Source organism: Coregonus clupeaformis, unplaced genomic scaffold, assembly GCF_020615455.1.
Source record: "Coregonus clupeaformis isolate EN_2021a unplaced genomic scaffold, ASM2061545v1 scaf1664, whole genome shotgun sequence".
NCBI classification, from domain to species: Eukaryota; Metazoa; Chordata; class Actinopteri; order Salmoniformes; family Salmonidae; genus Coregonus; species Coregonus clupeaformis.
In genome coordinates this window covers 2,437-73,961 of record NW_025535118.1, presented here as the reverse complement: position 1 = coordinate 73,961, position 71,525 = coordinate 2,437, and the positions used below count along the sequence as shown (strand labels likewise).

The window sequence follows — 71,525 nt, the reverse complement described above, 5'->3', positions numbered from 1 at the left end:
TGACTTCTTTCTCTCCTCTCTCTCCAGATGAAATCTTGCGACTTGTGACGGCCGGCCGGCCAACAACCTGCCCGCTTGACCCTATCCCCTCCTCTCTTCTCCAGACCATTTCCGGAGAGCTTCTCCCTTACCTCACCTCGCTCATCAACTCACCCTTGACCGCTGGCCATGTCCCTTCCGTCTTCAAGAGAGCGAGAGTTGCACCCCTCCTCAAAAAACCTACACTCGATCCCTCCGATGTCAACAACTACAGACCAGTATCCCTTCTTTCTTTTCTCTCCAAAACTCTTGAGCGTGCCGTCTCTAGCCAACTCTCCTGCTATCTCTCTCAGAATGACCTTCTTGATCCAAACCAGTCAGGTTTCAAGACTGGTCATTCAACTGAGACTGCTCTTCTCTGTGTCACGGAGGCTCTCCGCACTGCTAAAGCTAACTCTCTCTCCTCTGCTCTTATCCTTCTAGACCTATCCGCTGCCTTTGATACTGTGAACCATCAGATCCTCCTCTCCACCCTCTCCGAGTTGGGCATCTCCGGCTCTGCTCACTCTTGGATTGCGTCCTACCTGACAGCTCACTCCTACCAGGTGGCGTGGCGAGAATCTGTCTCCGCACCACGTGCTCTCACCACTGGTGTCCCCCAGGGCTCAGTTCTAGGCCCTCTCCTATTATCTCTATACACCAAGTCACTTGGCTCTGTCATATCCTCACATGGTCTCTCCTATCATTGCTACGCAGATGACACACAATTAATTTTCTCCTTTCCCCCTTCTGATAACCAGGTGGCGAATCGCATCTCTGCATGTCTGGCAGACATATCAGTGTGGATGTCGGATCACCACCTCAAGCTGAACCTCGGCAAGACGGAGCTGCTCTTCCTCCCTGGTAAGGACTGCCCGCTCCATGATCTCGCCATCACGGTTGACAACTCCATTGTGTCCTCCTCCCAGAGTGCAAAGAGCCTTGGCGTGACCCTGGACAACACCCTGTCGTTCTCTGCTAACATCAAATCGGTGACCCGATCCTGCAGGTTCATGCTCTACAACATTCGCAGAGTACGACCCTACCTTACACAGAAAGCGGCACAGGTCCTAATCCAGGCACCTGTCATCTCCCGTCTGGATTACTGCAACTCACTGTTGGCTGGGCTCCCTGCCTGTGCCATTAAACCCCTACAACTTATCCAGAACGCCGCAGCCTGTCTGGTGTTTGACCTTCCCAAGTTCTCTCATGTCACCCCGCTCCTCTGCACACTCCACTGGCTTCCAGTTGAGGCTCGCATCTACTACAAGACCATTGTGCTTGCCTACGGAGCTGTAAGGGGAACGGCACCTCCTTACCTTCAGGCTCTGATCAGACCCTACACCCAAACGAGGGCACTACGTTCATCCACCTCTGGCCTGCTATCTCCCCTACCTCTACAGAAGCACAGTTCCCGCTGCTCGCTGCTCTGGCACCCCAATGGTGGAACAAGCTCCCCCACGACGCCAGGACAGCGGAGTCACTGACCACCTTCCGGAGACACTTGAAACAATACCTCTTTAAGGAATACCTGGAATAGTATAAAGTAATCCTTCTACCCCCCCCCCCCCACCACCCCATAAAAAAAGAAAAAATAAGGGAAAAAAAGTGGTTGTCCCACTGGCTATCATAAATTGAATGCACCAATTTGTAAGTCGCTCTGGATAAGAGCGTCTGCTAAATGATGTAAATGTAAATGTAAGACGCTTGATAAATATGGATCCAGAGCTGCATATTATGCTACATAGGTTACCATGGTAAACAGATTTTATAAACTGTTAGACAATGGGAGATAGATGACTCTTTACAAGATGTTTTCTATTGAAACTTTATTTAGGGATCAGGAACCTGTGCAGGAGAGGAGGGAGATGAAAGAAAACATGTTTGTGCTTTCTGGTGTTTTATCAGTGACCCTGAATGAGCAAAGCTCTTTTCACATAGGCAGGAGTAAGGTTTCTCTCCAGTGTGCCTGAGCTGGTGTGTAGTCAGGGTGAAATCCCGAGCAAAACTCTTCCCACACTGATCACAGCTATAAGGCTTCTCTCCTGTGTGTATTCGCTGGTGTGTAATCAGGGCTCCTGAATGAAAGAAGCTCTTCCCACACTGATCACAGCTATAAGGCTTCTCTCCTGTGTATTCGCTGGTGTGTAGTCAGGTATCCAAATAGAGCAAAGCTCTTCCCTCACTGATCACAGCAAAAAGGCTTCTCTCCTGTGTGTATTCGCTGGTGTGCAGTGAGGGTGGAATCTTGAGCAAAACTCTTCCCACACTGATCACAGCTATAAGGCTTCTCTCCTGTGTGTATTCGCTGGTGTATAGTCAGGTTTCCGGATTGAGCAAAACTCTTCCCACACTGATCACAGCTATAAGGCTTCTCTCCTGTGTGTATGCGTTGGTGTACAGTCAGGGTGAAATTGTGAGCAAAACTCTTCCCACACTGATCACAGCTATAAGGCTTCTCTCCTGTGTGAATGCGTTGGTGTTTAGTCAGGGTTCCTGATCGATTGAAGCTCTTTCCACACTGATCACAGCTATAAGGCTTCTCTCCTGTGTGTATTCGCTGGTGTTCAGTCAGGGTTCCTGATTGATTGCAGCTCTTCACACACTGATCACAGCTATAAGGCTTCTCTCCTTTTTGTATGCATTGGTGTGTAGTCAGGGTTCCTGATTGATTCAAGCATTTCCCACAATCAAAGCAGGGGTAAGGCCTCTCCCCTGTATGAATTCTCTGATTAGATGCAGTGAAACTATTCACACACTGAGAGCAGTGGTACGGTTTCTCTCCGGTGTGAATCTGCTGGTGAATTATCAATTCCCTCTGTTTAGAAAAACTATTCCCTGTCACAGTGTTAAGGGACGGTAGACAGAGCGCTCGTGGAGTGACATCCTTTTTATTTAAACTTGTCACACTATAAGTATTCAAAATAAACAAGGAGAGAAAAGCACCAAGTGACTTACATGCTGTGAACACAATTGCAGACAGGCACAAACACGAACAATGATCCACACACAGGTGGATGTGAGAGGTGCCTAAATACTATCCCCAATCAGAGACAAACTCTAGACAGCGGTCTCTGATTGGGGATCATAAACCACCCCTAGTTATGATGTGAAGGCTTGACTGCGGTCCTACCCCTCCCCCTAGAGGGAGTAAGGCCTAACCACAGTCAAACCCTCACAGTACCCCCCTCTCCCTAAGGTGCAGACTCCCGACCACACATGATCCCCCCTCCCCCCCTAAGGTGCAGACTCCCGACCACACATGATCCCCCCTCTCCCAAAAAATACACAAAACTAGGGGGAAAAGGGAGGAGTACTGGGGCGGTTGATGGTGGGGGCTCCGGCTTCGGCTTCGGGTGCGACGTAGGCAGTAACATCTTCTCCCTTCCTGCCTCCCCGTTGCACGCCCGGTCCGGTCCGAACCCCGGTGCTTTGCTTCCCCCCTCAGTCCTCCCGCGATGCACCAAGCCCTGTCTGGACCATGGTGTGGGGCTGACGTCTGGTCCCGGCTCGGACCCCGGTGGAGCGGATGGCTCCGGCATGGGGGCGGAGTAGACAACCGGACCCGGATTTGGCACCGGTGGAGCGGACTGCTCTGGAGTAGAGCAGATGACCGGAACTGGACTGGGCACCGGTGGAGCGGACTGCTCCGGCACTGGAGTGGAGCAGCTGACCGGAGCTGGACTGGGCACCGGTGGAGCGGACTGCTCCGGCACTGGAGTGGAGCGGCTGACCGGATCAAGACTAGGCACCGGTGGAGCGGACTGCTCGAGCACTGGAGTTGAGCAGATGACCGGAACTGGACTAGGCACCGGTGGAGCGGACTGCTCCATCACTGGAGCGGAGCAGACGGCCGGACCCAGACCAGGCACCGTTAGAGTGGACTGCTCCTGCACTGGAGCGGAGCAGACTTCCGGACCTGTATCCATCCCCATCTCTGGAGCAGGACTGAACGCCGTGCCCAGCCTGGACACCGACGGAGAGGAGGATTCCAGCCCCGTGGTTAGGCTGGCTGCCGGCCCCAGACTGGGCACCGACACGCTAAGGTGCTCCTTGCAGGGAACCGTCGCTGGAGGCTCCGTGCAGGGGATCGTCGCTGGGGGCTCCGTGCAGGGGACCGTCGCTGGAGGCTCCGTGCAGAGGACCGTCGCTGGAGGTCGGGTGCGTTGAGCTGGAACGGGCCGTACCGGGCTGGGGACATGCACCATTGGGCTGGTGCGAGGAGCAGGCACGGGCCGTACCGGGCTGGGGACACGCACCATTGGGCTGGTGCGAGGAGCAGGCGCGGGCCGTACCAGGCTGTGGATGCGCACCGATGGTGTGGTGCGCTGAGTCTGCATTTTCCGTGATCGTCGCTGGATGCTCTGTGCAGAGGACCGTCGCTGGAGGTCGGATGCGTTGAGCTGGAACGGGCCGTACCGGGCTGGGGACAAGCATCATTGGGCTGGTGTGAGGAGCAGGCGCGGGCCGTACTGGGCTGTGGATGCGCACCGATGGTGTGGTGCGCTGAGTCTGCATTTTCCGTGACTGGCACTGGAGGGACCGGACTGGGAACTGGCGTTGGAGATCTATGACTGCCCCTGTCCTTCTCTCTCCACCGCCAATCCCCATCATGTGAGGACTAGTGGGAGTAAGGCCTAATCACAGTCAAACCCTCACATTCCCACAGTCAGAGCAGCAATGATGAAGTTTCTTCCCTATACCTCTCTGCTGGTGTTTCTTGAGGTGTTCTGATCCAGATAGACTTTTCTCTGTCTTGTCAGCATCATGATGTTGTTGAGGCTCCCCAGATGATAAGCCCCTCCCACTGAGAGAGCAACGATTAGGGCTGTCCCCTGTGAAACAAAGACATTGAATTGTTAGGTTTTGTAAACATGGGCCCATAAACAGACGGGTCGTTCCACGAAATGAATGCCTTTTACGTCCCTTTTATATTTGTTCAATATAAATTGTGCACCAATATAACATTTTAAATCTCTGTTATTTTAAATAAAGTGCCCATTAAAACAGAACACATGGAGAATTAGATTAATCAGATTTTTATATGAATAAAGACTTGTTAAAGTGACAATTCTGCATTTTGTTAAGTCCCTCCGACAACCCTGTGTAACTTCTAGAAAGATTTTAACCCACCTAATACAATCATTTATCCAAGTTTTAACATCATTGAGTACGGTTACATGCGCAGAATAATACGATTATTGTGAATAGTCAATTAGTATAGGAGTTTGATTTAAACGTTGACATGCTTTGAAAGAAGAACAATTTCTCTAATAATCCTGTTTAAACATGGACACTTTGATTAATGCAGAAAATTGCCAATCTAAATAAACGTTCCCACAGCGGCAATGTAATTTTTTTGAAGCATATTTGATTCTGAGTTCGGACAAATAAAGTTTATATGTGAAATCTTTTCCGAAGCTGTATATTTTCAATTTTTCCAAACTCTATGCACTCGATCAAATGAAGGAAGCTTGCGCCGCTTGTGATAGCACATGCACAGATTAAATACACCGCTATAACTCTGATTAAAGCGTTTACATGTCCTATTAATTCTAAAGATTGTTCAGAAAACCAGGTGTTTTTAAAAGGGTATAATTACTTCGGTTATGACCTCACACCAATTAAGATAAGCAGAGTAAGGTGTTGATAGAGGAATTTGTATGTTTAAAGTAATGACTAAAGTATTCCACCCTGAAACCATGTAACTGTGTGAAATATGTTAGAGTTATAAGACTATAATCCAATGCTATGTGTGAGTAGACTTTTTAAGACTAGGACACTGTGATACAATTTCGCAATATGAGCAGGGCATAGCTGATACCACAAAAGAGAAGAATACAACCTTGTGGAACTGTCACGCCCTGACTCAGGGGACTCGTATATGTTGAGTCAGGGTGTGTATATTCTTTGGTGTGTATATTCTATATGGTGTTATTCTAGTATGTGTATATCTATGTTGGCCGGTGTGGTTCCCAATCAGAGGCAGCTGTCGCTCGTTGTCTCTGATTGGGGATCATACTTAGGCAGCCTATTGGCACTAGTGTGTTGTGGGATCTTGTTCCGTGGAAGGTATGTTGTGTGTCCTACCTTGGACTTCACGTTTCGTTTCGTTTGTTGTTTTGTCGTTGTGTTCATAAGTTAATAAACATGTACGTATATCATGCTGCGCCTTGGTCTGACCCGTCATTAAATGAACGTGACAGAAGATCCCACCAAACTCGGACCAAGCAGCGTGCCCAGGAGCAGCAGACACCCTGGACACAGGTAGTGGAGCAGAGATCATGGACTTGGGGGGAGATAAGAGAGGATCTGGCCAGGCAGATGGAGGCCCTGAAAGGGATGAGGGTGGAGAAGGAGAGATTAGCCGATAGCGGACCCTGGGCGAAGGAGGAAGCCCAGGCAGGAGAGGAGAAACGGCGACCCAAGAGGACGCGGTCACGACGTAAGCCCGAGAGACAGCCCCAATAATTTTTTTGGGGGGGCTAAAAGGGTGGTTGGCGGAGCCTAGTGTTAGAGCAGAGCCAACTCCCCGTACTCACGCTAGGAAGCGTGTGACCGTGCAGGCTCCGTGTTATGCGGAGCTGCGCACTGTGTCGACAGTGCGCCGGCACAGCCCTGTACGTCCTGTGCTAGCACCACGCACGTGCCGTGCGAAAATGGGCATCCAGCCAGGACGGGTTGTGCCAGCTCTCCGCTCCAGACCTCCAGACTGCCTCCACAGTCCGGCCCGGCCTGTTCCTGCTCCTCGCACCAAGCAAGTGGGGCGCGTTGCCAGCCCGGCCCGTTCCTGCACCTCGTACCAAGCCAGTGGTGCGCGTTGCCAGCCCAGCCCGGCCTGTTCCTGCTCCTCGCACCAAGCCAGTGGTGCGCGTCGCCAATCTGGCCCGGCCCGTTCCTGTTCCTCGCACCAAGCCAGTGGTGCGCGTCGCCAATCCGGCCCGGCCCGTTCCTGCTCCTCGCACCAAGCCAGTGGTGCGCGTCGCCAGTCCGGCCCGGCCTGTTCATGCTCCTCGCACCAAGCCAGTGGTGCGCGTCGCCAATCCGGCCCGGCCAGTTCCTGCGCGTCGCCAGTCCGGCCCGGAGTGTCCCTGCTCCTCGCACCAAGCCAGTGGTGCGCGTCGCCAGTCCGGCCCTGCCTGTTCCTGCTCCTCGCACCAAGCTAGTGGTGCGTGTTCCTAGTCCGGTCCGGCCCGTGCCTGCTCCTCGCACCAGACCAGTGGTGCGTGTGTCCAGTCCGGCACGGCCCGTGCCCGTTCCACCGGTGCCTGGTCAGCGGCTCCACTCCGGAGCCAGAGCAGTCCGCTCCACCGGTGCCTGATCCAGCTCCGGTCAGCTGCTCAACTCTGGAGCCAGAGCAGTCCGCTCCACCGGTACCTGATCCAGCTCCGGTCAGCTGCCTGACGTCAGCCCCTCTCCAGGTTCGGGGTCTCTCACACCAGGGTCCAGACAGGGTCTGGAGTATCGTGGGAGGAAGGAGTGGGGAAGCAGCGCGCCGAGGTCCAGACCAGACCAGAGGCGCAACAGGGAGGCGGAGAGTAAGTGGTCGTCACGCCCGGAGCCGGATCCGCCTCCGAGGCGGAATGCCCACCCGGCCCCTACCCTGGTATGTGAAGGTTGTGCGGTCGGAGTCCGCACCTTTGGGGGGGGGGGGCGGAGTACTGTCACGCCCTGACTCAGGGGACTCGTATATGTTGAGTCAGGGTGTGTATATTCTTTGGTGTGTATATTCTATATGGTGTTATTCTAGTATGTGTATATCTATGATTGGCCGGTGTGGTTCCCAATCAGAGGCAGCTGTCGCTCGTTGTCTCTGATTGGGGCTCATTGGCACTAGTGTGTTGTGGGATCTTGTTCTGTGGAAGGTATGTTGTGTGTCCTACCTTGGACTTCATGTTTCGTTTCGTTTGTTGTTTTGTCGTTGTGTTTATAAGTTAATAAACATGTACGTATATCACGCTGCGCCTTGGTCTGACCCGTCATTAAACGAACGTGACAGGAACTGATAACAGGAAAGAGGCCTCCCCATCCTAGGGAGGGGAGCAACTGTTAGAAACGTCTAGGCTTGCAGAAAGAGTATGTTGCAGGAGTGTGATAAACAATGTATGTGTACTATGGAAAAATACAGCCCGCCTAAAGCGGGGTGGAGCTTTCTGTTGATGAGAGTTCATTTATGTGTGTATAAAAGAACTAGCTCAGGCCCAGAGGGGCAGAGCTCTCTGAATAAAAGACTGATCTATTGCAGCCTGAGACTTTGTCTAATTCTTTATTAACCAGAGCCTTACGACCTCTGGGAATTGGTCAAAGCTTGAGTAATAGTTGAGTTCAACCATTGGAATATAAATTCTCGTGTGAAGACATACAAGACCACTGATAATCTCCCTCGATCTGGGGCTCCACGCAAGATCTCACCCCGTGGGGTCAAAATTATCACAAGAACGGTGAGCAAATATCCCAGAACCACACGGGGGGACCTAGTGAATGACCTGCAGAGAGCTGGGACCAAAGTAACAAAGCCTACCATCAGTAACACACTACGCCGCCAGGGACTGAAATCCTACAGTGCCAGACGTGTCCCCCTGCTTAAGCCAGTACATGTCCAGGCCTGTCTGAAGTTTGCTAGAGTGCATTTGGATGATCCAGAAGAGGATTGGGAGAATGTCATATGGTCAGATGAAACCAAAATAGAACCTTTTGGTAAAAACTCAACTCGGCGTGTTTGGAGGACAAAGAATGCTGAGTTGCATCCAAAGAACACCATACCTACTGTGAAGCATGGGGGTGGAAACATCATGCTTTGGGGCTGTTTTTCTGCAAAGGGACCAGGACGACTGATCCGTATAAAGGAAAGAATGAATGGGGCCATGTATCGTGAGATTTTGAGTGAAACCCTCCTTCCATCAGCAAGGGCATTGAAGACGAAACGTGGCTGGGTCTTTCAGCATGACAATGATCCCAAACACACCGCCCGGGCAACGAAGGAGTGGCTTCGTAAGAAGCATTTCAAGGTCCTGGAGTGGCCTAGCCAGTCTCCAGATCTTAACCCCATAGAAAATCTTTGGAGGGAGTTGAAAGTCCGTGTTGCCCAGCGACAGCCCCAAAACATTACTGCTCTAGAGGAGAAATAGGCCAAAATACCAGGAGGAATAGGCCAAAATACCAGCAACAGTGTGTGAAAACCTTGTGAAGACTTACAGAAAACGTTTGACCTGTGTCATTGCCAACAAAGGGTATATAACAAAGTATTGAGAAACTTTTGTTATTGACCAAATACTTATTTTCCACCATAATTTGCAAATAAAATCATTAAAAATCCTACAATGTGATTTTCTGGATTTTTTTTCCTCATTTTGTCTGTCATAGTTGACGTGTACCTATGATGAAAATTACAGGCCTCTCTCATTTTTTTAAGTGGGAGAACTTGCACAATTGGTGGCTGACTAAATACTTTTTTTCCCCACTGTAAGTCATACCACAGATTCTCAATTGGATTGAGGTCTGTGCTTTGACTAGGCCATTCCAAGACATTTAAATGTTTCCCCTTAAACCACTCGAGTGTTGCTTTAGCAGTATGGTTAGGGACATTGTCCTGCTGGAAGGTGAACCTCCGTCCCAGTTTCAAATCTCTGGAAGACTGAAACAGGTTTCCCTCAAGAATCTCCCCGTAGTTAGCGCCATCCATCATTCCTTCAATTCTGACAAGTTTCTCAGTCCCTACCAATGAAAAACATCCCCACAGCACGATGCTGCCACCACCATGCTTCACTGTGGGGATGGTGTTCTCGGGGTGATGAGAGGTGTTGGGTTTGCGCCATACATTTTCCTTAATGGCCAAAAAGCTCAATTTTAGTCTCATCTGACCAGAGTACCTTCTTCCATATGTGTGGGGAGTCTCCCACATGGCTTTTGGCGAACACCAAACGTGTTTGCTTATTTCTTTCTTTAAGCAATGGCTTTTTCTGGCCACTCTTCCGTAAAGCCCAGCTCTGAGAAGTGTACGGCTTAAAGTGGTCCTATGGACAGATACTCCAATCTCCGCTGTGGAGCTTTGCAGCTCCTTCAGGGTTATCTTTGGTCTCTTTGTTGACTCTCTGATTAATGCCCTCCTTGCCTGGTCCGTGAGTTTTGGTGGGCGGCCCTCTCTTGGCAGGTTTGTTGTAGTGCCATATTCTTTCCATTTCTTAATAATGGATTTAATGGTGCTCTGTGGGATGTTCAAAGTTTCTGATATTTTTTTGTAACCCAACCCTGATCTGTACTTCTCCACAACTTTGTCCCTGACCTGTTTGGAAAGCTCCTTGGTCTTCATGGTGCCGCTTGCGTGGTGGTGCCCCTTGTTTAGTGGTGTTGCAGACTCTAGGGCCTTTCAGAACAGGTGTATATATACTGAGATCATGTGACAAATCATGTGACACTTCGATTGCACACAGGTGGACTTTATTTAACTAATTATCTGACTTCTGAAGGTAATTGGTTGCACCAGATCTTATTTAGGGGCTTCATAGCAAAGGGGGTGAATACATATGCAGCACCACTTTTCCATTATTAATGTTTTAGATTTTTTTGAAAAAGTTATTCTTTTCATTTCACTTCACCAATTTGGAGTATTTTGTTAATGTCCATGGTTGTAATGCAACAAAATAGGAAAAACGCCAAGGGAGATGAATACTTTTGCAAGGCACTGTACACTACCAGTCTCGTTCCAAGATGGCGAGGTAGTGCAGTCCTGTTTCTGTCGTGTGTCTGTAAATAGCCTGTAAATACCCTGTTTTTTTGTATTTTTCGTACATATTTCCCTATCAGACTTTTCATCCTTCTACAAAATATACTTTCCTGCAACCCGCCTCACTCAATGTGGAACGGATTCTATTATTGACTTACCTTTTATCTAGAATCTAGAATCTCCAGTTGAAACTAGCTAGCCAGCTAACTAGCTACTTGCTATTAGCCACAGCTAGCGGTGTTTCACCCAGATCATTGGATTTTTTCCACGGGATTAATTTTAATTCACTGGACATTGATCACCGGATATTCGGCCAGTCTGCACAGCGCGTTATCGACCCAGAACACATCAGTTTTTCCGCCGGAATCACTGATTCACTGGACCTTTAACTCCGGATTCATTCGCTACCAGCTGGCTACAACAAAACGGACGCTGTGGTCTGGCTAATCATCCCGAGCTAGGCCCATCTCCCGGCTATCTACCTCTCTATCAACCGGACAGGACCACCTAGTGTTGACACGGAGCCCCGCCGATCCTACACGACTGGTCTGCCGACGAAATCGTCTGATGTGGTTACGACGTTAACCACGAAGATTCCATCCATCTGCTAGCCCTGGCCCGTTAGCACACGTTATCCGTGGCCTCTTACTCACTAAACTGAACTAGCTACTGAACTAGCTACTTGCTATTAGCCACAGCTAGCGGTGTTTCACCCAGAATATTGGATTTTTTTTCCGCGGGATTAATTTTTAATCACTGGACATTCATCACCGGATATTCGGCCAGTCTGCACAGCGCGTTATCGACCCAGAACATATCAGTTTTTCCGCCGGAATCACTGAATCACTGGACCTTTAACTCCGGATTCATCGCTACCAGCTGGCTACAACAAAACGGACGTAGCACACGTTAGCCGTGGCCTCTTACTCACTAGCGCTTCACCACCGGACCTTATGATAACTCAGCTATACAGCTGATATCTGCTGGACTGTTCCTTTTTACGGTACTACATCCTGTTTATGTTTAGCCTCAGCCCAAACATGGTTAGTTTATTGTTGTTTCGGTTATTTCTAATTGTACTATATCACTGTAGACCCCCAGCCTAGCTAAACCTGCCTTAGTTAGCTCCTTTGTTCCTCCCCCCATACACTCAGAGACCGACTCAATTGATGCCTCTAGAGATACTATCTCTTTCATTGTTACCCAACGCTTAGGTTTACCTCCACTTTACTCATATCCTTCCATATCCTTGTCTGTACATAATGCCCTGAATCTTTTCTATAACACCCGGAAATCTGCCCCCTTTATTCTATGTACCCAACGCACTAGAAGATCAGTTCTTAAAGCCTTTAGCCGTATCCTTATTCTAGTCCTCCTCTGTTCCTCTGGTGATGTAGAGGCTAACCCAGGCCCTGCAGCCCCCAGTATCACTCCTACTCCCCAGGAGCTATCATTTGATGACTTCTGTAATCGCAAAAGTCTTGGTTTCTTGCACATAAATATCAGAAGTCTACTTCCTAAGTTTGAGTTATTCACTGCGTTAGCACACTCTGCCAACCCTGATGTTCTAGCAGTGTCTGAATCCTGGCTCAGGAAGGCCACCAAAAATTCTGAAATTTCCATCCCCAACTATAACATTTTCCGTCTAGATAGAACTGCCAAAGGGGGTGGAGTTGCAATCTACTGTAGAGATAGCCTGCAGAGCTCTATCATACTATCCAGGTCTGTGCCCAAACAGTTTGAGCTTCTACTTCTAAAAATCCACCTTTCCAGAAATAAGTCTCTCACTGTTGCCGCTTGCTACAGACCCCCCTCAGCCCCCAGCTGTGCCCTGGACACCATATGTGAATTGATTGCCCCCCATTTATCCTCAGAGTTCGTACTGCTTGGTGACCTAAATTGGGATATGCTTAACACCCCGGCCATCCTACAATCCAAACTAGATGCCCTCAATCTCACACAAATTATCAACGAACCTACCAGGTACAACCCTAAATCCGTAAACATGGGTACCCTCATAGATATAATCCTGACTAACTTACCCTCTAAATACACCTCCGCTGTCTTCAACAAGGATCTCAGCGATCACTGCCTTATTGCCTGCGTCCGTAATGGGTCCGCGGTCAAACGACCACCCCTCATCACTGTCAAACGCTCCCTAAAACACTTCAGCGAGCAAGCCTTCCTAATTGACCTGGCCCAGGTATCCTGGATGGATATAGATCTCATTCCGTCAGTAGAGGATGCCTGGTTGTTCTTTAAAAGTAATTTCCTCTCAATCTTAAATAAACATGCCCCATTCAAAAAATACAGAACTAAGAACAGATATAGCCCCTGGTTCTCCTCAGACTTGACTGCCCTTGACCAGCACAAAAACATCCTGTGGCGTACAGCATTAGCATCAAATAGCCCCCGCGATATGCAACTTTTCAGGGAAGTTAGGAACCAATATACACAAGCAGTCAGGAAAGCAAAGGCTAACTTTTTCAAACAGAAATTTGCATCCTGTAGCACTAACTCCAAAAAGTTTTGGGACACTGTAAAGTCCATGGAGAATAAGAGCACTTCCTCCCAGCTGCCCACTGCACTGAGGCTAGGAAACACTATCACCACCGATAAATCTACAATAATCGAGAATTTCAACAAGCATTTTGCTACAGCTGGCCATGCTTTCCATCTGGCTACCACTAACCCGGCCACCAACTCTGCACCCTCTGCTGCAACTTGCCCATGCCCCCCCGCTTCTCCTTCACACAAATTCAGACAGCTGATGTTTTGAAAGCGCTGCAAAATCTGGACCCCTACAAATCAGCTGGGCTAGACAATCTGGACCCTTTCTTTCTAAAACTAGCCGCCGAAATTGTCGCAACCCCTATTACTAGTCTGTTCAACCTCTCTTTCATAACGTCTGAGATCCCCAGAGATTGGAAAGCTGCCGCGGTCATCCCCCTCTTCAAAGGGGGTGACACTCTAGATCCAAACTGCTACAGACCTATATCCATCCTGCCCTGCCTTTCGAAAGTATTCGAAAGCCAAGTTAACAAACAGATCATCGACCATTTCGAATACCACCGTACCTTCTCCGCTATGCAATCCGGTTTCCGAGCTGGTCACGGGTGCACTTCAGCCACGCTCAAGGTCCTAAACGATATTATAACCACGATTGATAATAGACAGTACTGTGCAGCCGTCTTCATCGACCTGGCCAAGGCTTTCGACTCTGTCAACCACCGCATTCTTATTGGCAGACTAAATAGCCTTGGTTTCTCAAATGACTGCCTCGCCTGGTTCACCAACTACTTCTCAGATAGAGTTCAGTGTGTCAAATCGGAGGGCCTGTTGTCTGGACCTATGGCAGTCTCTATGGGGGTGCCACAGGGTTCAATTCTTGGGCCGACACTTTTCTCCGTGTATATCAATGATGTCGCTCTTGCTGCTGGTGACTCTCAGATCCACCTCTACGCAGACGACACCATTTTGTATACATCTGGCCCTTCATTGGACACTGTGTTAACAAACCTCCAAACGAGCTTCAATGCCATACAACAATCCTTCAGTAGCCTTCAACTGCTCTTAAACATTAGTAAAACTAAATGCATGCTTTTCAATCGAACGCTGCTAGCACCCGCCCACCCGACTAGAATCACCACTCTCGACGGGTCTGACCTAGAGTATGTGGACAACTACAAATATCTAGGTGTCTGGTTAGACTGTAAACTCAACTTCCAGACTCACATAAAGAATCTCCAATCCAAAGTTAAATCTAGAATCGGCTTCCTATTTCGCAACAAAGCCTCCTTCACTCATGCTGCCAAACATGCCCTCGTAAAACTGACTATCCTACCGATCCTTGACTTCGGCGATGTCATTTACAAAATAGCCTCCAACACTCTACTCAGCAAATTGGATGTAGTCTATCACAGTGCCATCCGTTTTGTCTCCAAAGCCCCATACACTACCCACCACTGTGACCTGTACGCTCTTGTTGGCTGGTCCTCACTACATGTTCGTCGTCAAACCCACTGGCTCCAGGCCATCTATAAATCACTGCTAGGCAAATCCCCGCCTTATCTTAGCTCATTGGTCACCATAGCAGCACCCACCCGTAGTCTGCGCTCCAGCAGGTATATCTCACTGGTCATTCCCAAAGCCAACACCTCCTTTGGCCGCCATTCCTTCCAGTTCTCTGCTGCCAATGACTGGAACGAATTGCAAAAATCTCTGAAGCTGGAGACTCTTATCTCCCTCAATAACTTTAAGCATCAGTTGTCAGAGCACCTTACCGATCACTGCACCTGTACACAGCCCATCTGAAATTAGCCCACCCAACTACCTCATCCCTATATTGTTATTTATTTTGCTCTTTTGCACCCCAGTATCTCTATTTGCACATCATCTCTAGCATTCCAGTGTTAATACTATTGTAATTATTCTGCACTATAGCCTATTTATTGCCTTACCTCCATAACTTGCTACATTTGCACACACTGTATATATATTTTCTGTTGTATTTCTGACTTTATGTTTTTTTTACCCCATATGTAACTCTGTGTTGTTTTTATTGCACTACTTTGCTTTATCTTGGCCAGGTCGCAGTTGTAAATGAGAACCTGTTCTCAACTGGCTTACCTGGTTAAATAAAGGTGAAATAAAATAAAAAAAATAAAAAAAGGTTTTAGAACACCTACTCATTCAAGGTTTATTTTTTTTATTTTATTTTTACTATTTTCTACATTGTAGAATAATAGTGAAGACATCAAAACTATGAAATAACACATGGAATCATGTAGTAGCCAAAAAAGTGTTAATCAAATCAAAATACATTTTATATTTGAGATTCTTCAAATAGCCATCCTTTGCCTTGATGACAGCTTTGCACACTCTTGGCATTCTCTCAACCAGTTTCACCTGGAATGCTTTTCCAACAGTCTTGAAGGAGTTCCCACATATGCTGAGCACTTGTTGGCTGCTTTTCCTTCACTCTTTGGTCCAACTCATCCCAAACCATCTCAATTTGGTTGAGGTCGGGGGATTGTGGAGGCCAGGTCATCTGATGCAGCACTCCATCACTCTCCTTCTTGGTAAAATAGCCCTTACATAACCTGGAGGTGTGTTGGGTCATTGTCCTGTTGTAAAACAAATGATAGTCCCACTAAGCCCAAACCAGATGGGATGGTGTATCGCTGCAGAATGCTGTGGTAGCCATGATGGTTAAGTGTGCCTTGAATTCTAAATAAATCACAGACAGTGTCACCAGCAAAGCACCCCCACCCCATAACACCTCCTCCTCCATGCTTTACGGTGGGAAATACAAATGCGGAGATCATCCGTTCACCCACACCGCGTCTCACAAAGACATGATGGTTGGAACCAAACATCTCCAATTTGGACTCCAGACCAAAGGACACATTTCCACCGGTCTAATGTCCATTGCTCGTGTTACTTGGCCCAAGCAAGTATCTTCTTCTTATTGGTGTCCTTCAGTAGTGGTTTCTTTGCAGCAATTCGACCATGAAGGCCTGATTCACACAGTCTCCTCTGAACAGTTGATGTTGAAATGTGTCTGTTACTTGAACTCTGTGAAGCATTTATTTGGGCTGCAATTTCTGAGGCTGGTAACTCTAATTAACTTATCCTCTGCAGCAGAGGTATCTCTGGGTCTTCCATTCCTGTGGCAGTCCTCATGAGAGCCACTATCACCATAGTGCTTGATTGTTTTTTGCGACTGCACTTGAAGAAACTTTCAAAGTTCTTGAAATGTTCCGTATTGACTGACCTTCATGTCTTAAAGTAATGATGGACTATTGTTTCTCTTTGCTTATTTGAGCAGTTCTTGCCATAATATGGACTTGGTCTTTTACCAAATAGGGCTATCTTCTAAAACTTTTGACCGGTACTGTATACGTATCATAATGATTCGGTTATTACTAGTGTATTGATAAAAGTAGGTCACGTGACATGCCGGCCACTTTGAGAAAAATATGTTTTTTTATATCGGAGTTGTGCCAGGTCGTCATTAGTTACCACAGCCACAAAGTCATAAACCATGCCCACTTCTACAATTTCTCTATTTAAAATATAATTTTAAACCTAACCTTAACCACACTGCTAACATCATGTCTGACCCTAACCTTAAAATCAAGAAAGCATGTTTTACTTTGTGGCTGAGGTAACTAGTGGAAATAGTTGTCTGTTGTTCACATGCGTATATGCCCTCTCATTGGCTAGAATGGTCCCACCTGATTTTGCCTCCTCCCGACTGCCTTCCATTTTTAAGACATTTCTTTTGATTGCCATTACATGTTAGAAGGCAATCGCTGGCAATTAATTATTGGGTTAACTTACAGGAACATGTGGTGTCTCACAGCACAAAAGGGGTGCTACAGAAAAGTTGGGAGCATGAACGTAGACAGAATAAAACCTTTGGATGGGTGGGTGATAACCAGGCGAGGCAGATGGGATTGTATGGCAGGGACTTTAGCCCCACAGTACCTATCCCTGTGAGTCCACCATGGCTACTCCCACCTCCAGTAGTTGATTTACAAGTGTTGGAGAGAGTACGGAAAGACAGGGAGGGGGTTGACCCATGCAAGTTCTTTAAAAGGCGACTGGAAACTGTAAATCAGTATTTTTTGGACATGTATACAGATCGATCAAAATACCCATTGACAGGTAGGACTGGGTCAGCCTTTGTTCAACAGGAAAGTGGGGTGGCTGTCAGGAGACGTATTACAGACCACCTGGCTGTGTATACGGCAGAGCTGATGGCCGTACTGTTGGCCTTGCTGTGGGTGGAGGAAGTCAAGCCAGACAGAGTAGTTATATGTTCTGACTCATGTGCTGTGTTGATAAGCCTGCAATCATTTAGCTAACATAGCAGACAAGGCCTGCCATATGAGGGAATTAAAATTCATGCCCGGATGAGACAGCTGGGTGTCCATATAAGCTTTGCTTGGGTCCCGGCACATGTAGGGGTGGAAGGGAATGAGGAAGTAGATGTGCTAGCTAGACAGGCCCTAATCGGATCGGGTTACTGGTCCAACGCTCTAAACCGCTAGGCTACATGCTGCCCCTATTCCAGGTACAGAGTAAAGTAGGGGAGGATGGTAGGAATGGACAGAAGAGAGGAGGCCATCCTTACAAGGCTAAGGGTGGGACACAGCCAGCTGAATAAGTCATTAGATGCGATGGGAAATCATTCAACAGGAAGGTGTGATTACTACGGTGGCCGGGAAGTGCAAAGCAACATTACAAAGAATGAAACACTTTTACAAAGCTCGAGACAAATTAACATTTTAGAAAACAAATTTAACATTTTAGAAAACAAATTAACATTTTAGAAAACAAATTTACAGTTTAGAAAACAAATTTACATTTTAGAAAACAAATTAACATTTTAGAAAACAAATTTACATTTTAGAAAACAAATTTACATTTTAGAAAACAAATTAACAAGACGCAAAACACTTTTACCAGTCCCGAAAAAATTTACAAATGACAGATTCTTCACGGAAATGGAATGTACCACATACCGGAAGTGACACGGAAGTGATGAGCGTGGTCTTTTTGTGTTGTTGTTGTGGAGTTTATGGCGTCAAAGAAGTTTATGGTGACCGCCCGAACATGGACTGCGGCCGAGGGATGTTTTGCCCGTTTTGTGGCAAACACATGAACAGCTTAACGCGGTTTTGCTTTACGTGTGGTCGGTGTTTGGAGTTTTTAAAGGACGCGGACAAGACGGAAACATTGGAAACACAGAGGACGTCTTGACAGCCGGACAGTGCTATGCAAAGTAAGTTTAGCAAAACCAAAACGCTAGCTATCTAAGGACAGTAACGCTAATGATTTTTTGAGCGGCTTCTAACTTTCTGTTTCGGAACTCTGTCCATTTCTGCAGAACAACCATGCCCATCATACAAACAGTTCATGGAGTACAGAAGCTCGAAATCAAAAGAACGACAGTCTTTTAACTATGGGCCAAAAGGAAGATATAGGCCTAAAGAAAGAAAACACGTCCAGGTAAGGTGTACTGACCGTCCTATACAATTTTGCAATGCTCTATATGTATTTGTGTGTTTGTGTATATTTATTTTACCTATGTATACATTAATTATATCTTTGTTATTTTACTAGATAAACGTAGGATTGATGGTGCCAAGTGGAACTGATTTAAAACCTCTAAGAGGGAAAACACTACCGTTATTTACAGACCCAGAGGTAGCAGCACCTGATCTACTGAAACAAGCTGTCCAGAAAATGACAACATTTAACAAGGACATGCACGAAGGACCTTATGTCCTTTTGTATCCAGACTGCTCAGAGGTGGTTCATGTGCCTGGGTCAGAAAGGCCATTCAAATTGGCAGAATATAAAAAGGAAATAGGAAAGGCATATTCCAGGATCACTTTTTTCATTTGCCTAGAAAAACACTATAAAAGAGGTAAGTGGATCTCATGATTCAATATTTTTACATATTTAGATACTCTGCTGGAGGATAGATAATGGTTGTTTGAATAATTTTTTTCAGTGGATGATACCTCAGACTCTGATTCTGAAATTGTCATCACAACAAGGAGCACAGCTGAACTCAATCGTGCTGACACTTTGTTCAGTTATTTCTCTTTTTTAAAATATTTATGTATGTTTGTATTTATTCATTTTCATATAATTTATTAATTAGATGTACATTGGATTTTAAGCATAAAATCAATGTCCTGGTCAATATTTTAGTGGAAAAAGGCTTGTTTTGATTATTTTGCAGTAACTATTATACAGTAACACAGACAACCATTCAGCATACTGTATGTGGTAATGGAAAAATAATGGAACCTGTTGAAAGTTGTTGATCATTTTATCCGTTTCCTCTCAGGTTTTTGAACCACAAAATCGAAGTACTCCCAAACACAAGCTGGACGATGAAAGGTAGGTGTTGCACACTTGGACACAAAGGAATTTTCACACGTGCAATAATAATTCATATTTTGTTGGGCTACAGTGCTTTCACTACCAGGTAAAGTGCAATTTCACCTTTTTTTTTATTTAACTCACAAAACTGATAAAACTACTAGCAGATATTTCACTACTTATTCACATACACATTATACATACATTTATATTGCTGCACATAAGCTCAACGTTGCTACATGCTATCAGCTGTTTCTGTAACTGACTGCGGTGCCCCCTCGCTCCCCTACCTAAAGGACCCACAGCTGCCTGTGTGAGCAGAGCTTTACAGAATAAACCCACTGAAATACAGTTGCTCTTGCAGTTGAATAAACAAAAATTAACCAAACCATTAAAAAAACACGTGAGAATGAAGTGGGGGGTATCCACTGTCCATTCATATGTCCCACATCACTGTCGATCCTGCATAGGTACTATAGGCCTTTACTGAAGTGGCACGGTCATCCAGAACCAACTTAAAGAACTCCAACACGTTTCGGCATCTAGCCTTTGTCAGGGAGTCAAATAGATGTAATGAGAGACACTGGGTTTTTTTCTAGTGGTAATCCACCAATAGGAAACATGGGACACATCCATATACATAATGTTTACATGATTTGACTATTGTAGGCCTGAAGGACACCTACTGGTTTTAAGATGTCTACAACACCCACTCTAGCCCAGAACACCTTGGACACTAGAAAATACCCATTGTCTCTCATTTCATCTGTTTGACTCGCTGACGAAGGCTAGATGCAAAAACGCATTAAAGTTCTTTTAAATTGGTTCTGTATGGCTTGGCCACTTGCAATACAAGCACTTGAATAGTTAAAAAATAGTAGTTTGAGCTTTATTTTATTTTATACCTTTTCCATTAAAAAAGAAACTCAAACTAACTCAGATTTGAGTCCAGGAAGCGATCCTATCCACATGTTCTCAAAATAATCTTTTTTTTAAATACATCTTTCTGTTCCCTCTACTACTACATGCTACTCAAAGCTACATTATAGCCTTTATCATGGAGCTAATCATTTTAATATGTTTTATCATGTTTCAGAGATGCACCAGGACAATCAACAATTCAGCCAGGACAGGTAATAAGGCAGACTGTGGCAGCATGACATTTCTTGCTTTCAGTGTTGTTGTTTCAGACATTTTAATCTTTTTTTCAGATAGTAATATCTGATGCTGAGGATCTGGATCCACCGGAAGCAAATCCAGAAAAAATGTCTTGCTACAGGTAAGTAAAAAAAAAGAAAAGATAATGACTGACATAATTTAAATGTATTGAACTGATTACATGGGGAAGACATTTTTGTTTGTAAGATGTTTTAACATGGAAATTGTAATTTCCCAACAGTAAATACACAGACCTGTATTCACCAAATGTTGAGCAGGAGGACGAAGAGCCGGTTGCTGTCAATGTGAAGAATTTCCAACACACAGCAATGTAATATGCTTTTGACTATAGCACTCCAGTTTTTTCACTGTACAATAGTTCTTGTATATCTGGAATATCCACAAATGAATTAACTTTTTGTCATTACAGGGAGGAGACGGACATTGCATTACCTGACATCGTAGCAAACCTGTCTCTTCCTATTGATCATTAAAAAGTCAGCCGGTTTAACATCTCAAGGGCTAATGTTTGGGATGGGGCAGTCAGAGGTTTCAAGCGTACAACATATTCTGAAACCTGTGACATGCTGGTGAAATTTACTGATGATACTGGTGTTCTGGAAGAGGGAATTGACACTGGTGGTCCAAGACGAGAGTTTTTAACTCTACTGATGAAACACCTAAAAGACCGGCCCATTTTTGATGGACCAGAAGGACATCGGTTCTTGGTCTACAATGCAAAGGGTATGCATATTGGTTGGATGTGTACTATAGGCTACTAATGGTTGGTTAATGCTCATTGACCATATATATCACATGACATATGCTTGCATATTACAGTATATACAGTAATGCATTGTTTTAATTTTGCAATATGAATTCATTCACAGCTGTTAGGGAGGATGAATACTACTTGGCAGGAAAGATGATTGCTGTGTCAGTTGTGCATGGAGGTCCAGGACCCCATTTCCTGTCAGAAGATCTTGTACATTATCTTGCAGGCCAGCCTTCATTCAAAGAAACAAATAATTTAATAACTGATGAAGAAATATGGAAAACTTTGCAAGAGGTGAGAATAGCATAAGGGTATGGTAGGGCAGAGTTTTTCATACTTACTGCAGTGTTTTTGAGACAATGTTTACTTCCTATATCACGTGCGGAATATATTTAATTAATTTATTAGTTTTTGATAGTGTAAGATTACACCTTGCTATGTACGTTATTAAAAAAATAGGCAAGGAGATACAGTGCATACAGTTATTGACTGGGGTGTTTTTGCCCATTTTCATGTCTTTCAGATTGAGAATGCTGCTTCATTGGATGCTCTGCAAGAATGTATGATGAGACACAGCACAATGTTACAGACAGCAGGTTGTCTGAGACATGTGGCTACTGTGGAAGAAAATAAAGAAATCGTGTCAGACTACCTCCAATGGTATATCATTGACCGCAACTCATCTGTAATTGACAGGTAAGATGATATTTGTAGTGATGAGATTTTTATTTATTTATGTATGAATTTTTTGTTTGAAATGCCTCATGGTCCCCATCTTTGGTTTATGCAAGTATGCATATCTGTTATCAATTCGTCCTTAATCAGAATTTGTACCTTAGTGTATTTCAACGGATATGTGATGTCACTTCATTCTGTGTCAAACTACAGTGCCTTCATTAAGTCTGCACACCTTTATAGATTCAATTTAAAATATATTTAAATCCTTTTCCTCATCAATCTACACACAATACATCATAATGACAAAGCAAAAACAGAAATTAGATCTTAGGTTTCTCCTCCTGACTAACTCTTCCATAGAGGAAAATCAGTCCAGTTACCCCTTAAAGTGATCCATCCACCTCTGCTGCACATCTGGCAGCAGAGTGATGGTTTGAGGCTCACTTTACCCATCAAACCCTTGATGACTTGCTGCTGTTTATCCAACCACCTGCTCCATACTGTAGCAGTGTCATTTACATATGGATCTATTTCTGCCCTCAGTTCTCATAGAGATCCTGACATGCAGAGAGGTTTTAGTATCTCTTGTAAATGTCCCTGAAAATCAGATATAAAGAGTGTGGTGATGTTGTGTGTAAAGCCTGTAGCTTCATACACGAGGAATCCAGGCTGGAATTACTTCCAAAGGTGCTTCAACAGTGTACTGAGAAAATGGTTAATTAACTTGTGCGAATGTGATATTCCAGTTTTTAATTTTTATTAAATTTGCTACAATTTCTAAAAACGTGTTTTTGCTTTGTCATTATGATGTATTGTGTGTAGGCTGATGAGGAAAAATATTAATATTACTATTTTAAATTGAATCTATAACGAAACAAAGTTGTGAAAAAGTGCAATGGGTGTGTAGACTTTCTGAAGGCATCGTGTGAGTGCTCAAGCCACCCATCCGTCTGTGTCATTCCAGTCTTTTGTTTCTGTGTGTTATACTTACAGTTTGTAACAATTAACGTTTAATGTGCAATGCAAAAATAGGGTTTTTGAAATCAATTTTCAACAATGTTAAGGTGGATAGTAATTGTAGAGAAGAGAATATTTAATAGTTTTCTTTAGATCATTTTAAATTCAATTGGCACTACACAGCAGTGAAACAATGTTTGTGTTCACTCTGTAGATTCAGAGATGGTCTTTCAACCCTGGAGTTTTTGACTGCACTACAGCAACACCCTACTTTGCTGGCCCCTGTCATGTGCCACTCTGAAAGGCGACTCACTGCTTTTGAACTTGAGAGACTCTTCAAACCTGACCTCAGTCCTTCGGGAAGTAATCGAAGACTTAAAGAAAGTCAAACCATGGCCTACTGGGCAGACTATCTCCTTGATTGTGAAGGTTTGTTAGTTTGTTTTAAATAACTAGTTAAGAAAACACATGGCAGTGATGTATCTGAATTGTTTTTCTTTGCAGAAGGCCAGGCTGCTGTGTCTGTGGAAGATGTTTTGATGTTTGCTACTGGGCTGTCTTCACTTCCCCCATCTGGCTTGGAACCACTGCCACAAATAGAGTTCCTGGCTTGCTACCTAGTTGGTGTTGATTCATATTATCCGTTTTGTTATAAAACAGCTGAGCTAGGTAGCGAAATGATAATTCGCAACGCTAGCTAACGTTAGCTAAATTCCGGAGCTCGTGTAGGGACATAAGCTTCAGGAGCCTGTGGGTTAGATTTGATTCCACCATGGACAACAACAACTGGCTACTGTTACTAGTTCGTTTTCAGACATATGTTAAACTCATAGCTAGTTTATCCAGTGACCACCGCATTTGGAAATGTAGCTGTCTAGTTAGCATTCTGGCTCACACTTGCCATGCTGTAGCAAAATACACAACTATCTCGATTTAAGAGCTCATGGCAGAGATATTAGAGAAAGGAGGATCTAGGAATCCCATTTGTCAATTAATGGAAAAACGTATAACGCCTCACCCAGCAGACTGTCGAACAATCGCATTCACCTTGTAATGCAGGGTCACGCAATCCCTTCTCAGAGTCAGGGTATGAGTCGAGAAACATGCATATTTTCCTCCACAGTAGGCATTGTCACAATTCCAAAGCTATACGATATTACAGAGAACAAGTAAATTATCTCACATATCAGAAAAGATTTGCAATTACGATATTCTTCTTCAGTGGACTTTAATGGTGGTTGGTATCCAATATGTTGCATTACTGCCCCCAACTGGACTATAGTATAAAGTCATTATATTTTAGGAAAAGGTAGAAAAGTATGCAAATACTTTATTTCCCGGGGGAGGGTCCTGCTTTTTCAAATTCAGTCAGGGGGAGGGTTTAGTATTATTTATTTTTTTGTCCAGGGTAGGGTCATGTAATTTGTAATTGATTATATGTCAGTATTTGTCAACATTTTGGAATTTTTGTATTGAATTACCATATAACTTCGGTGTACAACCCTGCTCTCTTTTCTCTCTCTCTCTCTCTCAATTCCATTTCAATTCAAAGGGCTTTATTGGCAAGTGAAATTGATAAAACAAAAGTGAATTAAACAATAACAAAATTAACAGTAAACATTACGCTCACAAAAGTTCCAAAAGAATAAAGAAATGTCAAATGTCATATTATGTGCAAATAGTTAAAGTACAAAAGGGAAAATAAATAAACATAAATATGTGTTGTATCTTCTGTGGATTTTATTTGGTGGTGGCAACCAACTTTAAGGTGCAATACCGCCACCAACAATCGCTCCCTTTCCCTCACTGTTCTACTGTCTCCAGCTCCTCCTGACAATGATCATACCTCCCAGTCGGATGTTTCCCCACCAGTTTCAATGTACAGTGGGGAAAAAAAGGATTTAGTCAGCCACCAATTGTGCAAGTTCTCCTACTTAAAAAGATGAGAGAGGCCTGTAATTTTCATCATAGGTACATGTCAACTATGACAGACAAATTGAGGAAAAAAAATCCAGAAAATCACATTGTAGGATTTTTTATGAATTTATTTGCAAAATATGGTGGAAAATAAGTATTTGGTCACCTACAAACAAGCAAGATTTCTGGCTCTCACAGACCTGTAACTTCTTCTTTAAGAGCCTCCTCTGTCCTCCACTCGTTACCTGTATTAATGGCACCTGTTTGAACTTGTTATCAGAATAAAAGACACCTGTCCACAACCTCAAACAGTCACACTCCAAACTCCACTATGGCCAAGACCAAAGAGCTGTCAAAGGACACTAGAAACAAAATTGTAGACCTGCACCAGGCTGGGAATACTGAATCTGCAATAGGTAAGCAGCTTGGTTTGAAGAAATCAGCTGTGGGAGCAATTATTAGGAAATGGAAGACATACAAGACCACTGATAATCTCCCTCGATCTGGGGCTCCACGCAAGATCTCACCCTGTGGGGTCAAAATGATCACAAGAATGGTGAGCAAAAATCAGAGAACCACACGGGGGGACCTAGTGAATGACCTGCAGAGAGCTGGGACCAAAGTAACAAAGCCTACCATCAGTAACACACATCGCCGCCAGGGACTGAAATCCTGCAGTGCCAGACGTGTCCCCCTGCTTAAGCCAGTACATGTCCAGGCCTGTCTGAAGTTTGCTAGAGTGCATTTGGATGATCCAGAAGAGGATTGGGAGAATGTCATATGGTCAGATGAAACCAAAATAGAACTTTTTGGTAAAAACTCAACTCGTCGTGTTTGGAGGACAAAGAATGCTGAGTTGCATCCAAAGAACACCATACCTACTGTGAAGCATGGGGGTGGAAACATCATGCTTTGGGGCTGTTTTTCTGCAAAGGGACCAGGACGACTGATCCGTGTAAAGGAAAGAATGAATGGGGCCATGTATCGTGAGATTGAGTGAAAACCTCCTTCCACCAGCAAGGGCATTGAAGATGAAACGCGGCTGGGTCTTTCAGCATGACAATGATCCCAAACACACCGCCCGGGCAACGAAGGAGTGGCTTCGTAAGAAGCATTTCAAGGTCCTGGAGTGGCCTAGCCAGTCTCCAGATCTCAACCCCATAGAAAATCTTTGGAGGGAGCTGAAAGTCCGTGTTGCCCAGCGACAGCCCCAAAACATTACTGCTCTAGAGGAGATCTGCATGGAGGAATAGGCCAAAATACCAGCAACAGTGTGTGAAAACCTTGTGAAGACTTACAGAAAACGTTTGACCTGTGTCATTGCCAACAAAGGGTATATAACAAAGTATTGAGAAACTTTTGTTATTGACCAAATACTTATTTTCCACCATAATTTGCAAATAATTTCATTAAAATTCCTACAATGTGATTTTCTGGAAAAAAAAATCTAATTTTGTCTGTCATAGTTGACGTGTACCTATGATGAAAATTACAGGCCTCTCTCATTTTTTTAAATGGGAGAACTTGCACAATTGGTGGCTGACTAAATACTTATTTCCCCCACTGTAAGTCATACCACAGATTCTCAATTTGATTGAGGTCTGTGCTTTGACTAGGCCATTCCAAGACATTTAAATGTTTCCCCTTAAACCACTCGAGTGTTGCTTTAGCAGTATGGTTAGGGACATTGTCCTGCTGGAAGGTGAACCTCCGTCCCAGTTTCAAATCTCTGGAAGACTGAAACAGGTTTCCCTCAAGAATCTACCCGTATTTAGCGCCATCCATCATTCCTTTAATTCTGACAAGTTTCTCAGTCCCTGCCAATGAAAAACATCCCCACAGCACGATGCTGCCACCACCATGCTTCACTGTGGGGATGGTGTTCTCGGGGTGATGAGAGGTGTTGGGTTTGCGCCATACATTTTCCTTAATGGCCAAAAAGCTAAATTTTAGTCTCATCTGACCAGAGTACCTTCTTCCATATGTGTGGGGAGTCTCCCACATGGCTTTTGGCGAACACCAAACGTGTTTGCTTATTTTTTTCTTTAAGCAATGGATTTTTCTGGCCACTCTTCCGTAAAGCCCAGCTCTGAGGTCCTTTGGACAGATAAAGTGGTCCTATGGACAGATACTCCAATCTCCGCTGTGGAGCTTTGCAGCTCCTTCAGGGTTATCTTTGGTCTCTTTGTTGACTCTCTGATTAATGCCCTCCTTGCCTGGTCCGTGAGTTTTGGTGGGCGGCCCTCTCTTGGCAGGTTTGTTGTAGTGCCATATTCTTTCCATTTCTTAATAATGGATTTAATGGTGCTCTGTGGGATGTTCAAAGTTTCTGATATTTTTATGTAACCCAACCCTGATCTGTACTTCTCCACAACTTTGTCCCTGACCTGTTTGGAGAGCTCCTTGGTCTTCATGGTGCCGCTTGCGTGGTGGTGCCCCTTGTTTAATGGTGTTGCAGACTCTAGGGCCTTTCAGAACAGGTGTATATATACTGAGATCATGTGACAGATCATGTGACACTTCGATTGCACACAGGTGGACTTTATTTAACTAATTATGTGACTTCTGAAGGTAATTGGTTGCACCTGATCTTATTTAGGGGCTTCATAGCAAAGGGGGTGAATACATATGCAGCACCACTTTTCCATTATTAATGTTTTAGACTTTTTTGAAAAAGTTATTTTTTTCATTTCACTTCACCATCTAAAACTTTTGACCGGTACTGTGTACGTATCATAATGATCAGGTTATTACTAGTGTACTGATAAAAGTAGGTCACGTGACATGCCGGCCACTTTGAGAAAAATATGTTTTTTATATCGGAGTTGTGCCAGGTCGTCACAAGTTACCACAGCCACAAAGTCATAAACCATGCCCACTTCTACAATTTCTCTATTTAAAATGTAATTTTAAACCTAACCTTAACCACACTGCTAACATCATGTCTGACCCTAACCTTAAAATCAAGAAAGCATGTTTTACTTTGTGGCTGAGGTAACTAGTGGAAATAGTTGTCTGTTGTTCACATGCGTATATGCCCTCTCATTGGCTAGAATGGTCCCACCTGATTTTGCCTCCTCCCGACTACCTTCCATTTTTAAGACATTTATTTTCATTGCCATTACATGTTAGAAGGCAATCACTGGCAATTAATTATTGGGTTAACTTACAGGAACATGTGGTGTCTCACAGCACAAAAGGGGTGCTACAGAAAAGTTGGGAGCATGAACGTAGACAGAATAAAACCTTTGGATGGGTGGGTGATAAGCAGGCGAGGCAGATGGGATTGTATGGCAGGGACTTTAGCCCCACAGTACCTATCCCTGTGTGTCCACCATGGCTACTCCCACCTCCAGTAGTTGATTTACAAGTGTTGGAGAGAGTACGGAAAGACAGGGACGGGGTTGATCCTTGCGAGTTCTTTAAAAGGCAACTGGAAATTGTAAATCAGTATTTTTTGGACATGTATACAGATCGATCAAAAGACCCATGGACAGGTAGGACTGGATCAGCCTTTGTTCAACAGGAAAGTGGGGTGGCTGTCAGGAGACGTATTACAGACCACCTGGCTGTGTATACGGCAGAGCTGATGGCCGTACTGTTGGCCTTGCTGTGGGTGGAGAAAGTCAAGCCAGACAGAGTAGTTATATGTTCTGACTCATGTGCTGTGTTGATAAGCCTGCAATCATTTAGCTAACATAGCAGACAAGGCCTGCCATATGAGGGAATTAAAATTCATGCCCGAATGAGACAGCTGGGTGTCCATATAAGCTTTGCTTGGGTCCCGGCCCATGTAGGGGTGGAAGGGAATGAGGAAGTAGATGTGCTAGCTAGACAGGCCCTAATCGGATCGGGTTACTGGTCCAACGCTCTAAACCGCTAGGCTACATGCTGCCCCTATTCCAGGTACAGAGTAAAGTAGGGGAGGATGGTAGGAATGGACAGAAGAGAGGAGGCCATCCTTACAAGGCTAAGGGTGGGACACAGCCAGCTGAATAAGTCATTAGATGCGATGGGAAATCATTCAACAGGAAGGTGTGATTACTGCCAGGAAACAGAGACAGTGTGGGCAGTATGATAGGGAATGATAAAGACTGATACAGTATGAGGGAGAAGGGGGTACAGGAATTGAGTTTGATAAGCGTATTGAGTACAACATTGTTAGATACAGTCACACATATTTATATTTTTAAAGAGAAACGGGGCTGGAAGATAAAGACTTAGTTCCTCAATCCCTGTCGCTGGCCCACACACCAATACAGAAGGTGGGGTAATGCACCATAACGTTGGATGTCAACCATAAACCCCAGATTTTATTTTTATTATTATTGTTAGAGCGGAGGTGAACAAGTGCACACTTTGGGAGGAAGGAGATAATTAAGTAATATGACAGATTCCTAAACATGATATAGTAGTAGGAATGTGGAGGATGATGAAAACTAGGCCTAGACATTTTATACAGCACAGCAAGGCCTATACTGTTAAAAGGAAACCAGACTTACTGGATCCATCGTGGAAACTATTGTTTCTTCAGCGTTTCTTACTAAGACAAGAAATGTGTAGGCTACAGTACAGTTACTATGTTGTCACAGTGTTCAGATAAGGATTAGTGGGTTGCCGGGAGAGAATTCCAGTCTCAAGGCTGCAACTGATGCACCCCTAGACCAGAGCAATCAAACATCTATTTAAATATCAAAACTCAATTAATCTTACTTCAGAAAGTTCCCCGATCTATAAAAGTCGAGTAAAGTCAAGAAAACGTTCAACAACACCCCTTTCACTAAGAATCCTGTTGTCTGCTGTCGTCTATTTTTACCTGACAGCAACTTGGAACAGAGTTCTATTTGAGTCCAGTAAGACACGTGTTTCTCTGTTGATTGTTTTTAAACCGGTTTTATTCTCAGGACCATGACTATAACATTGAGTGTTGAGACACAGGGCAACAACATATCCTGGTCTCTTCTACATAATACAATTAAACATTTAAAAAAATACATATTTTAATAAATGAATATGCAATCAGCAATGTAAAACAAAACAAGAAAACATGAAACCACATTCCAGATGTATGTTTTACAATGACATTTACATGCAAGCATTCGTTCCTTCTAACAAATCCCCAATAAAAAGTAGAATGGTAGGTATAAGATATTATCAAGTGTATTTCCAGAGTGAAGAGAGAGAAGTTTGGTAGGAGACCTTACTGGCCGTGAGAAAACTGAAGAGTGTGATGTCTGTGGTTGACATGACCTATAAGTACTGATGGGCAGAGCTGGCTTCCTGCCCCCATGATGCCTCTTCCAAACAACCAACACATCATTCGCTTCACAATGAAAATGTGTTTAAATCTTGTTGGAGCACACTTAATATACAATAAGGAAAGTTGAAAGATATCCCTATTAAAATTCTTTAAAATAAATGCAACAACATAATTTGACCACACTAATAGGCCTATGGCTTCTGTACTTCTGTATGTCCCATCAGCTACACTAAAACCTGGTGAAGGGATTTACAAGAAATATGTGAACATCTTTTAGGACCAAACTAATTATACAAGAGGCCTATGATCCTTATAAAAAAAGATTATTATTATAGATTAAAAAAACAATGTGATAAGCAGATGTTGTTAAGCAGATATTGGATTACATTTATTGATCTATTGAAAACAAGAATACACACCTCGTATTGTTGAAACATTATTATACATGATACAAGTATTTAATGGATAATGGGAGTTAATTAAATAAGATACAGCTATTAAAACCCACCTCAACATCCCCCACCCCACAACAATCCTACTCCGAGACGAATGATCGATATGGATCCAGAGCTTGACATTATGCTACAAAGCTTATCATGGTATTCAGACTTAGTATACTGTTAGAGAATGGGAGATGGATGACTCTTCACAAGATGTTTTCTATTTAAACTTTATTTAGGGATCTGGAAACGGTGCAGGAGAGGAGGGAGATAAAAGACGACATGTTTGTGCTTTATGGTGATTTTCCAGTGACCATGAATGAGCAAAGATCTTTCCACATAGACAGGAGTAAGGTTTCTCTCCAGTGTGTGTGAGCTGGTGTCTAGTCAGATTTCCTGACACCATGAAGCTCTTCCCACACTGATCACAGCTATAAGGCTTCTCTCCTGTGTGTATGCGTTGGTGTGTAGTCAGTTCTCCTGATTGATTGAAGCTCTTCGCACACTGATCACAGCTATAAGGCTTCTCTCCTGTGTGTATGCGTTGGTGTGTAATCAGGGTTCCTGGATGATTGAAGCTCTTCCCACACTGATCACAGCTGTACGGCTTCTCTCCTGTGTGTATGCGTTGGTGTGTAATCAGGGATCCTGAATAATTGAAGCTCTTCCCACACTGATCACAGCTATAAGGCTTCTCTCCTGTGTGTATGCGTTGGTGTGTAATCAGTTGTGCTGATTGACTGAAGCTCTTCCCACACTGATCACAGCTATAAGGCTTCTCTCCTGTGTGTATGCGTTGGTGTGTAGTCAGGTATCCTGAATGACTGAAGCTCTTTCCACACTGATCACAGCTGTAAGGCTTCTCTCCTGTGTGTATGCGTTGGTGTGTAATCAGGGATCCTGAATAATTGAAGCTCTTCCCACACTGATCACAGCTATAAGGCTTCTCTCCTGTGTGTATGCGTAGGTGTGTAATCAGGTGTGCTGATTGATTGAAGCTCTTCCCACACTGATCACAGCTGTACGGCTTCTCTCCTGTGTGTATGCGTTGGTGTGTAATCAGGGATCCTGAATAATTGAAGCTCTTCCCACACTGATCACAGCTATAAGGCTTCTCTCCTGTGTGTATGCGTTGGTGTGTAGTCAGGTATCCTGAATGACTGAAGCTCTTTCCACACTGATCACAGCTATAAGGCTTCTCTCCTGTGTGTATGCGTTGGTGTGTAATCAGGGATCCTGAATGATTGAAGCTCTTCCCACACTGATCACAGGTATAAGGCTTCTCTCCTGTGTGTATGCGTTGGTGTGCAGTCAGGGTGGAATCTCGAGCAAAGCTCTTCCCACACTGATCACAGCTATAAGGCTTCTCTCCTTTGTGTATGCGCTGGTGTCTAGTCAAAAGTCCTGAATGATTGAAGCTCTTCCCACACTGATCACAGCTATAAGTCTTCTCTCCTGTATGTATGCGTTGGTGTATGGTCAGGTATCCTGACTTCCGGAAGCTCATCCCACACTGATCACAGCTATTAGGCTTCTCTCCTGTGTGTATGCGTTGGTGTGTAGTCAGGTGTCCTGATTGACTGAAGGTCTTCCCACAATCAAAGCAGGGGTAAGGCCTCTCCCCTGTATGAATTCTCTGATGAGATTTTAAGGTTTTAGATGCAGCAAAACCCTTCCCACACTGAGAGCAGCGGTACTGTTTCTCTCCGGTGTGAATCCGATGGTAAATGATAAATTCCTTCTGTTTAGCAAAACCCTCCCCACAGTCAAAGCAGCAGTGGTGAGGTTTCTTCCCTATACATGTCTGCTGGTGTTTGAGACGTTCTGATCTGGAGAGACTCTTCTGGAGAGACGTCTTGTCAGCATCATGTTGTTGTTGAGGCTCCCCAGATGATAAGCCCCTCCCACCAAGAGCGCAACGGTTAGGGCTGTCCCCTGTGAAACAAAGATATTGAATAGCATGGACATCTGAAATCAGGCTACCTGATGGGACTTTGATGAATGACAAATTGCCAATCAAAATAAACGTACTACCACAGCGACCATGTTATTTTTGAGAAGCATATTTGATTCCCGAATTCAGACATAAAGTTTAAGTGAAAACTATTTATAAGATGCATACTTTCAGTTTTTCCCAAACTCACTGCACTCCCGCAAAGAAGTAAGCTTGTGCTGCTCGTGCTAGTAGGAGGGCATAATTATTCGTGCTTGTGTAATCATGTCTTTGCAGCTGTATAGGTGAATAAACTTAGTTTGAGCTTTTTCTAGTTGTCTGTGAGTTTTATTTAGATCCTAACACATGTAAACATACTCATTGTAAAGCACTAGTTATTTTGTTGCTTTGACAAAGTCATTTCTGAAGATTATTATGAATGTGATTAGTAATTCATTTAGGTCTGTCCCTCATTTTAAGGTCAACCCTGTTACATGAACTGAACTCCCGTTTTAATATGGTGAAACTATTCCTTTAAAAAAATATATGTTTTCAAAAGAAACATTGAACATCTAATAGTTAAATCATAGTAGAACCAGCTCACCTGCTTTTACTCTCTTTTTGTCAATTTACTGCTGTTTTGTGGTGGAAAACTGAGCAAGTCAACCCTTTTTACCCATTCATAGACATGCTAGAAATGTTTTAAGTAAAAAAAATTTGTGAAGATTGCATTCAATTGCCACTAGGTTTCATAAAACAACCTTCTTTTCCCCCCGTCACAAGCGGTTTTATGGCTGATTTAAAGGACTATTCTACCCATGTAATCTGGTGGTTTTGTTGTTTTCAGTAGTCCCCTGTTACGGTCAACACTGTTACTTTATTTGGCACATAGGCACTTAGTGTAGTACTATTTTTATTAAATGTCTTGAGATGGGAAAACATGTTTTTTTATGAAGTTGAAGATGTGCTCTTTATTACAGAATGTTACAATTACGTGATTTTTTTTGGGACCAAGTTACACTTTTAGAAATGGGTGGAATGACCCAGATCACTTCATCAATATATAATGAATCAATTAATGACTAAAGTGCATAAAGATGTTAGAATTCTGATATGACATCATTGTTTAAGCACTATCCACTGAGTTTTCAATCTACGGTGTGCGACATTGTCCAATATTCCAATAAATCAACACAATCTACTTTTGTTTTTTCAAATTGCTGGCATCTTGAAGCTAAAATTGGGATCATGTTTACAATGCTAATGTCAATACCCAAAAAACAGTAAAGGAGAGCAATGTACAATACAGTGAATTTAGCAAAATGAGGAATTTGTGGTAAGTACATGCGGGCCGCCATCTTTATGCACCTCCACTATTGTTACAGAAGCAGACTGTAGTGTAATCTACACACCATGGTTCTTACTTAATGAAATCAAATCTCCATCTTCCTTCTCTTCTCCTCCTCCTCTCTCAGTTCCACTCTGCCCCGGTGTTTTCCTGCAGTCGACCAGACCCAAAGCGGTACCGGGAGGCGTTTGACCTGGGGACTCCGGGAGGGTGGAGGGGAATGGGCTACCTTTGTCCTGTTGGCCACAATAAATATTAAACAGTTTATCATTAAACCAAATATTTGATTAATTTAGTCTACACCTCTGATTGATTTGGGAGCATCCCTAGAATATCTAATTTTTCCTAAAATGTTCAATCATTCACTACTTCCCACAAATCTAATAGCATTGGGTTGGTGGAGGCATGGGCTAGTCAGAGTTTCCACCATATTTCTTATACCAGTCATTTCCTTTCAAAAAAGAGAGGAAGCGGCGACTTCTGGCTTATTTGATCGAATATACGTTTCATAACGATTAGGTTGTTACGAGTTTAATAATAAAAGTAGGTCACGTGACATGCTGGAAACTCCCCCCCCCAAAAAAAAAAAATTGTAATTTGAAACCTAACCTTAACCACACTTCTAAACTTATGCCTGACCCTAACTTAAAATAAAAAAATGCACATTTTTGTTTTCATGAATTTCTACGATATACATTTTGGACTTTGTGTTTGTGGTAACTAGTGGAAACCATTGTGCCTGTTGTTCACATGCGTATCTGCCCTCTGATTGGCTAGAATGGTCCCACCTGATCTTGCCTCCTCCCGACTGCCTTTCATTTTTTAAGACATATCTTTCATTGCCGTTACATATTAGAAGGCAATTAATTATTGGAACATGGGTTGTCTCATGTTCCAAAAGTTGGGAGCATGAACGTGGACAGAATTAAAGCTTTGGTCTCTGGTCTTGGCCATTGTGGAGAGGTTGGAGTCTGTTTGATTGAGTGTGTGGACAGGTGTCTTTTATACAGGTAACGAGTTCAAACAGGTGCAGTTAATACAGGTAATGAGTGGAGAACAGGAGGGCTTCTTAAAGAAAAACTAACAGGTCTGTGAGAGCCGAATTCTTACTGGTTGGTACGTGATCAAATACTTATGTCATGCAATAAAATGCAAATGAATGAATTACTTAAAAATCATACAATGTGATTTTCTGGATTTTTGTTTTAGATTCCGTCTCTCACAGTTGAAGTGTACCTATGATAAAAATTACAGACCTCTACATGCTTTGTAAGTAGGAAAACCTGCAAAATCGGCAGTGTATCAAATACTTGTTCTCCCCACTGTGTGTGTGTGTGTGTGTGTGTATATATATATATATATATATATATAATACAACTTTTGAAGTTAATATAATGCCATTGTTAAGTGAGAGAACCACTCCGGAAAAGGGCGGGACAGCTGCTCCGGATGTGAACATGAAAAATATATTAAATTCACTTTCTAATGATAGGAAGAACCATTTCAAAGTAGAGAAGTGTAGGCAGGAGATAATAAATAAATATTATGTCATTGTTGATGGAATCTGTCTGATATACAAAAGCTTGGGGAAAATACAGAGAATGTCTAACTCATTGACAAAGACACGATGGTCTTTAACTGTATTAGCTGAAGTCAGACAATGAGATCAGAAAGTACTTTGTGATACTCATGATAGGACATTGCAGAGAGATAAAGAGAGTATGAGGGCTCTTGGTGAACAGATAAAAACATTAAAAGAGGAAATTCAACAATTGCAGGAGGCATGTGTGCTAAAGGAAGACTTGGCCCCCACCTGTGGGCTCTCTGTTCTACCCTCATGCTGAGTTGTGCAAGGCAGATCGGGTTTCAAGCATCTGGTCAGCACTGCCTGGCTTTGAGTCAACAGATTCTGACAGCGGTGACAAGCGATGTCTTAGGCCAATCAGAACACAGGCTGTTAAAGGGAGTAAAGACAAACCCCCGTGACAGTAATCACAAATAAATCAGCATCTCCAAAACTTGGATGAATGGTCAAAGACTTTGAAGCATCCACAAGACGTGGGTATGAAGACGTGGAACCATTTAAAGCGATTAAAAAAACTCTACAATCTACATCCATATGATGGGTTACAGTTGTTAGGCTTGGTTTTGAACAACCGTGAACATGGTGTACTTGAAGAAAAAGGTTATAGCGCTGTGGGTGGTGAAATGTATTTATGTCACTGATAGGTGCCAGAAAGTCTGGGTGCCAGGAATTCTGGGGGGCTACTGCTGTTAATCTTAGAATGAGTATGTGATGGAATGTCCTGACTGGGGTGCAAACTGATACCACCGGGGTTGGGAGTGACACACAATGATGGTTGGCAACTGTTGGTTAGAACTTGTTTACACTCAAGTATATAAACTGAGAGATCTCTGGGTCTATCATTCGGATAACAAGAGGCAACTTACTTGTATCTTGTTGTGTTGAATCCGGTACCGTATTATTAAATACCTTGTATCAAATCTCCATCTAAGTGTTTAGTTATATTAGTGCATCCTGAATCCCTTAAAACCACAGAAACGCATATCAACCCTAAAATGAGGGACAGACGTAAATGAATTACTAATAACATTCATAATAATGCTCAGAAATGACTGTCAAAGCAACAAAATAACTAGTGCTTTACAATGAGTATGTTTACATGCACACTCATAATTGGACATTAAACTAGTTATGGCAGTAGGCTGAGTATGGCTTTAGTCATGTAAACACCTTACTCTGCTTATCTTAATTGGCTTAAGGTGACAATCCATGTAACGCAGTTAAAAACACCTGGTTTCCTGAGCAATCTTTAGAATTATTAGGACATGTAAACACTTTAATCAGAGTTATAGCGGTGTATTTAATCTGTGCATGTGCTAGCACAAGCAGCGCAAGCTAACTTATTTTGATCGTGTGCAGTGAGTTCAGAAAAACTGAAAGTATGCAGCTTAGAAATAGTTCTCACATACAAACTGTATATGTCCGAATTCTGAATTAAAAATGCTTCTCAAAATAACATGGTCCCTGCGGTAGTATGTTTATTTTGATTGTCAATTTTCTGCATTTATCAAAGTCCCATCAGGTAGCCTGATTTCAGATGTCCATGCTATTCAACATCTTTGTTTCACAGGGGACAGCCCTAACTGTTGCTCTCTCAGTGGGAGGGGCTTATCATCTGGGGAGCCTCAACAAAAACATGATGCTGACAAGACAGAGAAGAGTCTCTCCAGATCAGAACACCTCAAGAAACACCAGCAGAGACATATAGGGAAGAAACCTCACCACTGCTGCTTTGACTGTGGGAAGAGAGCATAGGCCTCTTGTATAATTAGTTTGGTCCTAAAAGATGTTCACATATTTCTTGTAAATCCCTTCACCAGGTTTTAGTGTAGCTGATGGGACATACGGAAGTACAGAAGCCATAGGACTATTAGTGTGGTCAAATTATGTTGCATTTATTTTAAAGGATTTTAATAGGGATATCTTACAACTTTCCTTATTGTGTATTAACTGTGCTCCAACAAGATGTTCACACATTTTTATTGTGAAGCGAAGGATGTGTTGGTTGTTAGGAAGAGGCATCATGGGGGCAGGAAGCCAGCTCTGCCCATCAGTACTTATAGGTAATGTCAACCACAGACCTCACACTCTTCTGTTTTCTCACGACTACTAAGGTCTCCTACCAAACTTCTCTCTCTTCACTCTGGAAATACACTTGATAATATCTTATACCTTACCATTCTACTTTTTATTGGTGATTTGTTAGAAGGAACGAATGCTTGCATGTAAATGTCATTGTAAAACATACATCTGGAATGTGGTTGCATGTTTTCTTGTTTTGTTTTACATTGCTGATTGCATATTCATTAGTTGTATTATGTAGAAGAGACCAGGATTTGATATGAATTAATGTATCCATGTGAATCTTATTGTAAAACGTTTTGTTTTGCATTGTTACTATTGTTATGAGTGGAGATCCCACCTACTGCTACTTTGTAGTTGATTGATGGATTACCTGCCAATCAGATGAGAGCAAAAACTCAACACTATATTTGTTTTGTTCTAGCATGTAATAAGAACATTTAATATATATTTTTTTATGTTAATAACATGATACTGAGTTGCAGAAGTCCAGACGGGAGATGAGAAACGCCTGGATTAGGATCTGCTCCGCTTCCTGTGTGAAGTTGGATCGTACTTGTTATGACGAGTTTCTCTGGTATCGAGTACTTCAGGATGTAAGAGAATAGTTAAACACTTTAGATGGAGAGTTGATTCATGTTTATTTGATTGTTACAGTACTGGATTCAATGACAAGCATTACGGGCGTAGCCTCTTGTCATCTGAATGACTTCCATAGAAAATCCCTCAGTTTATATGATGCTCTCCAATCTACTTCTGTCCAACAGTTGCCAAACATTATTGAGTGTCCTACTACAATAGGATCCCCCTACATGGTATCATGTGGCACCCTAGCCAGGCCATTCCATCACGTACTCCTCCTAAGATTAGCAACAGTGGCCAATCTATCTTGGCACACCGACCTTTGGCCCCCATCCGTGACGGACACAACACATGGCGTGTCCTTGTCCTCCGCTCATGATTTTATAGACATTAAGAAATCCTGTATCAAAAGTCGTTATATCAGTTCTCTACGGATGTTGTTGAGCAAAAACCTGCAGGAGCGAGTCACTGTTGAATTATTTATTATTTTTGTACTTTTTACTCCACAATGACCACACTGCTAATCTTATGCCTGACCCTAACCGTAACATAAAAAAATCACATTTATGTTTTGACTTTGTGGTTACGACTGCCTTCCATTTTTTAGACATTTTATTTTAATTGCCATTACATATTATAAGGCAATTGCTGGCAATGAATTATTGGGTTAACTTACAGGAACATGGGTTGTCTCACCCCACAAAAGGGGTTCTACAGAAAAGTTGGGAGCATGAACATGGACAGAATAAAACCTTTGGATGGGTGGGTGATAACCAGGCGAGGCAGATGGGATTGTATGGTAGGGACTTTAGCCCCACGGTACCTATCCCTGTGAGTCCACCATGGCTATTCCCACCTCCAGTAGTTGATTTACAAGTGTTGGAGAGAGTACGGAAAGACAGGGAGGGGGTTGATCCATGTGAGTTCTTTAAAAAGCGACTGTAAACGGTAAATCTGTATTTTTTTGACATATATACAGATGGATCAAAAGACCCATGGACAGGTCGGAATGGATCAGCCTTTGTTAAACAGGAAAGTGGGTTGGCTGTCAGGAGACGTATTACATTCCACCTGGCTTTGAACAAGGAAGAGCTGATGGCCATACTGTTGGCCTTGCAGTTGGTAGAGGAAGTCAAGTCAGACAGAGTAGTTATATGTTCTGACTCATGTGCTGTGTTGATAATCCTGCAATCATTTAGCTAACATAGCAGACAATGCCTGCTATATGAGGGAAATCAAATTCATGCCCGGATGAGACAGCTGGGTGTCAATACAAGCTTTGCTTAGGTCCTGGCCCATGTGGGGGTGGAAGGGAATGAGGAAGTAGATGTGCTAGCTAAACAGGCCCTTAGGAGACAGGAGGTAGAGGTGCCAATGAGCAAGACAGAGACTAAGGGAATGATATGGGCAGTGGTGCTGCAGAGATGGCAGGAACAGTGAAACAGTGACACTAAGGGCAGGCATCTATTCATTGTTTACATTTTAGTCATTTAGCAGGCAATGTTATCTAGAGCGACTTACAGGAGAAATTAGGGTTAAGTTGCCCAATGGCACATTAACAGATTTTTCACCTTGTCGGCTCGGGTTACTGGCCCAACGCTCTAAACCACTAGGCTACCTGCCGCCCCTATTCCAGGTACAGAGTAAAGTAGGGGAGGATGGTAGGAATGGACAGAAGAGAGGAGGCCATCCTTACAAGGCTAGGGTGGGACACAGCCAGCTGAATAAGTCATTAAATGTGATAGGAAATCATCCAACAGGAAGGTGTGATTACTGCCAGGAAACAGAGACAGTGGAGCATGTACTGATACCGTGTGGGCAGTATGATAGGGAAAGAGAGAGACTGAAACTGTATGAGGGATATTGGGGTACAGGAATTGAGTTTGATAAGCATACTAAGTAGAACATCGTTAGATACAGTCTCAAATATTTATATTTTTTAAGAGAAACAAGGCTGTCATATAGGATTTAGTTCCTCGATCGCTGTCGCTGGCCCACACTCCATTACAGTAGGTGTCAAAATGTACCATAACTTTGGATGACAACCGCGGATAAACCCCACAGAAGAAGACGTATTTTCATTGTGAGTGGCCACTTCCGAGTATCTGGTCATATAATGGCTAATCAGATTTTCAAATCAGTGGAGGTGAACAAGTGCACACTTTGGGAGGAAGGAGAGATCATTAAGGACTAGACACAGATTCCTACACATGATAAAGTAGTAGGTTATCTTGCTGAAGGAAAACAAATCCCAACAAGTTTTAGTCTTTTTTTCTCTCCAGCCATTAAACACGGAACAGAGGAATGTGGAGGATCAAATATTATAAAAACTTGGCATAGACATTTTATACAGCATGCCTATCCTGTTAAAAGGAAAGCAGACTTACCGGATCCATTGGGGAAGCCACATTTTCTTCAGCGTTTCTTCATCAGACTTTCCGGTTCACACTGGCCATGCAGTAGCAAAATACACAGCTATCTCGATTTAAGAGCTCATGGCAGAGATATTAGAGAAAGGAGGATCTAGGAATCCCATTCGGCAATGAATGGAGGAACGTATAACCGCTCACCCAGCAGACTGTCGGACATTCACGTTCACCTTGTCATGTTGGGTCACGCAATCCCTTCTCAAAGTCAGGGTATGAGTCCAGAAACCGGCATATTTTCCTCCACACTAGTTAATGTCACGATTCCAAAGCTATACGATATTACAGAGAATAAGTAAATTATATCACATATCGGTAAAGATTTACAATGACAAATTCGTCTCCTTCTTCTTCTTCTTCTTCTTCAGTGGGCTTTAATGGTGGTTGGCATCCAATATCTTGCCCAGCTGGGACGAGGACTCGGGCAGAACTTGGGTTGAGTGAAGGCATGAACGGCTGAGAGTTAGCGTCGGATGTCGTCATCTGGACCAACACCATGCGGACCTTGATGGTGTCACAAGGGTTTGTGTTACAGGGATAAGAGCTCGGGCAGAACATGGGAGTTGATGGAAAAAAATTTGCGGGATGCCAGAAGTTAAATAAAATTCAATTTAAACGTAATGTGTCAGTGGGCAGGAAGGTTGGTCATTACGAAGGGGGGAATTTGGAACAAAATCTAAAATAAGTCATGCACATGCACCATATGTGGACAAAAAAAAAATTGTGGGGGACTTTTATTTTGACATGATGTAAGCAGGAAGGAAGTGGGTATACAACAGACCAACGTTTGGAAAGTATGTTTAATAATACGATGCTGGATTCTTCAAAATAAAATTCTGGGGTCAATAGCCAACAGTGGAAGTAGATTAGTACTCCTTTAAAAGTGCGTTCCCAGAAAAACAATCTTGAATCCTCCCTCTGTTGTCTCTGTTCTGCAGATGCCAAGATCAATGCTCAGACAGAGGAGAAAGCGCTGCCGGGGCCAATAACGGCTTGACCTGAATACATGCTGTCTGCAGGTGAGCAAAACCTCACCTAACAGGACAGCCTCTCAGTTTGGCTCTCAAACCAAACTCTATTTGAGATTCTTAATTCATACATTATTTAAATTAACTTGGCTATCACCAATAATTGTGTGCATCCATCCTATTTTGTGTGAAATATGTCTTGATTTTTGCCTTGTCATACATGTTCCAGCCAAGGGCAATGTAAATATACATGTCCTTTTGCTAAAAAAGTCTTCTCACAATTGGTAAAAGTTGTATGTACATGTATTTAGATGTTTTTGTATTTTTTTTTCAGTCACACTGTGGCAAGAAAGGAGATCTGTAGCTCAGCTGGTAGAGCACGGCGCTTGTAACGCCAAGGTAGTGGGTTCGAACCCCGGGACCACCCATACACAAAAAAAATGTATGCACGCATGACTGTAAGTCGCTTTGGATAAAAGCGTCTGCTAAATGGCATATTATTATATTATATTATTATCCATGAAGTGAACATGGACAGCATATCTCAGCCTGAGTCCAGTAAAGGTAAAGAGGACTCACCTAGGGAGCTCCTACACTAGCTAGCAAGCCATATGAATGATGCACTGAAATTAGCTACTCTCAAGGGGATCACTGTGGTAGCTAGCTATGGCTATTCTCAGACAAGAACGAACAAGCAAGCCCCTGTCTGAGAAGCATGTCCGATTGATCGAGCATTCTACTCAATGCGTCGTCAATGAGTGCTGATTTCTTCAAAAAGTTAATTACAGTGGTTTGGAAATACAATGACATTGCAAAAGGAGGCAACTAATTAGTTAAACCGTTTGTCATCATTTTGATGTCGCCAGATTGACTTTTGATGTGCAGCATAATGTTAGCTAGCTACAATTGAGGGGATACCACCACATTTTTGCTAGTTGCCGTAGCATTGCTAGCTATTTTTGATGAACTTGTTAGCTAATGACAACATTGCCATCCATTTGACGACATGATAATGATGTCAAAGTTGTTTCATACTAAACGTTTGTCTACTTTAGCAATGTCATCATATTTCCAGGCCGCTATAGTGTTACTTTGACAATATACTCATTAGCCTCCATCCATCGTGACTTTTGTGCATGTCTATGCGTCGACGGCAGAGGGAGGCTTGGAGAATATTCATAACAATGACATGATGCGACACACTGACTGAGGTGCAACCTATGAATAAGCAACATTTGTTTTACATTTATCTATTTTCCCAGCGCTCAGACTCAGTGTGTCTCTCTCTCTGTCTGTCTGTCTCTTGGAGTTCCAGATGTGGCTGGAGGAGTGGTGGTGGCCACTGGAAGGCAACTTTAATACTGGAGCAAATGTAGGAGCTCATCTTCATAAAATGAATCTATAACAGCTGATACAAGTATTCTATATGTATTAGGTACTACTACAGTGCTAGCAGGAGAGTCCTCCTTTACTAATCATATTTCATGAATGTACAGGGTCCATTTTGACCCAAGACAATCCAGACAAAGAATGTACCAAAGGTCAGATCATAATGAATACTAGTATTATATGGACAGAGTCAACCTGATCCTAGATCAGCACTCCTACTCTGATGGCGAATTCTCTCTCTCTGATCATCCTTTCTATAATTTCAGATTGACCCCCTGGTCTATGATTAGTAGATGTGGGTGAGTGGACATATAGATCTGGGACTAGCATAAAAACAGCAACTCTTCTCAGCTGTTGGCAAGGATTTATTTGACATCCAATCACCATGAGAGATGCTTTATTCTGCATTCAACACTTCTATTGTGGTCTCCCCTTATAGATGATTTTCAAGTACATATGTTGTAGAATTAAACACCTATATGCCTTAAAATGTTTATGGATTGAGAACCAGTTGAAGCGTTAATACAGAGCAGAGACATTTATGTGTTCTTCATAAACTCCCTGCAGCTGGTCTGGGTATGTCAATGACATGTGATGGAGATACAACTCCTCGTGATGGCTGTGTGGAGATTGGAGTAACAATGGAACTAGTGTTATCATTTGTTTGTGCTTATGTCCTTATGACCTGACACATAGCCACATGCACATAATCTCAAGGGCCAGGGAGGATGGTAAATGATAAATGCTTAAATGTATGTGGTTATGGATGACATGTTTAAACCATGTTTAAGTATTAATTGATATGTTTTATAATGTGTTATGAAATGATAAAGGTAAAACAGAATGAACATGATTGATACTTTGTACTCCAGATGCATGCCTGGATAGTGAATATAGTCAAAACAGAGTGTGATTGTTCTTTAACGTACGTATGTACATACTTTTTTGAGTCATGCCACTAATAAGAAACAGTGGCCCCACTTAGAGAAGCGCAAGTAGCCCTCGTGAGTAGCCAACATGTGATACTGAAATATGTTATTCATTCACATAGGGAGGAGTTGTATCAGTGTGACTATGCATGTGTCTGTATAAAAGGAGCGCTCCGGTTCAGGGCAAGCAGTTGCTCCATGGAGCAAGCTCGGCTTTGTTATGCAAATAATAAAAGTCTAAATTCACAAGTTCCAGTCTCTTGAGAAATATTTTTAAGTTGACTACTTTTTGAGTCAAATATTTCTACGACACCCTCAATCTATTACAGGAGAGGTGAGCACCTATCAGATCCCCCTGCTGTCCTTCACCCCTCAGTGCAGTCTTCTGACCATCGCTGAGGCCAGGAAGAAGTCAGCCAAGTTCATCACCATGCAACGCTCTACTGATCGAGGTAGACTATGCTTTGAGTAACAACTGACTGACTGAGAGGCAGGCAGACACGCACACTCACATTTGACTTGACCTTTCTCAATTAAATTAAATGTTATCATGGTCAGAAGACTTACAATAGAGAATGATTATATTCCCTCAGGGGACAGTACCAGACATTGTAAGGGGGCTGTTGCATGTTTAGAAGTTTGGAATACATTATTTTCTATATTAGTTCGGGGTTCATCTAATCCTGACCTGACAGTGTGGCTTTCAACTAATCTATTTTGTTTTCCAACCCTGAGAAGGGAGTGGGTCACCTGACCAACACCATTGCTGTGTGTGGTTAACTCCAGCAGCTCCAGCAGACCTCTTCCTGTCTTTTAGAAACGGGCCACTGTCCGCCAGGTGAGGATGCTCTCCCATGGAAGGGCTGTTGTGGCACCAAAATGCCTGAAAGTTGCCTGGGAGTGCTGATCTAGGATCAGGTCAACTGTCCATATAATACTAGTATTCATAATGATCTTTAGTCTATTCTTAGTCTGACTTGTTCTCTTGGGTCAAAGTGGACTTTGTACATTCATGAAATATGATTAGTACTGTAAAACCATATGTAGCTAGCTAGCACTGTAGTAGTACCTAATATAGGATCCTTGTATCAGCATTCATTCGTCAGGGCATGGACTCTACAAGGTGTCGAAAGTGTTCCACAGCGATGCTGGCCCATGTTGACTCCAATGATTACCACAGTTGTGTCAAGTTGGCTGGATGTCCTTTGGGTGGTGGACCATTCTTTATACACACAGGAAACTGTTGAACATGAAAAACCCAGCAGTGTTGCAGTTCTTGACACAAACCGGTGCACCTGGCACCTACTACCATACCCCGTTCAAAGGCACTTAAATATTTTGTCTTACACGTTCACCCTCTGAATGGCACACATTCTCAATTATCTCAAGGCTTAAAAATCCTTCTTTAACCTGTTTCCTCCCCTTCATCTACATTGACTGAAGTGGATTTAACAAGTGACATCAATAAGGGATCATTGCTTTTACCTGGTCAGTCTATGACATGGACAGAGCAGGTGTTCCTAATGTTTTGTACACTCACTGTAGTTTATTGATCCTGAACCACAATGTGTCTAAAAAAGGTAGTAAAGAATAATTTGATAATCAAACATAGAATATTATTACACTGAACAATATGGTATTGCGTAATATAACATTTTCATAAAAGGCAATTGCGCAATAATGACTGATAGCAATACAAAGTAAATCATTAAACATATCAGGAGCACTCGGTCCTAGAGCAAAAAATATTATACGGTGTTATCAATATTATCGATGTTAGTCGCTGAGAAGTTTTTGTGTAATCAAAAATATAGAAATGCAAAATCCCAATGATTTTACATTTTACATCTTTAGTCATTTAGCAGACACTCTTATCCAGAGCGACTTACCGTTAGTGAGTGCATACATTTTTCATACTGGCCCCCCGTGGGAAACGAACCCACAACCCTGGCGTTGCAAGCGCCATGCTCTACCAACTGAGCTACACGGGGCCCATAAAGAGCAGAAGTAAAATCTTGATATATACTGTCAATATACTGTAGATTACTATCATAACAAGGACATATCATTCAAATGCAGCATTCACTCAAAAGTTGAAGTTCATGGTCTGGAAAACTTCTAGATGTGGTAGCAATATGATTGTTAAGAGAACAGAGGTGTAAGGCCTAGCTTAGGTTTTGGTGCCATAGCTCTTCAGTCCATGTTCTGTGGTGGTTCTCTTCAGTCCATGTTCTGTGGGGGTTCTCTTCAGTCCAGGTTCAGTGGTGGTTTTCTTTAGTCCAGGTTCTGTGGTGGTTTTCTCCAGTTCTCATAATGGGAGGGCTGAGCGTCTCTGAGTGGCTGTGTCGCTGCGGGAGTCCCTCACACTCTGAAAGAAGACACACGGAATGAATACTTTACACACTATACAGTGGGGGAAAAAAGTATTTAGTCAGCCACCAATTGTGCAAGTTCTCTCATTTAAAAAGATGAGAGAGGCCTGTAATTTTCATCATAGGTACACGTCAACTATGACAGACAAAATGAGAAAAAAAAATCCAGAAAATCACATTGTAGGATTTTTAATGAATTTTATTTGCAAATTATGGTGGAAAATAAGTATTTGGTCAATAACTTTGTTATATACCCTTTGTTGGCAATGACACAGGTCAAACGTTTTCTGTAAGTCTTCACAAGGTTTTCAAACACTGTTGCTGGTATTTTGGCCCATTCCTCCATGCAGATCTCCTCTAGAGCAGTGATGTTTTGGGGCTGTTGCTGGGCAACACGGACTTTCAACTCCCTCCAAAGATTTTCTATGGGGTTGAGATCTGGAGACTGGCTAGGCCACTCCAGGACCTTGAAATGCTTCTTACGAAGCCACTCCTTCGTTGCCCGGGCGGTGTGTTTCCCTAAAGGTTAAACAAAAGGTGGATGGTTTGAGGGCACATGTTATCATATAGTGTAGCTTGAAATTAAAAATCCTTGTATTTGAATCTCACATTTCTCTCAGGTCTGTGATTATCAGGGTGGAGTGACTCACTCTGTCCCCATAGTACAGCCGTGGTCAAATGTTTTGAGAATGACACAAATATTGGTCTTCACAAAGTTTGCTGCTTCAGTGTTAAGATATTTTTGTCAGATGTTACTATGGTATACTGAAGTATAATTACAAGCATTCCATAAGTGTCAAAGGCTTTTATTGACAATTACATTAAGTTATGCAAAGAGTCAATATTTGCAGTGTTGACCCTTCTTTTTCAAGACCTCTGCAATCCGCCCTGGCATGCTGTCAATTAAATTCTGGGCCACATCCTGATTGATGGCAGCCCATTCTTGCATAATCAATGCTTGGAGTTTGTCAGAATTTGTGGGTTTTTGTTTGTCCATCCTCCTCTTGAGGATCGACCACATGTTCTCAATGGGATTAAGGTCTGGGGAGTTTCCTGGCCATGGACTCAAAATGTCGATGTTCTGTTCCCCGAGCCACTTAGTTATCACTTTTGCCTTATGGCAAGGTTCTCCATCATGCTGGAAAAGGCATTGGTCGTCACCAAACTGTTCTTGGATGGCTGGGAGAAGTTGCTCTCGGAGGATGTGTTGGTACCATTCTTTATTCATGGCTGTGTTCTTAGGCAAAATTGTGAGTGAGCCCACTCCCTTGGCTGAGAAGCAACCCCACACATGAATGGTCTCAAGATGCTTTACTGTTGGCATGACACAGGACTGATGTTAGCGCTCACCTTGTCTTCTCCGGACAAAGTGTTTTCCGGATGCCCCAAACAATCGGAAAGTGGATTCATCAGAGAAAATGACTTTACCCCAGTCTTCAGCAGTCCAATCCCTGTACCTTTTGCAGAATATCAGTCTGTCCCTGATGTTTGTCCTGGAGAGAAGTGGCTTCTTTGCTGCCCTTCTTGACACCAGGCCATCCTCCAAAAGTCTTCGCCTCACTGTGCGTGCAGATACACTCACACCTGCCTGCTGCCATTCCTGAGCAAGCTCTCCACTGGTGGTGCCCCGATCCCGCAGCTGAATCAACTTTAGGAGACGGTCCTGGCGCTTGCTGGACTTTCTTGGGCGCCCTGACGCCTTCTTCACAACAATTGAACCTCTCTCCTTGAAGTTCTTGATGATCCGATAAATGGTTGATTTAGGTGCAATCTTACTAGCAGCAATATCCTTGCCTGTGAAGCCCTTTTTGTGCAAAGCAATGATGACGGCACGTGTTTCCTTGCAGGTAACCATGGTTAACAGAGGAAGAACAAGGATTTCAAGCACCACCCTTTTAAAGCTTCCAGTCTGTTATTCTAACTCAATCAGCATGACAGAGTGATCTCCAGCCTTGTCCTCATCAACACTCTCACCTGTGTTAACGAGATAATCACTGACATGATGGCAGCTGGTCCTTTTGTGGCAGGGCTGAAATGCAGTGGAAATGTTTTTTGGGGATTAAGTTCATTTTCATGGCAAAGAGGGACTTTGCAATTCATCTGATCACTCTTCATGACATTCTGGAGTATATGCAAATTGCCATCATCAAAACTGAGGCAGCAGACTTTGTGAAAATTAGTATTTGTGTCATTCTCAAAACTTTTGACCACGACTGTACTCTGAATGACCACCATCTCAGGTTTCACACCGGACCATCTATAGGACCATGATGCTTTTATGACTGTATGACCTCTGGGATATGTGTAAGAGCAGGACAGGTCCATTGTTGACCCCTTCAAGGTACAGATACTCTGAGTGGGGTAAGTCACACCCAGTACCACTGCAACACAGTCACACATCACAATGACATTAAATTAAGCCCAAACCTGTTGGCTCACGCTGACAGTAGAGTTTGTCCACACTTGTTTAGCGTAGTTGCGGAGTTGAGTGAGAAGAGCAACCACAGACAAGTCTCCCTCTGATCCCTCTGACGCAGTTTGTTTCACAGAGAGTTATGTAAATCACAAGTGCATGTGTGAAGAACAGCTCCTAAATATGAACAAAGAAATTAACAATGCACACTAGAAAAACATTCAGTCATTTTTTTGGTAACAATTAAAAAAGTATATAGATTGAATAGCAAAGAATAGGAGAAAAATGGTTACTGAAAGATTATGAATATGGCCATACGGGTCACGACCTCCGCCGAAGCTGCCTCCTCTACTTGTTCGGGCAGGATTCGGCGTTCGTCGTCACCGGTATCTAGACACTGCCGCTCCTCAGCTCATCATTCCATTTGTTTTGTCTTGTTTATTACACACACATGGTTCATATCCCCTCATTAGTACCTGTATAAGTATTCCCTCTAGTTATTGTGGTGGAGCTACTTTGTATTTTGTATCGCCGGGATATTCACCCGTGTGCCTAGTTTTCTCCAGTGCTCCGTATTTACCGCACTGGAGTGTTTTATGCATTGCTGCGTACCGCTGTGTTCCTGAATAAACCATATATTCTGTGATTTACCCTCCTGCCCCTGACTCCATCCAAAATCACCCGCTACAGAATCACACACCTGAATCGTTGAGTCAGCAGGAGCAGAGAACATGCCTGGAGTTGTGGAGCGGGTCCGGGAGCATTCCAACATGTTAGCCAGCTTGGGAGAAGCGATGGATCGGGTTTTCCAGGTCGTCCAACGCCTGGAGAGGAGAGGACCCGACCCTTCGGGACCAGCTGAGCGACCGGATCCAGCCACCCACACCCCAGCGACCAGAGCTATTCACCTATCACGACCGAGGGAGAACGACAGGACAGCGGCCCGTTGCCAGGGTTTCCTCCTGCAGCTGGACCTCTATTTTTTGACCATCAGCCCTGCTCCATCGGATCGGGAGAAGGTGTCCGCCCTCGTCTCCTGCCTCTCGGGGAAAGCCCTGGAGTGGGCCAACGCGGTCTGGAGTGAAGGAGGAGACACGTTGGACAACTACGGGGTGTTTGCTCGTCTCTTCTGGGCAGTATTCGATCACCCCCCCGAAGGAAGAGAGGCGTGCGAGCGGCTGGTCCAACTGAGGCAGGGGACGAGGACCGCGCAGGACTTTGCCCTGGAGTTTAGAACTGCTGGTGGACATGGCCATCCGGTTGGACAACCTGCTAACTTCAAAAGGATGTCCTGGAAGAGGCCTGCCTGTTTCACCCCCCCTCAACCCCGATTACGTTCCGATGGAGCTGGGTGGTGCAGCGATCAGGGAGAACTGAGGACGACTGTGGCAAGAGAGGACATTCTGCTCTATGCTGTCGTCAGGGTTCTTCCGGGTCTGGAGGTGGCAGGCAGGGCACTCATTCTCCCCCAGGTAGTGCAAACCCACACTCGTTCAGAGTCCTCTGCTGTGCACTACACCATACACGTCAACTTCCCTGATTACTCGGTAGTTCCCCAGTGTAAGGCACTGGTCGATTCAGGCGCAGCTGGCAACTTTATGGACAGATCTTTAGCTAATAGTCTCTATATTACATTGGTTCCCCTACTCATTCCATTGCCCATCAAAGCACTTGACAGTCGACCATTAGGATCAGGGTTTGTTAGGGAAGTTACAGCACCAGTCACAATGATTATGCAGGAGACCCATAGGGAGCAAGTCACCTTCTATATTATTGAGTTTCCTGTTGTGTTGGGTCTTCCCTGGCTCACACTACGCGACCCCACCTTTTCATGGCCGCAGAGGGTTCTCACCGGGTTGTCATGAGAGTGTCAGGTTAGGTGTCTAGCTGTTTCCGAATGCGCACGGTGGAGACCAGACACTACCTCCACCGTGCGCATTCCCCCCGAATACCTCGATTTGGCGCACGCGTTCTCCAAATTGCGCGATAAACCTCCGGGTAGACGCTGTGCCTCCCAGGAGTCATGTATATCCCTTGTCGCAGGCTGAAGCGGAGGCTATGGAGACATACGTCTCCGAGTCCCTGCGCCAGGGGTTCATCCATCCCTCCGCTTCGCCCGCCTCATCAAGTTTATTTTTCATGAAGAAGAAAGACGGAGGTCTGCACCCTTGCATTGATTACCGGGCACTTAATCAAACAACCATTCGCTATAGTTATCCTCTACCCCTCATCTCCTCTGTTATCGAATCAATGCATGGAGCGCGCTTCTTCATGAAATTAGATCTCCGGAGTGCGTACAACCTGGTGCGTGTTCGGGAAGGGGAGGAGTGAAAGACAGCATTCAGCACAACCTCGGGGCATTATGAATACCTGGTGATGCCGTACGGGTGGATGAATGCTCCCTCAGTCTTCCAGTCCTTTGTGAACGAGGTGTTTCGGGACATGCTGGGTCACGGTGTGGTGGTCTACATTGATGACATTCTGGTGTATTCCGCTACGCGCGCCGAGCATGTGTCCCTGTTATCGCAAAGTGCTGGGCCGACTGTTGGAGAATTACCTATATGCCAAGGCAGAAAAGTGTCTGTTCTTCCAACAGTCCCTCTCCTTCCTCGGATACCACATCACCACCTCAGGTGTGGAGATGGACATGGCCATTCACCCGTGTGCCTTGTTTTCTCCAGTGCGCCGTATTTACCGCACTGGAGTGTTTTACGCATTGCTGCGTACCACTGTGTTCCTGAATAAACCATAAATTCTGTGATTTACCCTCCTGCGCCTGACTCCTTCCAAAATCACCCGCTACGATACCTGACACAGACCAGAGAAAGACCACCAACACACTTCCTTCTGTTCTCAAGCCTTTTGTTGCATCTCCCACCCTGCAGTCTTAGAAACATAAAGATAGACAACAAACACACTTTATAACTGGTGAAAAACTACAACTGATACTTCAATTAAGCAGGAAAAAGCACTTATTATAACAGATGTGTAGCACTGTAAGACACATGTTTCTGTCGATTGATTTAAACCTGTTTTATTCTAAGGACCATGACTATAACATTGAGTGTTGGGACCCAGGCCAACAACATATCCTGGTCTCCTCTACATAGTCAATTATATATATTTGAAATACAGTCCTTATTAAAACATTTATATGGAATCAGCAATGCTAAACAAAACAAAATATATGAAACCACACTCCATCATTTTACTATATTATTCACATGCAAGCATTCATATTGCAAAAAAATCAAATTAATTAGAATGGTAAGGTTCAGTATAAGCTGTTATCAAGTTACAGGGTGAAGAGAGAGAGGTTTGGTAGGAGACATTACTGGCTTTGTGAAAACAGAATAATGTGATGTCTGTGGTTGACACCAACTAGATGTACTGAGGGGCTAAAATGGGGATGCAGAGCTGGCGTCTTGTCTTCATGATGCCTCTTCCTAACAACACGTCAGTGAAGGTCTTTACAAGAAATGCATTTTTGTGCCCATAACAATAGGCTTATGGTTTCTCTGTGTATTCTGTATGTCTCACCAGCTACACTAAAACCTGGTGTTTTCAGTGTACTGTACTACAGTGCTTTCTACTGGCATCTCAACACAACAACCATCAATCTGACTGAAAGACAGTCTATTGAGTAGCACTGGGGTGGTTGAATTTCACAGCAGCGTACTGGACATCCTCGTCCTGTTTCTGTGGCTGAGGCAGTTGAACGGTGGAGTGCTGAGGCACTTCCTGTTTTTTGTGGTGGACACTGGCGTAGTGAACGTCATCATGCTCGCCTGTGTCCGCTCTCTGTGCTGCATTAGGAGCCATGGCCATGCCTGAGACGTTGTCATACACTGGACTAGAGTCTCTCTGATGGAGAGAGAGGACAGACAACATGAGGATTGAAAAATAAATGAATACCACAGTCATTGGCAGAGAAAGTGCCCACTTCTGTTGTTCAGGGGAAAGGAAAGTTAGGTTCAAAATACTCTATCCCTGACAAATAGAAACGCTGCTAAGGGTGATACACACATACCATTCTCAGTCAGCTGATTCCAACAGACTCACCTGTCCATGCTCTGCTGTGTCTCTTATGTCAGAGGTGGATATGGAGGCCTTCTTCCTGTTTTTGTGAATGAAGGAATTAATAAACAAATGAACGGATGAATTAATAAATAAATTAAAATCATGTTCAATATTTAGATCAATGATAAAAAACTAAATGTAAAAAAGGGTAAATTCCTCTCACTCACCTGAACCACATGAAGCCAGAGAGACAGAGGATGAGAATCAGAACAACCACTATGATTCCTACAGCTGCTTCCTTCAAAGACGATTGTTCCCCCACAGACAATACAGGAGAGTGGAGATTCTTGTAGCCTTCTATAGTACAGGAGTATCTGCCTGCATCCTCACTGCTGACTGGGTCTAGGGAGAGGTAGTTATCTTGGGTCTTTGAGTTGGTGAGACGTTGTCCGTTCTTGTACCAGATGTAGGTGGGGTTGGGGTCGTCAGTCAGAGTACAGGTGGTGCTACAGGTCAGTGTCAGAATCCCTTTCTCTGTGGCAGGAGTCACCTTCACCTGCAGACCTGAAATTAGGTGTAGAAACATCACTTTGTCAGTACTCTGTGCCATAGACCAAGACTCCATATCGTAAACTGTTGGTGTAATATTACCTGTGTTAGTAGTTATAGAAGTAGTAGATATGATATATTACCTGTGACAGTCAGAGTTGTTCCAGGGAAGCTGTACCCCCATTCTGAAAACTGTGTTTTAAATCTGAACTTGTACTCAGCTGAATCACTCGCTCTCATGTCTTTGAATCTCAGGGTACAATCTTTCTCTTTGTCCACACCAAACACCACAGGATCTGCACACTCTGAGGTCAGGATTTTAAGCCCTTCATCACGTTTCTCTTGGATATACCAGTTAGCTTCTGAGACTATATGATTACTTGGATGTTGATATGTGCAGGGCAGTTCCACTGTTGAGCCCTTCATAGCACAGATACTCTGAAGGGTGTAAGTCACGTTGAAACAGTTCTGATCCAGAACACCTAAAACAGCGGAGGCCCATTCATTAATTTTTTCAATAAATGTATTCAATTATTGTTAAATCAGCTGATTCAGGACTGAAAAATAAAATTTTAGTAATAATCGCCATAATCTTTGCAAACGTTTAAAAAAACGGTAGTTGTATTCAGACTTACACACTGCAGGAGAGCAGAGAGCCTCACAGCCTTTGACAGCACAGGAGTAGCTGTCTGAATAGTAAATCTTGACAGAGTGTTGTTTGGAGGTGGCTTCATCTAGACGTTGTCCGTTCCTGTACCAGATGTAGGTGGGGTTGGGGTTGTCACTGGTGGTGCTACAGGTCAGTGTCACCTCCTGTCCCTTCTCTGCGTTGGTGGGAGACACCATAACTTGGCTTTTTTCTTCACACTTTGTTGCCGTAGTTGCTGAGTTGCGTGTGAATGGAAACCTTTGATGAGCATCACTCAGTGAAGTGTGAGAGACAACTATTTATAATGAAGCGGAGTCTATGGCATTCATACTTAAAGGGATATTTCAACTAAATTACAAAATGACATATTGGTTTCCTCATCTACAAATAACTTCCATAAGCTACATAATCATTTCTAAATACTTTAGGATGATTTGGACATGAAAAGCGAAGTATGATAATATTGGTACTATTGAATAGCATCGGATTTTTCCCACAAATGCTAAAACTTTTCTGGAAACAGTGGCCAGGTAAACAAAACGAAAGAATGGATTGCTGTCATTCCTTGTCCATATACTGCTTAAAGGGTAAGAAAACCAATATGTAATTTAGGTGAACTATCCCTTTAAGCATGTTTTTCTGAATTGTTTTATGACATTTTAGAATTGTATGTTCATCAAACAATCTAGAGAAAGAGTGTAAGATGAATGAGCCCATACCTTCCACATACCAGAGAAAGACCACCAACACACATCCTGCTGTTCTCAAGGCCATTGTTGCATCTCCCACCCTGCAGTCTTAGAAACATAAACAACAACTCACTATATAGCTGGTGAATTACTACACCCTACACATCAATTAAGGGGTGAACAACAGTCACTTATTGAACAGACCTGTCTGTAGCACTGTATACACATAATGATTCATGTATTGCTTCAAATCTGTTTTAATATTATAACCCTGACTATAGCTTTGATACAAGGGTCCCTATCAATATCATTACCCAGAAGAACATGGTTCATGACAAAAACATACTATCAAACACAATATTATATGATATCTTTGAGTGTACTTACAGAGTGAAGGGGAGTGGTTTTGTAAGACAACTTACTGGCAGTGAGTTTATGGTTGACACATAAGTGGTCAGGGCTGTAATTTCCTTCCTCATTAAGACGTATACATGACGCAAGAATACAACTATTGTCACTGTCACAGAGGCCTACATATCTTAACACCAGTTTTTTTTTAATCAATGTGTATTTACATTTACATTTTTTCGTTTGTGTTTTCTCCATATATGAAACGTGTAAATTGTATCAAATAATTCAGCCTCACTGCCACTGATATCCTATAATGTTTTGAAATTGTATAATAAAAACCATTCTCTCTTTCAGTTAACAAAGCAAATTACTGTGGGCCAGATCTGGCTGTTAGGTGGCACATATGGCTCAGTGCTGGAAAATGTTATAAGGTCCAGATCCGGCTGTTTGCTGGCACATATGACTCAGTGTGAAGCATCATATGGGCCCACATGTTGGAGATATTTGCCTGGATATTGCCTGGTTTAAATCTTATCTCATCAGTTTGTCTTTGTGGATGGTTTGTCCTCTGAGAAATCAATGGATATCTGCTGTTGGATATGACAATTAATCTCGATGGTTGTAATAATAATATAATATGCCATTTAGCAGACGCTTTTATCCAAAGCGACTTACAGTCATGCGTGCATACATTTTTGTGTATGGGTGGTCCCGGGATCGAACCCACTACCTTGCTACAAGCGCCGTGCTCTACCAGCTGAGCTACAGAGGACCACAGTTGTACAGTCGTACAGTCGTCTCAAATAAAACTGAAGGACCTCTCTTTTGACAAAAATTTTTCAAGAGCAGCTTTTTTCCATCTTCATAACAACGCTTTGTCCAAAAATGGAGAAAGGCTAATCCATGCTTTTGTCACTTCAAGATTAGACTACTGAAATGCTCTACTCTCCGCCTACTCGGATAAAGCTCTAAATAAACTTCAGCTAGTGCTAAATACGGCTACTAGAATCTTGACCAGAACCCAAAAATGTGATCATATTACTCCAGTGCTAGCCTCTCTACAGCGGCTTCCTGTTAAGGCTAGGACTGATTTCAGTGTTTTACTGCTAACCTCCAAAGCATTACATGGACTTGCTCCTACCTATCCCTCTGATTTGGAGCTGCCGTATATACCTACATGTACTCTACGGTCACAAGATGGAGGCCGTATATACCTACATGTACTCTACGGTCACAAGATGGAGGCCGTATATACCTACATGTACTCTACGGTCACAAGATGGAGGCCGTATATACCTACAGGTACTCTACGAATCTCAATATGGAGGCTGTGTATACCTACAGGTACTCTACGGTCACAAGATGGAGGCCGTATATACCTACATGTACTCTACGGTCACAAGATGGAGGCCGTATATACCTACAGGTACTCTAAGGTCACAAGATGGAGGCCGTATATACCTCCAGGTACTCTACGGTCACAAGATGCAGGCCGTATATACCTACAGGTACTCTACGGTCACAAGATGCAGGCCGTATATACCTACAGGTACTCTACGGTCACAAGATGCAGGCTGTATATACCTACAGGTACTCTACGGTCACAAGATGGAGGCCGTATATACCTACATGTACTCTACGGTCACAAGATGGAGGCCGTATATACCTACAGGGACTCTACGGTCACAGATGCAGGCCGTATATACCTACAGGTACTCTACGGTCACAAGATGCAGGCCGTATATACCTACATGTACTCTACGGTCACAAGATGGAGACGTATATACCTCCAGGTACTCTACGGTCACAAGATGCAGGCCGTATATACCTACAGGTACTCTACGGTCACAAGATGCAGGCCGTATATACCTACAGGTACTCTACGGTCACAAGATGCAGGCTGTATATACCTACAGGTACTCTACGGTCACAAGATGGAGGCCGTATATACCTACATGTACTCTACGGTCACAAGATGGAGGCCGTATATACCTACAGGGACTCTACGGTCACAGATGCAGGCCGTATATACCTACAGGTACTCTACGGTCACAAGATGGAGGCCGTATATACCTACATGTACTCTACGGTCACAAGATGGAGGCCGTATATACCTACAGGGACTCTACGGTCACAGATGCAGGCCGTATATACCTACAGGTACTCTACGGTCACAAGATGCAGGCCGTATATACCTACATGTACTCTACGGTCACAAGATGGAGACGTATATACCTCCAGGTACTCTATGGTCACAAGATGCAGGCCGTATATACCTACAGGTACTCTACGGTCACAAGATGCAGGCCGTATATACCTACAGGTACTCTACTGTCACAAGATGCAGGCTGTATATACCTACAGGTACTCTACGGTCACAAGATGGAGGCCGTATATACCTCCAGGTACTCTATGGTCACAAGATGGAGGCCGTATATACCTACATGTACTCTACGGTCACAAGATGCAGGCCGTATATACCTACATGTACTCTACGGTCACAAGATGGAGGCCGTATATACAGTGGGGGAGAACAAGTATTTGATACACTGCCGATTTTGCAGGTTTTCCTACTTACAAAGCATGTAGAGGTCTGTAATTTTTATCATAGGTACACTTCAACTGTGAGAGACGGAATCTAAAACAAAAATCCAGAAAATCACATTGTATCATTTTTAAGTCATTAATTTGCATTTTATTGCATGACATAAGTATTTGATACATCAGAAAAGCAGAACTTAATATTTGGTACAGAAACCTTTGTTTTCAATTACAGAGATCATACGTTTCCTGTAGGTCTTGACCAGGTTTGCACACACTGCAGCAGGGATTTTGGCCCACTCCTCCATACAGACCTTCTCCATATCCTTCAGGTTTCGGGGCTGTCGCTGGGCAATACGGACTTTCAGCTCCCTCCAAAGATTTTCTATTGGGTTCAGGTCTGGAGACTGGCTAGGCCACTCCAGGACCTTGAGATGCTTCTTACGGAGCCACTCCTTAGTTGCCCTGGCTGTGTGTTTCGGGTCATTGTCATGCTGGAAGACCCAGCCACGACCCATCTTCAATGCTCTTACTGAGGGAAGGAGGTTGTTGGCCAAGATCTCACGATACATGGCCCCATCCATCCTCCCCTCAATACGTTGCAGTCGTCCTGTCCCCTTTGCAGAAAAGCATCCCCAAAGAATGATGTTTCCACCTCCATGCTTCACGGTTGGGATGGTGTTCTTGGGGTTGTACTCATCCTCCTTCTTCCTCCAAACACGGCGTGTGGAGTTTAGACCAAAAAGCTCTATTTTTGTCTCATCAGACCACATGCCCTTCTCCCATTCCCCTTCTGGATAATCCAGATGGTCATTGGCAAACTTCAGACGGGCCTGGACATGCGCTGGCTTGAGCAGGGGGACCTTGCGTAGCGCTGCAGGATTTTAATCCATGACGGCGTAGTGTGTTACTAATGGTTTTCTTTGAGACTGTGGTCCCAGTTCTCTTCAGGTCATTGACCAGGTCCTGCCGTGTAGTTCTGGGCTGATCCCTCACCTTCCTCATGATCATTGATGCCCCACGAGGTGAGATCTTGCATGGAGCCCCAGACCGAGGGTGATTGACCGTCATCTTGAACTTCTTCCATTTTCTAATAATTGCGCCAACAGTTGTTGCCTTCTCACCAAGCTGCTTGCCTATTGTCCTGTAGCCCATCCCAGCCTTGTGTAGGTCTACAATTACATCCCTGATGTCCTTACACAGCTCTCTGGTCTTGGCCATTGTGGAGAGGTTGGAGTCTGTTTGATTGAGTGTGTGGACAGGTGTCTTTTATACAGGTAACGAGTTCAAACAGGTGCAGTTAATACAGGTAATGAGTGGAGAACAGGAGGGCTTCTTAAAGAAAAACTAACAGGTCTGTGAGAGCCGGAATTCTTACTGGTTGGTAGGTGATCAAATACTTGTGTCATGCAATAAAATGCAAATTCATTACTTAAAATCATACAAATGTGATTTTCTGGATTTTTGTTTTAGATTCCGTCTCTCTACAGTTGAAGTGTACCGATGATAAAAATTACAGACCTCTACATGCTTTGTAAGTAGGAAAACCTGCAAAATCGTCAGTGTATCAAATACTTGTTCTCCCCACTGTAGGTCAGCAATGTTACTGCTTCCTACAAGAACACAAAACATGTAGGCTACATTTCAAGAGGTCTTTAAAAAGCCAGCTAGGTAAAAAGCCTATGTCTTAATTAAAGGGGCAGTGTTGTATTGAGACAGGCTTGACTATGCAAATACGCCAATAGGCAGAGGGGTAGCCTACGTTGTCTAATTCTCTGTATGGTAATAATACTTCATTTTATTTTGTATAGTGGTTTCTTGCATCATGCAACACAATGCAATTTACAGTCACCTATTTAGCCCATGGTGTTACAGACCAAGTAAAAAATCATTAATTAATGTCAAGCCTTTAAGGTAAAAAACGTTTTTTAAATTCTCATGCAATGTAGGCCTGCATTGAACACCACATATAGGATACTGTAGGCTATATCATAGAAATCAAAAGCTATTTCCATGTAAATATGTTATGGGATTGGCTCCATTGGTTTTGTTGTTAGGCCTACATTATGCTCAAATAGCCACTACTGGCTACTGTCTAAAACTGTAAGGGTAAAGCCTCAGTGTTCACTGTAAACGAGTACCGGGAGTTGCACAAAATTCTTACAATGTTCAAGTTTCTGCTCACAAGACCTAAAATTTGCTTAGTGCCCCAAAACATTAGAGGGAACATTGGTCAGGACACAAGTAGCTGATACAGAACTATACTTCCTCTTTAAGACATTAGTCTACACTGAGTATACAAAACATTAGGAACACCTGCTCAGGTGAAAGCTACGATCCCTTATTGATGTCACTTGTTAAATCCACTTCAAATCAATGTAGATGAAGGGGAGGAGACAGGTTAAAGAAGAATGTTTAAGCATTGAGACATGGACTGTGTATGTGTGCCATTCAGAGGGGGTGAATGGGAAAGACAAAATACCTATTAAGCGCCTTTGAAAGGGGTATGGTAGTAGGTGTCAGGCGCACCGGTTTGTGTCAAGAACTGCAACGCTACTAGGTTTTTCACGCTCAACAGTTTCCCTTGTGTATCAATAATGGTCCACCACCCAAAGGACATCTAGCCAACTTGACACAACTGTGGTAAGCATTGAGTAAACATGGACCAGCATCCCTGTGGAACGCTCGACACCTTATAGAGTCCATGCCCGATGAATTGAGGCTGTTCTGAGGGCAAATGGGGGGGTGCAGCTCAATATTAGGAAGGTGTTCATTCTGCAGAACAAATCACCAAGAGAAGGTAGAATGGTAATGTAAAAGGTACTTCCAGAGTGAAGAGAGGAGTTTGGTAGGATACATTATACTGGCTGTGTGAAACAGAAGACTGTGAGTTCTGTGGTTGACACCAACTAGATGTACTGAGGGTCTAAGAAGGTGATGCAGATCTGGCTTCCTGCACCCATGATGCCTTTTCCTGACAAACAACATGTCACTGAAGTGCTTATAAACAATCTTTTTGGAGCACACGTACTATACTAGAATGAAAGTTGGTAAAGATCCATATTAAAATCCTTTAAAATAAATGCAACAACATAATTGGACTGTAACAATAGATGTATGGTATCTCTGTAGTTCTGTATGTCCCACCAGCTACACTAAAACCTGGTGTTTCCAGTGTACTGTACTACAGCGCTCTCTACTGGCATCTCAACAACACAACAACCATCAATGTGACTCTATTTTGCAAGACAGGCACTTCCTGGTTTCTGTGGTGGATGCCGGTGTAGTGAACATCATCCTGTCCGCCTGTGTCCACTCTCTTTGCTGCAGTAGGGGTCCTGGCCTGATGTAGCCAGGTGGTAAATGCACATTGCTGTATTCATTTCTATCCACTAGATATCCATTTAAGAGATCAGTAAATAATGTGTAGAAGGTGTTATGGGATTGAGCCTGCACATTGTGTAAGAGTGAGAGCAAGCAACTACATTAAAGAGCTGTTGTAATCCATTATGGGTCAAATGTTACTTTAGATGTATTACTTTAGGTAAATAATACTTTTTTAAAATCTTACTGTTGTACTGAAATATATCATATTTTGCATCATCTGCAATGTATAAGAGTTTGTTTTGTAATATTTATGCCAGATGGTCATGTTATCCTGTTGATAATTTCAGATTGACATGAGGATGTTAGCTTCTTGCTAGCTGAATACCAGTGCTCTCAGAACCACGTTGTCGGAGAGATGGGGGTCTGGGTGAGATGAGGATCTACTGTTGCATGTGGGTTTAGGGTATCACGTGGACAGTGTGTTTGTAAATATTCATATTGTATTTGATGACAGAATGGATTTTAGTTTTTCATGCACAACGTCATTTTGTTGATGGACATCTTGTACTCAGACATTTGAAACATTGGAAAGTCTATTCTAACTGTGAACATTGTGGTCTTTGTATTTTCTTGTATTTTCGTTGTAGAAAGCACAGCCACTACCGTTTATGCATTTCACTTTGTACTTATTTAATCTGTACTCAGATTGTTTTTATGCACTTTACTAACAGATTTATTTCACTTGATGGTGATTTAGACTGAACTTTACTTCATGGTGACTTCACCTTGTGGTGATTTCCACCTTACATCATCCTTTTTTAAATGTAAGCTTTGACAGAATAAACAACCCCAAATTAGTTTTGTGTCCTGTGCTGGGTTTACTTTCACCAGGCTACACAGATGTTGTCATACACAGGACTCAAGTCTCCCTAATGGGAGAGTCAAATAAAGTAATACCACAGTCATTGAGTCCATCTCTACACAGATATCATACCCAGGACTCGAGTCTCCCTAATGGGAGAGTCAAATAAAGTAATACCACAGTCGTTGAGTCCATCTCTACACAGACCACTGCAGTTCTCAGTCAACTGATTCCAGTAGACTCACCTGTCTAGGAGAGTGGAGATATTCAGGTCCTTCTACAGCACAGGAGTAGCTGCCTGCATCTCACTGCTGACTGGGTCTAGGTACAGGTAGTTATCGTACAGGTAGTTATCAGGTAGAGTCTTTGGGTCGGTAAGACGTTTTCCATTCTTGTACCAGATGTAGGTGCACAAAATTCTCACAATGTTCAAGTTTCCTAGAGTCTTTGGTGCTACAGGCCAGTGTCAGATTCCTCTGTCCCTCACTCATTCATTCACTCACTCACTCACTCACTACATCACAATGGACTTACTGCCAGAGTGTCATACTATGGTGACCTGGTCCTCATGTTCAGAGCTGTGTACGTGTCACTGTTAGGATCGGGTGGACTCTCTGTTGGAAAGAGACACACAGAGTCATGGGTAACTGCATACGTGGAGTGTGTCTGGAAGTGGGCGTTGCGAAACAAGTGGGAGGCTCAACCCAAGTGGTGTATTGAAACCTAACAGCTAATTTGGCAGATTGGTTGCCACCCAAGACCGTTTTGCGTGGCTGCTTGCTGCTTCCTTGTAGCATTTTAGCTAAGCCCTTTTCCTAACCTCAACCTCATTATACTAAACTGCTAAGTTAGTTATCCTAACCTGCCACGTTAATTCTCCTAACCTGCTACATTTATTCTCCTAACCTGCTACATTGATTATCCTAACCTGCTACATTTATTCTCCTAACCTGCTACATTTATTCTCCTAACCTGCTACATTTATTCTCCTAACCTGCTACATTTATTCTCCTAACCTGCTATGTTGGTTCTCATTACCTTCCACGTTAATGATCCTAACCTGCCTAACTGGCTTAGCTAAAACGCTACAATGAAGCAGGAAGCAGCCACGCAAAACAGTCTTGAGTGGTAACTATCTGCCATCAATTAGCTGTTATGTTTCGACACACCCACTGGTGTTGATCCACCCAATTGCTTTGCAACGGCCACTTTCATGCACACTCCACGTATGCAGTTACCCATGACTTGCGCACACACACACACACACACACACACACACACACAAATTAATTAGCACACAAATGAATACATTATAAGAGACTGACTGCCAGAGTGTAGTAGTCAGGGGATCTGGTCCTCATGTTCAGAGCTGTGTACGTTTCAATTTCAGGATCAGGGGGACACTCTGTAGAGAGAGATTACAAAGTAATAATAATACTTTTTACAACTAGTAGGAAAGAGACTGTCGTGATGCAGTATTGTGATGTCAGCAGTGTGGAGGTGGTCATAGAATCACCTGTGTCTGCTGTGGCATCACTCCCTCCTGTAGATCTCCTGTAAAGAGGGACAGAGTGAGTTCTGCTCTCTAGTGACCACTAGTGGAAGACTTACCTCTTCGGTGTGCAGTAGATGGTGATTAGAAGAGCTCCAGCAGTCAGGACAGCCCCACCACAGGAACCCAGGGAAACACTGCTGCAGGATCATTAATACATGTTAGAAAATACTTCTGTCAAATCAGTCATTTTACAGAACTATAAAAATGGATATGACATCATGCAGCACTTACACAAAACTAAACTGCCCTCTACTATTTCACCAGAAGGACTGACTGACGATGAGGGCTTCTTTGGAGCATCTGGTGTTGAGGATGACAGAAAAGTGTACAGTCGTGGTCAAACGTTTTGAGAATGACACAGGTATTGGTCTTCACAAAGTTTGCTGCTTCAGTGTTTTGGGATCTTTTTGTCAGATGTTACTATGGTATACTGAAGTATAATTTCAAGCATTCCATAAGTGTCAAAGGCTTTTATTGACAATTATACTAAGTTTATGCAAAGAGGCAATATTTGCAGTGTTGACCCTTCTTTTTCAAGACCTCTGCAATCCGCCCTGGCATGCTGTCAATTAACTTCTGGGCCACATTCTGACTGATGGCAGCCCATTCTTACATAATCAATGCTTGGAGTTTGTCAGAATTTGTGGGTTTTTGTTTGTCCAACTGCCTCTTGAGGATTGACCACAACTTCTCAATGGGATTAAGGTCTGGGGAGTTTCCTGACCATGGATCCAAAATGTCGATGTTTTGTTCCCCGAGCCACTTAGTTATCACTTTTCCCTTATGGCAAGGTGCTCCATCATGCTGGAAAAGGCATTGTTCGTCACCAAACTGTTCTTGGATGGTTGGGAGAAGTTGCTCTCGGAGGATGTGTTGGTCCATTCTTTATTCATGGCTGTGTTCTTAGGTGAGCCCACTCCCTTGGCTGAGAAGCAACCCCACACATGAATGGTCTCAGGATGCTTTACTGTTGGCATGACACAGGACTGATGGTAGCGCTCACCTTGTCTTCTCCGGACAAGCCTTTTTTCCGGATGCCCCAAACAATCGGAAAGGAGATTCAGAGAAAATGACTTTACCCCAGTCCTCAGCAGTCCAATCCCTGTACCTTTTGCAGAATATCAGTCTGTCCCTGATGTTTTCCTGGAGAAAAGTTGCTTCCTCGCTGCCCTTCTTGACACCATGGCCATCCTCCAATAGTCTTCGCCCTCACTGTGCGTGCAGATGCACTCACACCTGCCTGCTGCCATTCCTGAGCAGGCTCTGCACTGGTGGTAACCCGATCCCGCAGCTGAATCAACGTTAGGAGACGGTCCTGGCGCTTGCTGGACTTTCTTGGGCGCCCCTGAAGCCTTCTTCACAACAATTGAACCTCTCTCCTTGAAGTTCTTGATGAGCCGATAAATGGTTGATTTATGAGCAATCTTACTAGCAGCAATATCCTTGCCTGTGAAGCCCGTTTTCTGCAAAGCAATGATGACGGCACGTGTTTCCTTGCAGGTAACCATGGTTAACAGAGGAAGAACAATGATTTCAAGCACCACCCTCCTTTTAAAGCTTCCAGTCTGTTATTCTAACTCAATCAGCATGACAGAGTGATCTCCAGCCTTGTCCTCGTCAACACTCTCACCTGTGTTAACGAGAGAATCAGTGACATGTCAGCTGGTCCTTTTGTGGCAGGGCTGAAATGCAGTGGAAATGTTTTTGGGGGATTAAGTACATTTTCATGGCAAAGAGGGACTTTACAATTCATCTGATCACTCTTCATAACATTCTGGAGTATATGCACATTTCCATCATAAAAACTGAGGCAGCAGACTTTGTGAAAATTAATATTTGTGTCATTCTCAAAACTTTTGACTACGACTGTACACAAAGTACAGTGCCTTGCAAAATAATTCATCCCCCCTTGGCGTTTTCCTATTTTGTTGCATTACAACCTGCAATTTAAATAGATTTTTATTTGGATTTCATGTAATGGACATACACAAAATAGTCCAAATTGGTGAAATGAAATTTAAAAAAAACAATGTTACAAAAAATTATAATAAATAAATAACGAAAAAGTGGTGCGTGCATATGTATTCACGCCCCTAAATAAGATCTGGTGCAACCAATTACCTTCAGAAGTCACATAATTAGTTAAATAATAATAATAATAATAATAATAATAATAATATGCCATTTAGCAGACGCTTTTATCCAAAGCGACTTACAGTCATGTGTGCAATACATTTTTACGTCTGGGTGGTCCCGGGATCAAACCCACTACCCTGGCGTTACAAGCGCCATGTTCTACCAATTGAGCTACAGAGGACCACGTGTGTGCAATCTAAGCGTCACATGATCTGTCACATGATCTCAGTATATACACCTGTTCTGAAAGGCCTCAGAGTCTGCAACACCAATAAGCAAGGGGCACCTACCAAGCAAGCAGCAACATGAAGACCAAGGAGCTCTCCAAACAAGTCAGGGACAAAGTTGTGAGAAGTACAGATCAGGGTTGGGTTATAAAAAAAGATCTGAAACTTTGAACATCCCACGGAGCACCATTAAATACATTATTAAGAAATGGAAAGAATATGGCACCACAACAAACCTGCCAAGAGAGGGCCGCCCACCAAAACTCACGGACCAGGCAAGGAGGGCATTAATTAGAGAGGCAACAAAGAGACCAAAGATAACCCTGGAAGGAGCTGCAAAGCTCCACAGCGGAGATTGGAGTATCTGTTCATAGGACCACTTTAAGCCGTACACTCCACAGAGCTGGGCTTTACGGAAGAGTGGCCAAAAAAAGCCATTGCTTAAAGAAAGAATAAGCAAACAAGTTTGGTGTTCGCCAAAAGGCATGTGAGAGACTCCCCAAACATATGGAAGAAGGTACTCTGGTCAGATGAGACTAAAATTGACCTATTTGGCTATGAAGGAAAACGCTATGTCTGGCGCAAACCCAACAGCTCTTATTACCCCAAGAAGCATGTTTCAGTCTTCCAGAGATTTGAGACTGAACAGAGGTTCACCCTCCAGCAGGACAATGACCTAAGCATACTGTTAAAGCAACACTTGAGTGGTTTAAGGGGAAACATTTAAATGTCTTGGAATGGCCTAGACCTCAATCCAATTGAGAATCTGTGGTATGACTTAAAGATTTCTGTACACCAGCGGAACCCATCCAACTTGAAGGAGCTGGAGCAGTTTTGCCTTGAAGAATGGGCAAAAATCCCAGTGGCTAGATGTGCCAAGCTTATAGAGACATACCCAAAGATACTTGCAGCTGTAATTGCTGCAAAAGGTGGCTATACAAAGTATTGACATTGGGGGGTGAATAGTTATGAAAACTCAAGTTTTCAGTTTGTCTTGTTTGTTTCACAATAAAACATATTTTGCATCTTCAAAGTGGTAGGCATGTTGTGTAAATCAAATGATACAAACACCCCCAAAATCAATTTTAATACCAGGTTGTAAGGCAACAAAATAGGAAGCATGCCAAGGGGGGTGAATACTTTCGCAAGCCACTGTAATGTGATAAGCAGACGTTGTTAAGCAGATAATGGATCTAATTTATTGATCTATTGAATACAAGAATACACAACTCGTACTGTTGAAACATTATTATACATGATACAAGTAATTAATGGATAACAGGAGTTAATGAAATAAGATACAGCTCTGAACACCCCCACCCCACAACAAACACAGCACTCCTACTCCGAGACGAATGATCGATATGGATCCAGAGCTTGACATTATGCTACACAGGTTATCATGGTATTCAGACTTAGTATACTGTTAGAGAATGGGAGATGGATGACTCTTCACAATGTTTTCTATTGAAACATTATTTAGGGATATGGAACCGGTGCCGGAGAGGAGGGAGATAAAGGATGACATGTTTGTTCTTTCTGGTGATTTTCCAGTGACCCTGAATGAGCAAAGCTCTTTCCACATAGACAGGAGTAAGGTTTCTCTCCAGTGTGTGTGAGCTGGTGTGTAGTCAGGGTGAAATCTTGAGCAAAACTAACTCTTCCCACACTGATCACAGCTGTCAAGGCTTCTCTCCTGTGTGTATGCGTTGGTGTATAATCAGGGATCCTGATTGACTGAGCTCTTCCCACACTGATCACAGCTATAAGGCTTCTCTCCTGTGTGTATGCGTTGGTGTCTAATCAGGGCTCCTGAATTATTAAAGCTCTTCCCACACTGATCACAGCTATAAGGCTTCTCTTCTGTGTGTATGTGCTGGTGTGTAGTCAGGGTTCCTGATTGATTGAAGCATTTCCCACAATCAAAGAAGGGGTAAGGCCTCTCCCGTATGAATTCTCTGATGAGATTTTAAGGTTTTAGATGCATTGAAACTATTCCCACACTGAGAGCAGCAATGATCAAGTTTCTTTCCTATACCTCTCTGCTGGTGTTTCTTGAGGTGTTCTGATCCGGATAGACTTTTCTCTGTCTTGTGAGCATCATGATGTTGTTGAGGCTCCCAGATGATAAGCTCCTCCCCACTGAGAGAGCAACTATTAGGCTGTCCCCTGTGAAACAAAGACATTGAATTGTTAGGTTTGCAAACATGGGCCCATAAACAGATGGGTCGTTCCATGAAATGAATGTCTTTACGTCCCTTTTATATTTGTTCAGTAAAATTGTGCACCAATATAACATTTTAAATGTGGTCCTCTGTAGCTCAATTGGTAGGAGCATGGCGCTTTGTAACGCTAGGGTAGTGGGTTCTGATCCCCGGGACCACCCATACGTAAAAATGTATGCACACATGACTGTAATTCGCTTTGGATAAAAGCGTCTGCTAAATGGCATATTATTATTATTATTATTATAAAATCTCTGTTATATTAAATAAAGTGCCCATTAAAACAGAACACATGGAGAATTCGATTGATCCGATTTTTATATGAATAAAGACTTGCTAAATTAAAAATAATTCTGCATTTTGACAAGTCCCTCCGTCAACCCTGTGTAACTTTTTAGAAAGATTTTAACCCACCTAATACAATAATTTCTCCAAGTTTTACCATCATTGAGTACGGTTACATGCGCAGAATAATATGATTATTATGAATAGTCAATTAATATAAGAGAGTTTGATTTAAACGTTGACATACTATGAAAGAGGAACAATTTCTCTAATAATCCTGTTTACATGGACACATCTGAAATCAGGCTACCTAATGGGACTTTGATGAATGCCGAATATTGGCAATCAAAATAAATGTTCTACCACAGCTACCATGTTATTCTTTTTGAGAAGCATATTTAATTCTGAGTTCGGACAAATAAAGTTTGTATGTGAAAACTATTTCTAAGCTGCATACTTTCAGTTTGTCCGAATTCACTGCACTTGCGCAAAATAAGTTAGCATGGGCTACTTGTGTTGCACATGTACAGATTAAATACACCGCTGTAACTCTGATTGAAGCATTTACATGTCCTAATAATTGTAAACATTGCTCCGAAAACCAGTTGTTTTTAAAGGCGTATGCTTACTTTGGTTATGAGCTTGCACCAATTAAGATAACCAGAGTGAGGTGTTTACATGACTAATGCCATACTCGCCAACTGCCATAATCAGTTTAATATTAAATTATGTGTGTGCATGTAAAGCCCTAGTTATTTGGTTACTTTGACAGTCATTTCTGAAGATTATTTATTTCATGTGATTCATTTACGTCTGTCCCTCATTTTACATTACATTTTAGTCATTTAGTAGACGCTCTATCCAGAGCGACTTACAGTTAGTGAGTGCATACATTTTTCATACTGGCCCCCCGTGGGAATCGAACCCACAACCCTGGCATTGCAAGCACCATGCTCTACCAACTGAGCTACAGGAGGGCATTTTAAGGTCAACCCTTGTTTAAATATGGTGAAACTGTTCCTTACATTCTTTTGCAAAAGTAACATTGAACATCAAATAGTTAAATCATAGAGTAAAAGCAGGTGAGCTGGTTCTAATCTTTCTTGCCAATTTTCTGGTGTTTTGTGGTGGAAAACTGAGCAAGTAAACCCTTTTATCCTTAAATTGATATGGTAGACATTTTTTAACAATTACATTTTTTTCGTGAAGCTTGCATTCAATTGCCAGTCCTTGTTGCACAAAACTAGCTTCCATTACCCCCGGTTATAAGCAAATTTGTGGCTGATTTAAGGACTATTTTTCCAATGTAATGTACTGGTTTTGTTGTTTTCAGTCAGTCTGCTGCTTAATGTCAACCTGTTACTTTATTTGGCACATAGGCACTTACTATATCATTTCTATTTTATTTAACTTCGAGATGGGAAAACATTTTTTAATGAAGTTGTTACACGCAGCTCTTTATGACAGAATGTTAAAATTAGGTGAAATCCAAAGTTGATGACCAAGTTACACTTCTCAAAATTGGGTGGAACGACTCAGATATTTTCATCAAAACTGCTCAAAAAAATAAAGGGAACACTTAAACAACACAATGTAACTCAAGTCAATCACACTTCTTTGAAATCAAACTGTCCACTTAGGAAGCAACACTGATTGACAATACATTTCACATGCTGTTGTGCAAATGGAATAGACAACAGGTGAAATTATAGGCAATTAGCAAGACACCCCCAATAAAGGACTGGTTTTGCAGGTGGTGACCACAGACCACTTCTCAGTTCCTATGCTTCCTGGCTGATGTTTTGGTCACTTTTGAATGCTGGCTGTGCTTTCACTCTAGTGGCAGCATGAGACGGAGTCTACAACCCACACAAGTGGCTCAGGTAGTGCAGCTCATCCAGGATGGCACATCAATGCGAGCTGTGGCAAGAAGAAGGTTTGCTGTGTCTGTCAGCGTAGTGTCCAGAGCATGGAGGCGCTACCAGGAGACAGGCCAGTACATCAGGAGACGTGGAGGAGGCCGTAGGAGGGCAACAACCCAGCAGCAGGACCGCTACCTCCGCCTTTGTGCAAGGAGGAGCAGGAGGAGCACAAACAGAGCCCCGCAAAATGACCTCCAGCAGGCCACAAATGTGCATGTGTCTGCTCAAACGGTCAGAAACAGACTCCATGAGGGTGGTATGAGGGCCCGACGTCCACAGGTGGGGGTTGTGCTTACAGCCCAACACCGTGAGGACGTTTGGCATTTGCCAGTGAACACCAAGATTGGCAAATTCGCACACGGCGCCCTGTGCTCTTCACAGATGAAAGCAGGTTCACACTGAGCACATGTGACAGACGTGACAGAGTCTGGAGACGCCGTGGAGAACGTTCTGCTGCCTGCAACATCTTCCAGCATGACCGGTTTGGCGGTGGGTCAGTCATGGTGTGGGGTGGCATTTCTTTGGGGGCCGCACAGCCCTCCATGTGTCTCGCCAGAGGTAGCCTGACTGCCATTAGGTACCGAGATGAGATCCTCAGACCCCTTGTGAGACCATATGCTGGTGCGGTTGGCCCTGGGTTCCTCCTAATGCAAGACAATGCTAGACCTCATGTGGCTGGAGTGTGTCAGCAGTTCCTGCAAGAGGAAGGCATTGATGCTATGGACTGGCCCCCCTTTCCCAGACCTGAATCCAATTGAGCACATCTGGGACATCATGTCTCGCTTCCATCCACCAACGCCCACGTTGCACCACAGACTGTCCAGGAGTTGGCGGATGCTTTAGTCCAGGTCTGGGAGGGAGATCCCCTCAGGAGACTATCCGCCACCTCATCAGGAGCATGCCCAGGCGTTGTAGGGAGGTCATACAGGCACGTGGAGGCCACACACACTACTGAGCCTCATTTTGACTTGTTTTAAAGACATTCCACATCAAAGTTGGATCAGTGTGGTTTTCCACTTTAATTTTGAGGGTGACTCCAAATCCAGACTTCATGGGTTGATACATTTGATTTCCATTGATACTTTTGTGTGCGATTTTTTGTTGTCAGCACATTCAACTATGTAAAGAAAAAGTATTTCATTAAGATTATTTCATTCATTCAGATCTAGGATGTGTTATTATAGTGTTCCCTTTATTTTTTTGAGCGGTATAATGAATCAATGAATTGTTACAGAAGCAGACTCTAGTCTAATCCACACACCATGCTTCATACTTAATTAAATCAAAATATCCACTGTTCCTCTTCTCTCTCTCAGTTCCACTCTGCGGT

General features: G+C 43.3%; 3 protein-coding genes and 2 long non-coding RNA genes across 11 annotated transcripts; 2 read left to right on the top strand and 3 right to left on the bottom strand.

Moving 5' to 3' along the window:
* The first annotated feature begins 18,315 nt into the window (after positions 1-18,315).
* LOC121576327 lies at positions 18,316-24,761 on the top strand. Of its 2 annotated transcripts, XM_045218562.1 has the most exons (12): positions 18,316-18,533; positions 18,639-18,760; positions 18,875-19,181; positions 19,269-19,348; positions 19,611-19,663; positions 20,742-20,778; positions 20,857-20,924; positions 21,045-21,134; positions 21,234-21,547; positions 22,102-22,274; positions 23,428-23,642; positions 23,718-24,761. In XM_045218562.1, exons 1-9 carry the CDS (start codon positions 18,527-18,529, stop codon positions 21,295-21,297), a joined length of 828 nt encoding a protein of 275 aa, XP_045074497.1. In that variant the 5' UTR covers positions 18,316-18,526; the 3' UTR covers positions 21,298-21,547; positions 22,102-22,274; positions 23,428-23,642; positions 23,718-24,761. The 2 variants fall into 2 exon arrangements, with proteins under 2 accessions (XP_045074497.1, XP_041745350.1); XM_041889416.2 differs by lacking the exons at positions 22,102-22,274; positions 23,428-23,642; positions 23,718-24,761 and adding an exon at positions 21,694-21,840.
* Positions 24,762-30,007: 5,246 nt separating this feature from the next.
* On the bottom strand, positions 30,008-41,267 carry LOC121576321 (zinc finger protein 883-like). The gene is made up of 3 exons (XM_041889406.2): positions 40,748-41,267; positions 34,176-34,347; positions 30,008-32,765 (listed from the first exon to the last, which is right to left on the bottom strand). The coding sequence occupies exons 1-3, from the start codon at positions 40,754-40,756 to the stop codon at positions 31,066-31,068; spliced, it is 1,881 nt and encodes a 626-aa protein (XP_041745340.1). The 5' UTR covers positions 40,757-41,267; the 3' UTR covers positions 30,008-31,065.
* Positions 41,242-43,654, top strand: LOC121576330. 2 transcript variants are annotated; one of them, XR_006002459.1, is made up of 4 exons: positions 41,242-41,308; positions 41,725-41,805; positions 42,089-42,153; positions 43,070-43,654. It is a non-coding gene; the product is annotated as an uncharacterized LOC121576330 (long non-coding RNA). The 2 variants fall into 2 exon arrangements; XR_006002458.1 differs by lacking the exon at positions 41,242-41,308 and adding an exon at positions 41,540-41,580.
* Positions 43,655-51,524: 7,870 nt separating this feature from the next.
* LOC121576317 (carcinoembryonic antigen-related cell adhesion molecule 1-like) lies at positions 51,525-63,245 on the bottom strand. Of its 5 annotated transcripts, none has more exons than XM_045218558.1 (8): positions 63,171-63,245; positions 62,380-62,459; positions 54,795-54,872; positions 54,062-54,310; positions 53,570-53,908; positions 53,105-53,441; positions 52,920-52,974; positions 51,525-52,721 (listed from the first exon to the last, which is right to left on the bottom strand). In XM_045218558.1, the coding sequence occupies exons 3-8, from the start codon at positions 54,847-54,849 to the stop codon at positions 52,494-52,496; spliced, it is 1,263 nt and encodes a 420-aa protein (XP_045074493.1). In that variant the 5' UTR covers positions 54,850-54,872; positions 62,380-62,459; positions 63,171-63,245; the 3' UTR covers positions 51,525-52,493. The 5 variants fall into 5 exon arrangements, with proteins under 5 accessions (XP_045074493.1, XP_045074495.1, XP_045074494.1 ...); XM_045218560.1 differs by having other exon boundaries at positions 54,062-54,250; XM_045218559.1 differs by lacking the exons at positions 62,380-62,459; positions 63,171-63,245 and adding an exon at positions 62,091-62,150.
* Positions 63,246-63,523: 278 nt separating this feature from the next.
* LOC123487341 lies at positions 63,524-67,879 on the bottom strand. Its single transcript, XR_006659739.1, has 3 exons — positions 67,802-67,879; positions 63,632-63,700; positions 63,524-63,537 (listed from the first exon to the last, which is right to left on the bottom strand). It is a non-coding gene; the product is annotated as an uncharacterized LOC123487341 (long non-coding RNA).
* Between the last annotated feature and the right edge of the window lie 3,646 nt (positions 67,880-71,525).

Coding starts and splice junctions, on each gene's coding strand:
- LOC121576327 (XM_045218562.1), top strand. Junction 19,664..20,741: donor CACAAGCTGGACGATGAAAG/GTAGGTGTTGCA, acceptor ATCATGTTTCAG/AGATGCACCAGGACAATCAA. Junction 21,135..21,233: donor AATTTCCAACACACAGCAAT/GTAATATGCTTT, acceptor TTGTCATTACAG/GGAGGAGACGGACATTGCAT.
- LOC121576321 (XM_041889406.2), bottom strand. Junction 32,766..34,175: donor TTCATTAAGTAAGAACCATG/GTGTGTAGATTA, acceptor TTTGTTTCACAG/GGGACAGCCCTAACCGTTGC.
- LOC121576317 (XM_045218558.1), bottom strand. CDS start 54,849: ATGGCCTTGAGAACAGCAGGATGTGTGTTGGTGGTCTTTCTCTGGTAT. Junction 53,909..54,061: donor TCTCTGCTCTCCTGCAGTGT/GTAAGTCTGAAT, acceptor CCGCTGTTTTAG/GTGTTCTGGATCAGAACTGT. Junction 52,975..53,104: donor TCTGGCTTCATGTGGTTCAG/GTGAGTGAGAGG, acceptor TCACAAAAACAG/GAAGAAGGCCTCCATATCCA.